Raw genomic sequence first — 72,089 nt, 5'->3', positions numbered from 1 at the left:
ATATTTCGTAATACTAAGATCGAAATTATGGTATGTGCGAACGTAGAATATACGGAAGGAAGAGAAAGTAACTATATTAAAGCAGTTTCACGATTCTAAACTAGGAGGTCATTTAGGTGTTAATAAACTATTAAACGCATACAGAACAATTTAGATGGAAAGGTATGAAAGATGATGTTAAAAAGTACGTAAAAAATTGTACATCGTGTCAAGTAAATAAAATTTCAAATCGGCATGTAAAGCAACCAATGGCTATTACATCAACAAGTTCAAAACCATTTGAAAAAATATTTTTAGATATTGTAGGTCCATTACCAACGACCTTGTCTAGTAATAATTATATTTTAACAATGCAAGATGACTTATCTAAATACACGGTAGGAGTACCAATACCTAATCATCAGGCAAACACGGTCGAGGTAGCTTTTGTTATACATTTCGTGTGAGTACATGGAATACCGGGAACGATATTGACAGATCAGGGAACGGATTTCCTTAGCAAAACATTTACGGAAGTTTGCAAATTGTTTAAAATAAATAAAGTTAATACTAGTCCTTTTAGACCACAGACAAATGGAGGTCTCGAAAGATCACATAGAACTTTGGCCGAGTATATAAGACATTATGTGGATAAGAATTTAAATAATTTGGATCATTTGTTACCATATGCATTTTTTGTATATAATTCAACGGTACATACATCAACTAATTTTCAACCATACGCGTTAGTGTACGGGCGTACGTTAGAAATACCAATTAAATTAAAATCCGAGCCAGAGCCCCAATATAATTATGATGATTATTTATATGATGTGAAACAGAGTATGCAAGTGTCGCATAAATTAGCAAGAGAGAAGTTAATAGAACACAAAGTAAAAAGTAAGGACCGATATGACAAAAATGAGAATCCTATAAATATACACGTGAAAGATTTAGTACTTTTAAAAGATAACGCACATAAAAACAAACTTAATTCACTATGGTTAGGACCATATGAAGTAATTGAAGTAATAGGAGATGAAAATATAGTTATACAACGTGGCCGACGAGGCATTACCGTACATAAAAATAATGTAAAACGGTATTATAATGATAAAGCAAATGATTAATTAAATATAAAGTTATAGTATAAATGAATAGATTAAGGGAGTTTGTTAAAAAAAAAAATAATAATTAATGATATGTAATAAACTAACAAACCATATGACAAAATGTTATTAAGTAGTACTATAATGAAATAAATTCATTGGAATATTATACATATGTACCCTATGAACAATCCAAGGTTTTTTATTATGAAAATTTAGGCCCCACTAAGGTAATAGGAGTAGAGTATAAACTGGTTACGTATTTTTCACTTAAGGAATATAATACAAAGTACGACTTATTAGGTTTGAAAATGAAAAATATAACAAATATATGTACTGACAAACGTCATATAGATTTGTGTGGGAAATATCAAATAGTTATAACTGATTTATATGATGAAATAACTAATCAAAAGGAACGATTGTATATGTCGTAAGGAGGAAGTGTTAATCAAACCGATGTATATCAAGAAAATAAACGAAACAAAAGGAGATTAATAAACTTTGTTGGTAACACAATGTATACATTATTTGGTGTACGTGATGATAAATGTGCAAAGAAAACTAGAGAAGCAATCAAACAAACAGAGGAAACAGGAGCTAATATTTTACATACAGTAAAATCGCAAACAACGGTAGTAAAAACAGCAGTTAAAAAGATTGCTAGTTCACTAAATCAAACAGAGGCACTATATAAAGAAATATCAACTAAAGAACAAAAATTACATGAGAGAATGATGCAATTACAGAATATAACTGATGACGTATTAGATTTACTATTGGCTGGCGAAGTCCATAATGTATACACTATAATAACTAATCAGTATGCGTATGAAACCTCAACGTTGGAACAGATAATAACAGCTGCAAGAGAGGGGTTAATACATCCAAGTCTTATGACACCACAAGAACTTGCACCAACATTGAAAACAGCAGAACGAACAATTAAAAAACAATATGCTATACCTATGGGAACAGAAGCGTCAGAATTAAGTGAATTTTTAAAATAACAAAAATAAGCGTATACTATGAAAATGAACAATTGGTATTTATTACAAGAATACCATTGGTTGTCGACGTAGAACTTTCATTATATAATATAATACCTATACCAATAAAATTTGTTGAAGATGGAGTTGACTCATGGTATATTCCACAAATACATATACTTACGTTGCAATAACTAAGGATAGAAAACAATTTACTACCTACACGGAAAAAGAGATAAAAGATTGCATTGAAACAGCAATATATAGAATATGCAAGGCTACACAGCCAATGTTAGATAACAATGATAATACACCATGTGAAATGCAAATATTTAAAACACCGGATGCATTACAAACGGGATGTAGTATCAACAAATTTCCATTACTTAGAAACATTTACCACAGAATTCTTAATAAAAACACATGGATACATGCTGGAGATGATACTTTGACAATAAGTTGCACAGATTTACCCGAATCTTTCGTTCAAGAAGTTAAGGTTTCAGGTGCAATAACTATATTAGACATAAATTGTCAAGTATTCACACGTGACGCAGTATTGACTCCTATAGAAGATATTTCGAGTACAAATTATAAAGATTTTGTACCTAATACTAAAATACAAAATATATTTAATAAAATACCTGAACATATACATAAATATAAATTGAGCGATGTATGGAATAATACATCAAAAATACAATTAACAGATCTGCTCAGTGTGTCAAAATCACTTGATGAGATTCAGCAAATGATAGACGAAGAAGTTATTAGAGAAAAAAGTCAAAAACACCAGTTCATACATTCAAATCTTTTGTATGTTACAATAATTTTGGCTATACTATCTATTATATTAACACATTGACGGATAGTTTTCATTTATCTAAATTCCCATAACCTGCTTTTAAAACGCACTTTTTTATTACTGCAATAGCAGTAATAAAATTATTACTGCTATAGCAGTGGTGCTGTACGTACATTGAAAAGTCGATGTAAATTGACATTACTGCTATAGCTGTAATCATTTTTTTGATTGTAATACATCAAAATCATAAATTATTTCATAATATATAAGCAATAAATAAATAATACATAAATACTATATAAATAATAGTACAATTGTAGGTTTGTATGATTATATAAGCATTTTATTTTAAATATAAACCTCATTGAAAAAAAAATTGAATACAATTATAACATTCAATTATAATAATTACAACTTTTTGTGATAAGCTTCAAAACAAAATCCAGCACAAAGTGGTTTTGCACATTGCTTGCACTGGAAAGACGTTTGTTTTCTGGTTTTATTGTTCTTATAGCACTGCAAGCAATTTTCGTAATAAATAGTTCTCTTATAAATTTCTGGTATTGGAATTCTTTCTTGATAGTGATTGGTTGTTGGAGGTATTGATGGCTTTTTCTTTAGTACAAACAGTTCATTTGCAGTCACATTGTTCGGAATATTGAACAAATTTTTAATGAGTAAATCACGAAAAGTTTTAAATTTCATACTTGGAGTGTTAAAATGTTTTTTATAGATAAAAAACGAGTTCCAAACTGTAACATCGAGTAAATGAAAAATTACCTTTTTATACCATTTACATGTCTTTCTTGGACTGCTATAGTAACTGACCATCTGGTCTGATCGATCAACACCACTCATATAGTTGTTGTACTCGACGATCTCCGACGGTTTATTCTTTTGTTGGCCATACCGATTTTCTGACTGTATTAACTTTGGATGTACTCTAGTTGTTATACACAAAACATCACGCTTATCCTTCCATTTACTTACTTAAACATTATTTTTACGTCTCCATACATGTTGCCCTTTTTTTAGTTTATTATCAATTACTACTTTTGGGTTTCCTTTACGATTTTTTCTTAAAGTCCCAGTTGTGTGTGTTTTTAGATCAAGTAAAGTATTTGAAAGTGTCACACTGTTATAATAGTTGTCCATGTACAGAGAGAACCCTTTATTTAGGTAATTATTCATTAACCTTAAAACAATACTATCTATTTTTGATGTCCTAGATGGTCCAGCTAATTGTTCTTGCTTTCCTTGGTACATTTCTATGTTGAGCACATACCCATCATATGTAGCGAGTTCATAAAATTTAATGCCATACCTAGCCTTCTTGTTTTTTATATATTGCCTAAATATAATACGACCACGGTGTAACAATAATGATTCATCTATTGATAAATGTTCGGTAGGAATAAAAGCTGTTTGAAAATTTTGAATTAATGTGTCAAATAATGGTTGGACTTTCATCATAGGCCCAATCACTTCATTATTATAACGGTCAGTATACTGTACACTAAAGCAATTGAGTATTTGATCAAACCTTCTGCCAGACATAGTGTGATTAAAAATCGGATGATAATATAATGGATTTTGTGAAAACATGTCTCGAATAACAGAAAACTTTACGGCTCCACCAAGTAAACAAATACCAAGAAAGCGTTTGATTTCATCTAAATCTACTGGTTTGAATGTCGAAGCTCGTGCATTTTTTTTATGAGGTCGATTAGCTTTACTCAATTTTTCCCCATATTTATTAGTTGATTTAATTACCATGTCAAAAATGTCATCTGTCCAAAATTGAGTAAAAATTTCAATCGGAAATTCACGAGAACTTTCAGAAATATTTAATTTTATACCACTCTGGCTATCATCAAATACATAGTCTGGTATATCGGCGTAATCTTCAACCCAACTATCAGTATCAGAATTATCTTCACTAGACTCACTTGAACTGTCATCTACGGATAAGTAGTCATCTGAATTTTGATTATTATTTGATCCAGTATGTTCAGGTCCACTGTCGTCACCAGAATCAAATAAACAACGTACGGGTGGCAAAGATTGAGAATGAGGTTCATAATTCGGATCGTTATCCGAATCGTCCCCACAAGAAAACGAACTAGAACTAGAACACTCATTTAAATAATTTTGGATTTCACTAATCTGTTTTCGGTTCATATTTGAAAGGACGAAAATATACAAAATATGACAAAAGTACAATTAATTGTTTATGTGTTATACAAGACGTATTATACCTAAGAAACTGCGTGTAATACTGCGGTGTACTAATTCGTCGACTGTCGTTCGTCTGGTTCGAACAATCGCATATTAGATTATATTTAGAGTTTTATAATCAATTCCGCGGTTTTATTTCATTGTAAACACTGACTATACTTCACATCAGTTAATAAAGATAACGCGAGTCAATAGAATTAACAACATAAACAATAATAAACCCGAATTCTAAAAATAGAAAAATTGTATATTTTATTGGTATTTTTTCCTTATAAAATATGTCAGTGCCCAATTATCTAACCTATCACGATGCGGCAGTCTGATGTCTACTTTCATTTGATACCATTAGAAAAAGTACAGCTATAACAGTAATGCCATAATATGAAATGTTTCACATTACTGCTATAGCAGTCATGCCACCTAACATCAAAATTATAAATTACTGCTATAGCAGTAGTGTCCGTCAATGTGTTAATAATAGCTATATACATACTATTAAAATGTAGATACGTTAGCAATCGCCAAGTGATTGATATACCAAGAAGATTGGCTAATTATAGATCACAAATACGTAATATAAGAAGGGGAAATTTTGCTTCAGAAATATATGATGAAGTACCATTTAGCGCACCACCATCATATTGTTACAGTGATATTTTAAAAATATTAAAAATCTAGCCACATTTTTTTTATAAGCATTTAAAGTTCAATTTTGAACGAAATTATATATTAAATAACCATGAATAATGATTTTACTTATTTTCTAAAATTGTATAATATTAATTCAACTTACCGCACGGATGCCGTAAATAAAAACAACTAAGAAGTAATAAAAATACAAATATAATATAAAATAATTATAATATGTATAAACATTTAGTAGGCTAATTTTTTTTTTTTACGTAGGTGATATTTTAAAGACTAAATGGGCAAGTTTAAGAGATACATTTAGGAAAGAATTTAAAAAATTAAGACGTCCCACAGGATCAGGATTAGAAGAAGCTGTTGAATCTCAGTGGAAATATTTTGAGTCGTTATATTTTTTAAAGGATAATATAACTCCTAGAAAAATGGTGGGAAACATAGTAGAACAATCAAAAACTCATATTGATGAACAAGAGAGGTTTCCAAATTCGCCATGTAATTCGTCCATTGATGTCGTGAATGATTTTGATGAAACAAGTTTTTCTGAAAAACGTACTGAAAATCCATCGTCTGGTATTTTATCTTTTGAAGAAGGACCATCATCAAAAAAAAAGAAGGGAAGAAATGATGTGATGCAAGATTTACTAGCAATCGAAAAACAAAAACTTCTACAGTTCAATACGATACAGGCAAATTCACAAAAAAAAATAATGATGAAGATGAAGATTTTCATTTCCTTATGAGTTTGTTGCCTCATTTAAGAGAAATACCAAAACACAGAAAGTTAGCTGTAAGGCTTAAACTTCAAAATGTTGTAATGGCAGAACAAACTGAAAATACCACTGGATCAAGTAATACTTTTACTCCTTCAACATTCTTTGTCAATTCATCGATTCCCCCTATAACCTCATACTATATGAATCAGCCCGAATATTCTTCATCAAATGGCCAGTCTAATATTAAGAACACTATTCCTTGTGGTCAACCAAACTTAAATCCTACAGCTGTAGATAATGCATGTTTATCTTCTTGGCCAAACATTAACAACGAATAAAAAGAAATGTATTTTATAAGCAAGTTAATTTTTTACTATAATATTAAAAAGTTATGTATTATTTTTTTTTTTTAATTGAAAGTACGAAACGTTGTTTTTCTTATTAAATTGTTCAATAAAAGTTGTTTTCATTATTTATTCTTAAAAATTTGTTCAATAAAAATTTTTTACTATTTTATACTGATCTATTTTTTCAATAACTTTATTCGTGTTATATTAAATTTGTGTAAAAAAAAAAAACATAATTATAGCCTCAGAAAATTATAATTATCTCATTTCATATTAGTTATTTTATATATTAATTGAAAAATTATAAAGTAATGATTACCTATTAATAATAATATTAATATAAATAATAATATTTACCTTAAAGTTACTACAAGTCTTTTTTCTGGAATTATGCATTTTCTGAAACTGCAATACTTTTCTATGTATGGACGAATTTTTTCCAAAATATAAAAAAAGGTTTCAGGTGATACCCTCATATATTCAAAAAATTTGATTGGCTGTTTTAAAAGTTGTGGGAAAAGCGTGTGAAATTCACCATATTTTTCCCTTTCTTCAAATATTCTGTTGACCCACCATTGCCTTTCTACTTTTTCAATGAACAGTAAATACTTTAGAACAGGACTGGTTTCCAAAAAATAAAGTTGGTTGATTACTTCCATTTCATACAACTAGTGAACAACGAATGAGGCATATTACAATAAATTCAAACGGTTGTGTATATTTGACCGATGACGGGTGTAGTGAGACCAGAAAATTTGGCCGATAAATGAACCCGAAAAATCGGACGAATTTGACGGTCTCGAATCGGCCAATATCGGGCGTAGTGTGACCAATGCCTTAATGAGCTGATAACCTATATTTTAACGGCCCAATAAATCTATTGAACGTCTAATGCCCGGTTGCACAAACGATCAATAAAAACAGTTCAATAAGCTGTGATAACGGTTCAATAAACAGTCCAATAAATAACATTATTGGTTCCTAAAAGTGTTGGACTGTTGCACAGAAAATTCTTTAACATTTTAAAGGTTAGTGCTCTAACCATTCTTTAGATACCATGATTACAAAAAATTATCATTTTTATTGTTATCAGTGTAAATTGTTATCAGTTTTATACTTTTATAATAATAATATAGTAAAGTTTACACATCGAATATATTTTAATAATACCTATAATTTATATTTTATTGTAATAATTGTTAATTACTAATTTGTATATTTGTAATCGACTTTAAAATGTCTTGCATCAAAAAAAGAAGTAAGAATGTTTCCGACGCCGAGAAAGAGATTCTTATTGATCTCATAAAACCCAAACTTGCGATCATAGAAAATATTAAGGTGTGTATTGTAATTTATATATTTTTTTAACATTATTTAAGGATCTAAGCACAAATATATATTTATATATTAAAGTATATAGTCTAGCAGCCATACACAGATTGGACAATGTAACTGATAATAAAAAATTGAATTTCAAACATTTGGCATATTTCATTAATATTTAATTATTATTATTCTATTGGTCTTAAATTAATATTTATTATGGTTTAATACTCAAGTACTATTACTGAGTGCCCATGAAACATAGTTTTTGGTTCTACCATTTTCTAAAACCAAAAATCTTCAATTTTCATGTTTTTAAAAAATTAAAAACTGTTTCTATTACAAAATATTAATCATATCATTTTTGTTTCATATACTATGTAAATAGACTGACAGTATTACAAACAAAATAAAAGGCAAGACATGGGAAGACATAACTAGTGACTATAATGCATTGCAAACAACTGGCAAAAGAACTACGGTCCAGTTAAAAGCAATGTTTGATATCATGAAGCGCAATACCAAGAAAGCCCAAAGCAGCAAAAAAGTAAATAATATTTTATTAAAATTATATTCATGTAATAAAGTATGTACTTATTTTAGTTAATGCTTGGTTATCCAATTTTTAAATAGGTCTAAATTATAGTTAAGTATTAAATGTTAAATTATTGATCTAATAAAATAATTTTGTTCAAATGTTTTTGGTATATTAGGTGATCAATGAATTAATGATATTATTATTTTAGGTCAATACTTACTTACTCCAACCAAATGGACAAACTGAAAGAGAAAATAAATTAATAGTTGATCTTATTTCATCAAATCAACTATCAATTGTATGTTATATTTATAAATAATTTATTTACATGATAATTTTTCAAAAACAATTTACAATAGGAATTATAAAATTATTTTATTTATAGAATCAATCTGTTAGTTTGGATTTTCAAACTCAAGCATGGGAAAATATTGCTGAGTCATATAATGAGCTACAAACAAGTGGAAAAAGATCAGTCAATCAATTAAAATTGAGCAAAGAAAATTTATTTAAAAAGGCTAAATTAGATATTAATAAAGAAAAAGTAAATATTAATATTTATTTTATGGTGTTGAATACATTTATTTATACTATCATAATTTTGTATTTGTCTTCAGAAAGAAACCTACAAAACTGGAGGTGGGCAAGCTAATTGTCATTATACTACTACAAGTAGTAAAATTGCTGGTATGCTTGGTGAACGATTTCAATCACTAGAGTCTCCTTATGACTGTGATGGAGATTATCCTGTTGATGCTTCATTAAATAGCCAAAATGTGTTTACATATGAAGTTGATCAAAATGTCAGTACTGTTAATGATGAGGGTTTAATATGTAAGTTATTATTAAATTAAATTAAAATAGTTTTTATTGTTAATGTTATATTCCTGAATAACATATTAAAATTGTTTTATTATTAGACTGTGATCTAGGCCCAGATGATATAGGTTCTTCTGCAGAAATGAGTATTGTAAAGCCAATTTCTATTGAATATAATGATGTGATAAGTGGTGAGAACTGAATTTTAAATTCAATTTTTTAGTAGAAATCTAATATTTTGTAAAATTTTAATCATTAACTAGATAAGTTAAAAACCATAAATCAGCAGTCAAAAACAACCATTACACAACCTATTACAACATCTACACCTCTAAAAATTAATAGATCATTAAAACAATCAAATTCGAAGACAGCTTTTGAAAGTCTGAATGATATAACGTCACACCATTTAAGTACTTGTAATACAAAGAAAACATTTGTTGATCAATATAATGAGGTAAAGCTTAGGAGAGCAAATGTTCAACTAGACATTGCAGAATTAGAAAAAAATATTTTAATTGCAAAACAAAAGGCAGATAGTGACCATTATCTTTCTCCAGCTAGACAAAACAACTTAGTCTAAAAAACAGTTTAAAGTAAATATGATTTTGTTATTTATTGGAACTACTATGAACTAAATACTGTTTGTTTAAAATTTGTATATAATTTTTAAACCTAGAATTTGTTAGTTTTTATTATATATTCAAGCAAAGAATTTATGTTATTGTTAATTTTTATATACTTGCTATTAAAACTAAAAGAAATGTTACAAATTAAAAAAAAAATTTTTTTTATTCTTATTAGATCAACTATCACAAAATAGCACAACACAGTTATTAATAGTTTTTTGGTAGAGAATTATAATAGTGTATAAGATAATTTATAAATTGTTTTAATTTAACAAAATGTAGTTAAATTATGAGTTGTTTTATTAGGTCAATGTTCTGATGATACTGATGCTGAAGAGGATGATGATGATACTGGAGGTAACCAGACATTTTGTGGAAGACGTGACTTTAGTCTGCGGTTATTTGTTCTTTTCCCAATTTTGAAGTGAAAGGCTCTTTCTGTTGTGTTAAGTTTCGAATGAAATTTTTTAAATTGTTCATTAATCCATGTGGTTAGGTATGGAATTCCAGTGTCATTGTGGAGTTGTGTATTTCGCATGTACCATGGGGATTTACGAGCTATTCTAAGAAATTTGTTTTGCATCATTTGACATTTTGTAATTTTTGTTTGGGATGCTGCTGCCCATATTGGGCATGCATATGTTATTAATGGTCTTATTATTGATGTGTATGTTAGCAGTGAGCATTTGATCTGAAGTGTTGAGCTGTAGTTTATAAGGGGGTATAAGATTTTTAATCATGTGTAGACTTGGCTTAACTTTTTATTTATATGCATTTTCCATGTTAATTTTTCATCAAGATGAACTCCGAGATATTTAATTGATTGATCTTTATTATTCCATAATATAGGCTGGTTTTTGATTTTTAATTGAGTTAGATTTGTATATCTCTTTAGGGTAAATATTTTTGCTTCGCTCTTAGTTGGGTTTAGAGCAAGTTTCCATTTTGTAAATCCGTCTTAAATTAGGTCTAAAGAAATAGATGGTAGAAAAGAGTTTTCTCGCGGTTTGCTTTTTTTTGGATTTACTGGTGACAAAGCTGATTTGATTGCATTTTTTATATGTTATAAAATATATATAATAATATATTTTTTATATGTTATATATGTTACAACATATATAATAATAGAGCTTATATATATATATATTTTATTGTTAGACGTTCATACATCTATTAAGAAAAGTAGTTTTCAATTATATTATTTCTTACAGAATTTCCAACTTGCTGTACTGGCAAAGCGTCTAGTTCTTCAAATAATTCATCATCTATCTGCAGATCATTTTGTGGCATTGTATCATTTTGTTTTAACAAAATATTGTGTAAAACAGCCGTAGCCACAATAGTATTCATAACCTGCTGATTTTGGTTGAATACGTAATCCAACAGATAAAACTGGAAAACGCCGTTTCAGCACACCAAAAACTCTTTCGATCACATTTCTGGTTCCAATTTGAGCTTTCTATAAATTTAATTTTTTTTCTTAACCACCATTATTATAAAACTATTAGGTATATTGCTAATATTAATTTTATTTACTTGATACTTTTTTTCTGCAGCAGTGGTAGGATTTAACAATGGAGTCATTAAATATTTTCTGCAGGGATATCCACCATCTCCAAGAAGAAAACATCCTTTGAATTCATTGTTTTCGAACTGTGCACGTAATAAACTATTATCGAAAATAGTACTGTCATGTACAGATCCTGGCCATCTGTATAAATAATGCATTAAAGTATTAAACACAACTAATACACACATAAAATAATTTTGAAAGTATCAATTACACTATTACCTAGCTACAATGTTCATAATTTAATTTTGCTATTACATACAGCTTGAACATTAAAAGAAAAATAACCTTTTCTATTCCTAAACTGTTCTCTTATGTTGCTGTTAGGAGATTGGATTCTAATATGTGTGCAATCAATTGCACCAATTACTTTAGGGAATTGACATCGTCTATAAAATCCAATTTGAACTTCTTGTAATTCATTTTGTGTTTTTGGCATATTTATGAATAAAGGACGAAGGCAAGCTATACATTTTGACACACGTTTTATAATTCTGCAAACAGATGACTTGTGTACTTGAATATGATCACCAATAACAGTCTAAATAATTGAGACACAACTATGTCAATTAAGTGTATAATATAATATATTAAATTTTTTAATTATTATTCTATATTATACCATTATATTTTTTGTTTACAATTATTTAATAAATGTATAGCTCATAAATGAATACATTTAGATAACTTACTTGAAATGCCCCAGTCGCATAAAATCTTAACACTATTAATAATTGTACTTCTGGTTTTATTGCATAACTCCTATTAGTATCATGTTTTATGTCTTTTCCAATAACATTCAATAATATCATAAAGGTATTCTTCGTTAACCTATGGGGTAGGTACACAATTTGTAATTATTTTTATTTAAAATCTAACCCAATATTAATTATACTAGGATGGTAATAACACAGGGACAACTGAGGTAAATTTAAAAATGTAAGGTGCATTCCTAAATCAGTTTCCTTCTCAAGTTTTTGATGAAAACACATTCTGATTAAAATAATACATTATAAGTATTATTATTTCATGATTGTCACAACAATTTTTTATTTCTTAAATTGAGGCAAATGTAAATTTAAAATTGTGAACTGGATAATTGTTTTATACTAACAACTCCCCAAATATGATTGCTTGAGAATTTTTATACATAATTACATTGCAAGATATGTTTATAACACATTATTATAAGGGTGTTTATATGAAATTAAACCGGAAACCTTATCAAAACCATTTACATTTACCCTTGTTGACCCTCATATAGAGTATAGACTTACCTGAATCTATTTTTAAAATCTAAATCATCATAATGTTCAAGAGGATTAAAACGATCCCTGTATAATTGTGGTCGAGGAAGGTTTATCAAAACTTCAAACACTTCTTGTTCTTCATCGGAATTCGATGATGATGATGATAAATACATTACTACTTTAACAAAGTAGAGAAGCTATCTGCTGGTATTCGTATTAACTTCGAAATTAGTAAACTGTAAACTGACAAACTGACAATTGTAACTTACCTAACACTGTTGAAGCAGAAAATAAAGTTGAACTGGTTTCAAAAATATTTGATTAAATGATAAATAATAATATTACCTTATCACAAAGTAATTCGATATTATCACACCAATAAAGTTATAGAACTCTTTTGAATATTTATCGAGCCGAAATCGGGTCTACAACTTATCGAACCGATAACACAATATTTATTGGATTGATAAAACTTATTGATCCTTTGTGCAACCTGTCAAATTGTTATCGATTCGATAACCTCATTATTGGTCCGATAACTAGTTATTGGTCGTTTGTGCAACCGGGCATTAGATATAAAAAGAAAATATATGAGACAATTTATTTTTTTCGTATTTTATTTCAAGACTTTTGACCAAGCGATATTTTTTTTTATCGAAATTTTCAAAAAAAATTTAAATGTCTACCTTATGTCATATACACATACATAAAAAACATACATCATTGTAAATATATAAATATACATAATTTAATTCTTATGGTCCATAAAATATTTACAAAATTTATTTCGCACTTCAATCGCTGAATGAGATGCAAGGTTATTTTTTCTTGAAGTTCCAATATTAACATTTTTTCTTCTTTCGTATACCATCTGTGTCTCTACGAACCCATTAAATTCTTTCGGCACACCTTCAAAGTCTATAATTATATTATGAAGGACTGCAATAGCCTGAACAATTTTAGTAGCTTTATCAACACTTGTCTCAATTGGTTTATTTAATATTCTCCATTTGGCTGCTGCAATACCGAAAGAACACTCTACCGTCATTCTGGCTCTAGAAAAGTTATAATTGAAAACTGCTTTTTCTTGATTATCTTGAAGTTGATTTCTAGGGAATGGTCTCATAAGATAATTCCTTAAAGGAAAAGCCTCATCCCCAATAAAAACATACGGTACAATAATGTTACTGTTCGGCAATTCCTCTTCTTTTGGTATAATTAGTGAATTATTTTCTATACATTTTAGAAATTTTGAATTCGACAGCACTCCAGCGTCACTGTCTTTTCCGTAAGATCCAATATCGACGGTTATAAATTTATAATTAGCATCAGTTACAGCCAGTAGGTTAATAGAAAAAAAATGTTTGTAATTATAGTACATACTGTCGGATTTCGCCGGGCATTTTATACGGATGTGTTTCCCATCAATGCTTCCAATACAGTGTGGAAAACCCCATTTTGTATAAAATTCTTGTGCAATTTTTTTAAACAAGTCTGAAGAAGGAGTAGGTATATGGATTTTTTGCAAACATTCCCATATAGCTTCACATGTTTCCCCGACAATTGTAGCAATAGCGGATTTTCCAATTCGAAAAGAATAAGCCAATCATCTGAAAGGAGTTCCACTCGCCAAATAACTAAATTAAAATACAAGATTAATTATAATTATAATAATTAAATAAATTATATTCTATATTTGTTCATGCATTTTGGCCCGCTTATAGCTTTTGATATTTTCTATAATTTCGATTCTACAATAAAAATATTATAACCAATCATATAATAATTGTAGATTTTACAACAAAAGCTGTACGATTAACAATGTATAAAAAATGTATATATTGGCTGGTTAAACAATACTGTTTGAAAAACTGAAAAAATCATCAAATTGATAAAAATATATTGTTGGCTCAATATTAACAAGATTATTGTCAATTTAACATAGTTTGTTCCGATTTTAATCGGACAATTTTTCTTTGTATATATAAATTTTTTAAATTTGATACAAAATTACTACTATTTATTATCAATGGTATTACAAAAACAATATATATATATATATTATATATACCTAATACAATATATCCTCGACTGACAGACCGTGTCCACTATAAACGTTTTTCGTACACAAATAAATTTTAATATGAGAAACTTGTAAACTCTATAGCAATATGTATATTTTAGAAGAGTATGTAAAACAAAAATGGAAAAATCTTCGAGATCAGTTTAGAAAAGAATTGCAGAAAATTCCCGTGATGCGTTCAGGAGATGAAGCTACAGTAGCTGATGTGAAATGGCCTTATTTTCAATCGATGATTTTTTTGAAAGATATCCTTCAACCAAGACCAACAATAAGTAGCCTAGATACATTTCAGTGTCATGATGATAACATTGAATGTCTTGATGAATTAAATGACAGTGAAAATTATGAACATGATAGTATTGATCATAGTCACAATAATTGTAAAAATGATCAAGTCAGTGATAATGTGTCATGTTTTAAACGACCTAGTTCTGAATCCGTTGTTAATGATGAGGAAAACTCTCAAATTAAAAAGTCAAAGACAATAAAACGTTTACAAAAGGCAGATGGAGATGTCATTAAAATGACTGAATTTGAAAAACACATTGTCAATCTAGAGTCTCAAAAATTACAAATGTTACAAGAACCCGGGGACGAAGACTTAAATTTTTTTAAATCTCTACTACCTTATTTTAAAAAACTACCAGATTTATCAAAAATGAATGTTAGAATTCAAATGCAAAGTATAGTTTTTCAGGAGTATACAAAGGTTATACAAATGAATGAACGTTATTCGACTATGAATAATAATGCTAATGTAAGATCTGTCTCAACTTATTCTACACCAAGTTCTTCTGAAATTTCACCAGTTCCTTCTCCCGGATCATCAAGTGCTACACAACGTTATTATGAATCTTTCACTGAAAAACCAACTGAAAATTCATACTATGGAATCCCTACAGATAATTGGGAACATGATTTTTAAAATTTTTTATTTTATTCAAAAAATGATTTAAATTTTACTATATTTTATTATAATTTTAAAATACAAAAAGGAATTTTTTAATTTATTGATTGGCAGAGTTAATATGTTTTTTTTAGTTTTATATAATAATTTGTTTAATAAAAAAAATGTTACACGATGGTAAAACTGTCTTACTTTATTGTTAGAAATAGTCGTTCTTCTGCTGATATTGGTTCACAGAAATTTGTTGTAGTTCGCGTAATGTCAGATCGTATTTCATTCAGAATATAATCAAATGTTTTAATGCTCATTCTTGTATAATCAAAAAATTTACAAGGATATTTCCTGAGTTGACCGTATAATGTATAAAATTCACCATATAAATGTCTATCTAAAATTATAAAATTAATACAATTTACAACAATATATTTATACAGGATTTATTTAATAATAAAATACACATTAAAGTACATAAAATTACCTATAAATAATTTAACAAAAATAAACTGTTAAGTTAATGTGAAAACTTACCTAGGTAAATTTGGTTTGTCTTTTTTCTTTGCTGTTTCTTTTTATTCAATATTTTTTGTTTCTTCATAGCATAGTACTTTAGTAGTGAATTTTCATAGAGAATTACATTACTCGGATCCATTATTAAGAATATATAATATAGTATAATTAACAATTAAGATATAAACTACTTGCACAACAGACAACAGCCAACTAAAAAATACAGAACTTAACAACTATAAGATACATTCGCGCTTGCTGACTCCACAGGCAGCCAGGACACCCGCTCGCTCTCGTGGAATATCGCGTTGCCAGTCGCTCGGCCGCTCGCCCGCCCGCCCGCAAAATCCCGTTCACCTAGGACGCAACGTAAGTCTTGTAATATCATATCTGATAGTGAGTTATAATGATACTGTAATAATTCATACATAAAAGAAATTTCGTTAGACTCCATATTACTATAACTGAAGTCATAATTCTGAATATATTGGTTTGTAAATTCATTCCGACGACAAGAAAAAGGTAACCCATTTACATCTGCCATAATTAGTGAATATGCCGTGTCAAAAGTCTTTTGATAACTTGACAATTTTTTTGTTTTTCAATAATATATAATCAATACAGTGTTGCAATTGTTTCAAACGGTGTAAATCGATATGTGATAAAGTAATATAATTTTCATTAGAATGTAATATAATCGAAGACTGTTTCATATTAACAGAATAACTTAAATTGTCAGTTATTCTTACACGTTTACATCGAGTTTGCAGATTATCGATAATTGTATTGTAATTATTTTCACACATTAATGTAAGCCATTGTTCATGATCAAGGTTTAAAATCTTTTTAGTTATTTTACATTCTAATAATATAACGATTGAAATCTTTTTGTTAACAAGCAATCCAACTATTACACTTTTTTTACCACACGGTCGAATTTCGAATACTGACTTTGAAACAACTGGCGAAATCATATTGTAGCTAGCGCTCTTTAAATTCTTATAGATTTTTTTTTTTTATTTTAATGAATTACATAGTGCTATGATTATTAGAGTGTTTATCATATACTGATAATATTGATAAATATAACAACATTTTATACTAAAATTATTAAAAAAAAAAAAAAAGTAAATACGTGACCTAATTGATAAGTGTGAAGGGGGGAGAAGAATTATTAATTATTAATGATTATATTATTTAAACAGTACTTCACGTCTTATCCATTAGGTCACGTATTTACAAGATGAAGGGTTGAATAATAACACATTTAAGTTGTTTAATAGAATTCGATAATTTATTCGATACCTATTATATAACATTTTTTTTATTCATAAATCTTAATATACTAACAAGTGGTATCATATGATTGAATTTCACAATTACATTTAGCTCTTCCACATTTGGTTTTTACATATTCAACAAAGTGATTTCCTTTTGATAATAATACATATATATTATATACATTCCGGATTATGTCTCGAGTGTTCAATCCATGGTATATCGTCTTTTTTCCAATCGTGTAAGACAAGTCCGCAGGAAAAACATTCTACAACATCTTTTACTCCTCTGTATATAAAACCACAATCAGCCAATAAATATTTATTTTGAGGTATTTTTGATGGTAATATATCATACGTTATTAATCTGGATGTAAATGTAATGTATTCCGGATATGTTGGGAATGATTTGCTTCGTACTAAAGAAACTAATGAAGAAATGTCATTGCTAGTTTTTTGTAAGTTCGTGTTTTTAAATGACATTGAAAATCAAAACGTATTATTACTATAAAAAAATATATTCTTAAGAAAAAATTAATTTTGTTACTAAAGAATTACAGCTCAGTGTAGCCAACATGTATAAGTAATAAATAAATAAATAAATTGTAAATTGTTACTTTCAAAACCATGATTTATCTGATATTTATGAAATCTCTTTGTAAAAAAAAAAAAAAAAAAAAGGTGCTCAGAACATACAAATATATACTACTATTTTCCTATTACATATATTCCTAAGTATAATTTTCCTATATAATATTTCCCTAATTTTATTTTACCTGTCTCAAACTCTTCCGATAGCATATGTCTGTGTAATATATTCCTATTTTGTTTTCCTATGATATACTTTCCTGATTACATTATTCCTGTTTAATATTTTCCCCATTAATACTTTCCTAATATCTCGTGTTGTGTGCGCCCCAATTTTAATAGTGTAGTAATTATAAGTACACCAAAATAAAGAGAAACTTGAAATTTAAAACCATTATATGAATATTAATTATTATAAGGGCTGTGATTTTGATGCAAAGGCATCTTTTTCCTGGTGTTATAAACGCTGGTCCGTAAGTATAAAATATGTTTTGGGTGATACTGATTTTTTTAGATTCTGAACGGAGTGATGAATGTATTGATTTTACAATGATGTATGTTTTTTTTTTTTTTTGTGTCTGTGTACAGCATAACTAGACGAAATAATGCTCCAATTTCAAACTATGGGGGTGTTTTCCGATGTAAAAGTGAATATCCTTGGTGCATTATCAGTAAAAAGTTAACATTTTCCAACAGTTTTCAAAAAAATCGAGAAAAACAAAAAAAAAAATGACGGAAAAACGGCAATTTTTACGCAAAACCAGTTTTCGACCAAATCGATTTTTTTTATGGTTGCAATTCAAAAACTAATTACTGAAAATACTTGAAATTTTCACCAAATGTTAATGTTAGTGGTATCTATATATAGTTAAATTTTCAAAAAATGTTGACTTTTTTTGAGTTATTTATAGACCACTGAAATTTTAGATTTTTTTTAAAGTGTCGATAAAAAATTGTTGGATGATCAAAAAGTTTTGAAAATTTAATACAAAGTTCCTTATGAGTTATTTTTATTGTTGCTAAAAAAAATTAAAAATCGTTAGTCACAATTTTTTTTTATAAGCGTTTACAGTTCAAATTTTTACGAAATCTGTCGAAAACGTGAAAATTTGCAAGTAATTTTGAAGTTGAAAAATCATAAATTTTTTTTGTTTTCATAACTAAGGATTAAAATTATAACACTAAGTTTTCCATAAGTTTTTCTTCAAGTAGCTATAGAGAAAACTCATAACATCATTATAGAAATTGTATGTGTGTTTGAATTTTAAATTTTTACGAAATAGCGTAACGACAACGATTTTAAATATTTGTTATTATTCAAAAAGTATAAGTCGTAGATACTTGAAAATATATATATAACCGACAAAGTACTTTCAGGAGAACACGCTGGAAGGTTCAACGCGCCAACCGTAGATGAAGTTGCTGTTATTATGGTTGGTGATCCAGTTAACAACAGAGACCTCAAAATCATACGTCGAGACAGCACTGTTCATATAATTTCAGACCTTCATCGTTCGTATGACTCACTTCAGTATCCCCTAATATTCTGGCAAGGGCTGGATGAATATCACATCAACATCAAACAGCGTGATCCAATCAATGGTACGTTTAATAATATATACTATTTAATGAATTATTTTGGTGATTTTAATTTCTTATTCTTAATTTTTATAACCATTTAATAACTCATTTTTTTTAGGTAATGAAATAAATAAAAAAGTTAGTTCAATGAACTACTACGCGCATCGATTGATGATTAGACTTAATCAAGATAATTATATCCTTCGATATCGTCAACTATTCCATCAATACGTTGTGGATATGTTTGCTAAGATCGAAAGTGAACGTTTACGGTATATTAGATACAACCAGGCTAAATTAAGATCAGAAGAATACATCCATTTACGAGATGCTATCACCGGAAACATCGATGAAAATTTAAACGCCAATGACATCGGAACTGCATGTATTTTACCTTCAAGCTACATCGGCAGTCCACGGAGCATGCAGGAATACATACAAGATGCGATGACTTATGTACGTCATTACGGTCGACCTGATTTGTTTGTTACATTTACGTGTAATCCAAATTGGGAAGAAATAAAAAGTTTGTTATTACCAGGCCAACAATCAATACATCGTCACGATAAAAGTTAAAATCTTTAATTAATTAAATCGTAAAATATTCAGTTTTTGGTAACACACGTTGCTGGCTGTATTCTATTGAGTGGCAAAAGCGAGGTTTGCCTCATTCTCATATTTTGGTTTGGCTTGAAGATAAAATCCGTCCAGAAGAAATTGACCAAATAATTTCTGCCGAAATTCCGGATCCACTAACTGACTCAGAATTGTTCGATATTGTTACCAGTCATATGATCCACGGACCGTGTGGTGCTTTTAACATGGCATCACCATGCATGGAAGAAGGAAGGTGTAAGTAACGTTTCCCGAAACCCTTTACCAATGATACTATTACGGATATCGATGGTTATCCATTGTATCGCCGTAGAGACCCTGAGCATGGTGGTCACAAATTTACAATTCGAAAGTCGAATTCTATAAATGAAGTTGAAATTGATAATCGGTGGGTAGTTCCGTTATCACCATTGCTGTCAAAAGCGTATAAGGCTCATATTAATGTCGAGTTTTGCAGTTCCGTCAAATCAATTAAGTACATTTGTAAATATGTTAATAAAGGAAGTGATTTGGCCGTATTTGAAATACAAAATATAAACAAAAATGACGAAATAGCAAGATACCAGATGGGTAGATATATAAGCAGCAGCAAAGCTATCTGGCGTATTTTTAGTTTTCCAATACACGAAAGAGAACCTTCTGTCCAGCATCTTGCAGTACATCTTAAAAACGGTCAACGAGTATATTTTACCGAAGAAAATATTCTCCAAAGAGCATTTGAGACACCGAAAACGACACTAACTGAATTCTTTACATTATGTCAAAAATCTGATGTATTTGGCCAATTTGCAAAAACATTATTATAGACCGATGTTCCACGCTATTTTACATGGAATAAAATAGGGAAAAAGTGGGAGCCCCGTAAGCAAGGAAAACCACATACATCGATCCCAGGCATATTTAAAGCTAAGACATTGGGACGACTTTACCCTGTACATCCTAAACAACGTGAATGCTTCTTTTTGCGTTTATTGCTGGTGAATATTCCCGGACCAACATCTTTCGAATATTTGCGAACAGTGAACGATCGAGTGTTCAATACATATCAAGATGCATTTTGCGAGTTGCAACTACTGGAAGCAAGTATTCATTGGGACTTGACACTTGCTGATGCAGCATTGACATCTACACCGAATAATATTCGTCAACTATTTGCAATAATTTTGTCAACATGTTTTCCAACACAATCATCGACTCTGTGGGAAAAATATAAAAATTATATGACTGAAGATATACTGCATCGAATTAGACGAACAAATCAATGTCCAAATATAGATTTCACACCAGAGATGTATAATGAAGCATTAGTGTTGATCGAAGATTTATGTATTTTAATTTCAAATTTGCAACTTAGTCATTATGGAATGTCATCACATGATCGCCCGGCTGTAGACTTAGTGAACACTGATTTGCAACGAGAAAAACAGTACAATGACGTTGACTTAGCTACAATTATTGTGAATAATGAGCCATTACTGACAGCCAAACAAAAAAATATCTATAATCGGATAATGCGGACCGTTGATGCTGACCAAGGTGGGTTTTTTTTCTTAGACGCACCAGGTGGAACAGGTAAGACATTCTTAATATCATTAATTCTTGCAAAGACACGTTCCCAACAGAAAATTGCTTTGGCAATTGCATCGTCAGGCATTGCTGCAACTTTGTTAGATGGTGGACGAACAGCACATTCAGCATTGAAGTTGCCATTAGACATTCATAACAAACCAAACGCAATGTGTAAAATTAAAAAAAAAAGCGGAATGGCTACAGTGTTGCAAAAAAGTGCAATAATAATTTGGGATGAGTGTACTATGACTCATAAACATTCACTTGAAGCATTTCATAGAACTATGCAACATTTGAAAGGTAACAATAAACTTTTCGGTGGTACTGTTTTACTACTGTCCGGTGATTTCCGGCAGACTTTACCAGTTATTCCTCACTTTACTTTTGCCGATGAGATCAACGCATGCTTAAAACAATCGTTGTTATGGACAAGTGTTGAGACACTTCGACTGACTATGAATATGCGAGTACAATTGCAAAATGATCCAACAGCACAAGTATTTTCTAAACAATTGCTGGATATTGGAAATGGTGAAATTGAGTTGCATCAAAATACACAATGCATAAAATTACCAGATATTTTCTGCACTGTTGTTGAAACGAAAAATGAACTAATTGAGAGTGTCTTTCCGGATATATTGAATTATTATTTAGATCACAATTGGCCCTGTAATCGTGCTATTTTGGCAGCAAGAAATGTTAATGTGAACGAAATTAACTTCCATATTATACAACAGATTTTGCCCGGTGATTAAATGTCTTTTAAATCAATCGACACAGTTATTGATGAAAACGAAATCGTAAACTTTCCAACTGAATTTTTGAATTCTCTGGATTTGCCAGGAATGCCACCACACAACCTTCAATTGAAAATTGGTTCATCAATTATTCTTCTACGTAATTTAAACCCACCTCAATTATGTAACGGTACACGTTTAGTCATAAAACAAATAACCGAAAATATTCTTGAAGCAACAATTTTGTCGGGAAAATTTAAAGGAGATATCGTCCTGTTGCCACGTATTCCACTGATAGCGTCGGAATCTCCAATACCGTTTAAAAGGCTCCAATTTCCGATTTGTTTAGCTTTTGCGATGACTATAAATAAATCTCAAGGCCAAACAATGTCTATTTGCGGTTTGGATTTGGAAAACACATGTTTCTCACATGGACAGCTATATGTTGCCTGCTCACGTGTAGGAAAACCATCAAATCTCTTCGTGTTAGCGAAAGACAGGTTAACCAGGAATGTTGTACACAAAGTAGTACTTAAATAATTTTTAATTTTTATTAATTTAATTTATTTTTGTATGTTTTTAATGTATATAGTATATTTTGTAAGTAGGTCACTGATTACAAACAATAATTTAATATAAGATGAATCAAATGTAAATTCAGAAAATATATATGTTGGTTTGTACTTAATTTCAACATTTAGATACTTTACCAATTACTTTTAAATTTTTTCATACATAATAACACTAATGCATGGCCTACGAAAATGCAAAAAAACCAACTAATACGCGGGCAACGCCGTGTTGGGACAGCTTGTAGTAATTATAATTTAATGTTGAATTTGATTATAGTGAGCCCCCCTCAGTTGAAGCTGTTGTTACAAGTGAAGAACATGATATTAATTACTCTGAAGTGTTAGAAATACCAGGGTATGTATTTCATAATGTTTTATTTTTTATTTAAAGTTATACTCATACAGAGTAGGTAATTATTTGAAATATTTTACATTTCACACAGTTGAATAATAGTATATTAGTGAATTAAACAGACTGTTTAGAACTAATTTTGTAATAATTGAAATTATTATAATAATGTATATAATATGTATAAATATATATTTTATTATAATTTAATGTTGAATTTGATTATAGTGAGCCTCCCTCAGTTGAAGCTGTTGTTACAAGTGAAGAACATGATATTAATTACTCTGAAGTGTTAGAAATACCAGGGTATGTATTTTATAGTATTTTATTTTTAATTTTATACTTATACAGTTATACAGAATAGGTACCTATATTATTTGATCTATATATATATATTATATACTATGTTCTTGTAAGCCTTTATAATCTTAATAATAGTACATTAGAACATGTAATTTGTATTCAAATGTTAAATTACTCATCTATCATTAGATTATTATTTTATTATCATTTGTAGGTCAGATCCAGCTGAATGGAAAATAAATTCATGTACTATTGATTACATATGTAAAAATGGATTTAGCCAAAATTTAGATTCTAGTTTTAGTTAATCCAAACGAATTTACCAGCCAGTTCGTAGAGGTTCATTCAGAAATATCAACCGCTATGTAAATAAAAGTTTTTTTGAAACAGTTTTAGTCGATGGTAAGAAATGTCCAAGAAAATATCTAGTTTATTCACAATCTAAGGGTTCAGTTTTTTGTGTTCCTTGCTATTTATTTAATAATACTTCTGCCTTTTCAAAAAATGGTTTCTCGGATTGGAAAAGGCCAAAATCAATAGACAAACATGAAAATTCACTTTCACATAAAACATGTGTGGTAAAAATGAAAAATAGATCTTCTGAATTGAACAATGTTAATGAAGTGCTTACATTTCAATTAGAAACAGAAAAAATATATTGGAAAAATGTGCTCACAAGAGTTTGTGCTGTTGTCAAATCGTTATCTAGTCGAGGTTTACCTTTTAGAGGTGACAATGAGAATATTGGTTCGCTGCACAATGGAAATTTTTTGATGTGCCTTGAAATGATCGCAGAATTTGATCCTTTTTTGGCTAATCATTTGGCAAACTATGGTAATCCTGGGAAAGGTTATACTTCTTACTGGTCTCATTCAACATATGAACAATTTATCAAGTTAATGGCGACTAAGGTTCAAAATCAAATAGTTGAAGAAGTCATTAATGCGCAATATCTCTCCATTGTTATAGATTCAATTCCAGATATTGCACATGTTGATCAACTATCTTTTATATTAAGGTATGTTAACAACAAAGGTTTACCTGTAGAAAGATTTTTATGTTTTTTAGAAAATGTTGGACATAAATCTCAGTGCATGGCTGATACTGTGTTTTCTATCTTAAAAAAATATAATATTGATATTACATATTTGAGGGGTCAATCATATGTCAACGCAAAGAATATGTCTGGTATTTACTCGGGTCTCCAGGCTAGAATTAAAGAAGATTCCCCATTGGCTGACTTTGTACCATGTTCAGCCCATTCCCTCAATTTAGTAGGGTCATGTGCAGCAAGTTGCTGTAAGGAAGCTAATATATTTTTTAATTTTATTCAAAGTATTCATACATTTTTTTCCTCATCAACTCATCGTTGGAACTTACTTAAAGTAAAATCTACATTGAAAAACTTTTCCGAAACAAGATGGTCCGCTCGGGAAGATGCATGTAAAGCTATAAACCAAAATTGGGATAGTGTTAAACAAAGTCTATGCGACATATCAGAAAATATAAATGAAAAATCTATCACTCAAACTGAAGCTCGTGGTTTACTTAGATTAATGAACCGTTTTGAAGTAACATTTATGTCACTATTTTGGGGTGATTTACTTCAACGATTTAATGTGGTTAGTAAATATCTACAATCAGTCAATATTGATGTATGTAAAGTGTGTGATCAATATGAAGTATTGATAAAATATGTTGTAAATCTCCGTTCTGATGAAATGTTTCAACATTATGAAGTACTAGCAATGAAAAAATGTTCTGAAAATTGTTACGAAACTATTTACAAACGTAAAAAAAAGGACAATACATCTTGATGAAACAGCTAGTATTATTGAAAATGAAATCAATTTAACAGGTAGTTTGTAATTCTAAGTAAACACATATTTAGTGATTTGTGATTCTATAATAAAAGAATTAACAAGTCGAAAGTTAGCTTACGATAATGTCATAACAAAGTATAGTTTTTATTTAAGATTCACAAAGATAAAACCATCAGAAGTACGTGTTTCAGCTGAACATTTAATACTCAATGTATACAAAAGATTTGGATGTAACATTTATTAACGAATGTGTTCATTTTCAAAGTTATATTCAAAGTATGAAAAATTCTCCATCATCTATAATTAATATGAGTTCTATGTTAAAAATAGAAGGTTTAGAAGACATTTACCCGTATGTGAGTATTGCTTTACACATGTTTTTATGTACTCCCTGTTCAAACTGTACCGCTGAACGGTCATTTTCAACTTCACGCCGAATAAAAACATACCTAAGGTCAACAATTTCTAAAGAGAGATTAAACTCACTTGCAATATTAAATATTGAATCAGAAATAACAAAACAAATTAAATATGAAGATATTATAGATCATTTTGCTGATATTCAATCGAGAAAAAAATTGTAAAATAAACAATAAATATTATTATATTACTATATTATTGTATATATTATTAATTGTATATCATTCATTATTATTTGAATCATGGAAGATTCTAAGTAGATAGTACTTTTGACCTAAGTTATAAATTAGTTACTTATGTTTTTTTTGTATGGTTTACCTACTATTAAAAATATAATATTGGAATGCATAGGTACCTACCTAATTCATATTGATAAAAACTAACTACAAATTAAATTGTCAATGAGAAAGGGAAACATAAAAAAAGAATTAATTTTATGCCCCCCCCCCCGAAAAAAAAAATTTAGCCACCACTTCTATGGTATTAAAAAAATTGTGTTGGAAAGGGGCGCCATAAATATTGTACCCGGGGGCGAAAAATTCCTAAATACGGCCCTGGTCACGAGTCATATATTTTTTGAAATTGAGATGTTAGTAAAAATGTATATACTATTATAAAAATATTATGTGTTTTTGAGTGAAAAAAACCGTCTTTATAGTTGTAGTATTATTAGTAGGTGTATGATATATTTTAATAAATACTTTTTTTTTATATATTTATTTTTCAAAAATATTTATATTATACAGTTTTTATCAATTATTCAAAAGTTTTAAATAATTGTCTCATATGACGCTTTTGCAATCATCGATTCGTGTATATATAATATATTATATTAGTATCTATATCAAGAATTTCCTCATGTATGAGAATAATTTTTTTCCTTTATCAAGTTGTGTAGCGTGTATGTACATTGTACATTTTATGAATACAGCAATTAATTAAAATTAATCGCTGAATAAAAGTCCGTTTTAAAAAAAGTTTGACAAAAAGTCTAAGCACATTATTTAGTTTCTAATAAAAAGTCGGAAAACACAAAATATTCTTTATAACTAATATTTATTTTTAAAATTTAAAAATGTCTGTACTAATGGGTACGTATTATATTATAGTCCAGCCAGCGATACTAGAAGCTTGGCGGCCACGCTCCCGGTGGCTGTTTTTTACTAGGGGTACGAAGAATGCTTCATTTCGTAAAAAAGATCGCGCAGCTCTACAAGTAACCAAAATGTTTAGAACCCCTGGTTTTTACGAAAACGCCCACCGGTAGCGTGACCGTCAAGCTTCTAGTTTCGCTGGCCGCACTGTATCATATTTTTTTCTATTTTCTTATTCTTATTATTTCGTATAACTAAAAAAAATATAACGGAAATTTACTATAGTTAATTACCTATATATTATATTATATTAAATACCTCTTAGATCGTATATGATCTAAAATATATCTATCGCTATGATATGTGGCTGTATGTCTACATGTTATCTACCATAAACTTATATTATGTACAAGGAATAATCAATATTATCACGATTATTATATGAAAGAACAAACATTATATAGATCTAGATTCTAGATAAATACATGTATCTAATTACCTACCTATTAAAATGAATAATAAATTATATAATTATCTCGATAATTATAAATGAAAATTTAATAGAATAATTTGTATTTTGACACTAAAAATGTGTTCGGACTTTTTTTGCATAGACTTTTTGACCGATTACCAATTAAAAAGTACTCGTATACTATGATTTTGATGTTGAACAATTATAAATACCTATAATAGTTTAATATAAATAAAACTCTTTAGTTTTAGATTCTGAACGTTTTTTGTTTCCATAAAATATTTAGCATTTGTTTATTGAATATTATTGTAATAATTATTTATATTAAACATTTAGATCAGTCAATTTTGCTAAGTAATTGAATAGATAATATTATTATCATATATATGTGTTTTAATTTGTATATCAATAGGTTAGTGTAATCTTGGTTAAGTCACAAATATGAAATAGAGGGATTGATAGTTGTCTAACAACATATATTATATCATAATATGTATTTATATCCAGGTGTTTTCTATAAAAATAATTAAATTAAAAATATTTATAAATCGTTTAATGAAGAAATAAAATAGATTTGACAGTAATGAACTTATATTAATTAAGTGAATTTATAACAATTACTCAAAATACTAAAATATGATTCTAGTTTTTATTAAAAACATGAGAACGTGTGTAGAATACAAAACAGTTTAGTTTTTTTGTCTTACTAAGTCATGTTTAAAAAAAATATGAACACATTTTTTATCATAATCAAATAACAATAAATTACAAAATTACATTATTGAATTTATTATTCATTAACTAAAATAACTAATTCAATATTCTAATTACCTTTCCTAAATAACATCAATTTGTTTAAATAACGATTTATTCATAAGAAATGTAAACAAAACATAATTAATTTTAAAGTTTATTTTTCTATGTTCTTTTTACATATTTTACTTATTAGATACTGCGAGTAGGAAATATTATTTAATTTTTTAATTTTACCTAATTTTTAAAACATTAGATAATTTATTATTTATTAAATAACAACTACTTTGTTTTATAAAGGAGAATGAATAAATTAGGAATTTGGTATAAATTTGTATACCAACATGTAGTCAAAATTTCAAGGTTCTGGCCTTACACTACTATAAGTGGTGCTACTAACATTCAAATGTTTTTATTATATATTTCTTTTTAGTAACATTCATAATTTTGTTTTAGATCATTATCGATTCTGTTTTTATTATATGGATTCTGTGATTGCGACTTGTGTTAAGGTAATTTTAAAATTAATTCTTTTATAATATTATATACCTACTCTAATTATCAACTAATTTTGTAATTTTTTTTTGGTTGACAGAGGTAGCAGTTGTTGTTGTTGTTTTTTTTTTTAAAAAACTTCTAGTATTAAGGGTTTTTTTTTTAGCTGTAAGTTTATTTTTAATTATTATTTTTGTCTTATATATATATATATATTTTTTTTTTTTTCATAAAATGGGACGTCCGAGTAAACGTACACAAAATAAAAAAGAAGCAATACAAATAACACGCTAAAACATTGTTCTTCATTTGATAGAACTTGAAAAAGATAAATTGAGAAAACAATTAAGCCGTGCGTCTGATGATATTGTTGCTACAAATCAAAGAAAATTGTTAAATTTAAAAAATACAATAAAACGATTGAAAGACCAAGTTTTAAAGAAAGTTAATCAGATCGCCAGTCGTAAGAGCGTGTCGAAACGATTGCAAGATCCTGATGTAAAAAAAGCAAACCATATCGCCAGTCGTAAGAGCATGTTGAAACAACTGCAAGATCCGGATGTAAAAAAAGCTAACCAGATCGCCAGTCGTAAGAGCATGTTGAAACAACTGCAAGATCCGGATGTAAAAAAAGCTAACCAGATCGCCAGTGGGAAGAACAGATTGAAACGAATGGAAAATCCAGTTTTCAAATAACATATCAAATTCAAAATGTTCGAAACATTAGAAAGCGAAGATTACCATTGGATAGTAGCCTATGTCAAAATGTATCTACTAAAAAGAAAACACCAAATTTAATATCTTATTTGGTGGGCATCCACGTACAAATAAATCACCTTTGAAAAATTACTCAAAAGTAGTAAGGTCTGAAATGCTGAACGTAGATCGAAGGTTTGCATTAGACTAATCTAACTTGTTTTTTAAATGCAAAGTATTAGTTCAAAAACTAATTGCAAGCAATGTGCAAATTGTTTTACGAAAAAACAAAAAAGGAAACACAACTGCGAATGAAGTAGCAAATCCAGCTGTTCTAAACAAAATTATCGACAACGATCAAGGATACCAAATGTTACACAACGTACAAAATTCACTTTCATATCTTGCAGCAATGAGAAAACATGCTTTTGCCATGGTGCGTCAAGAAGGTCAACCGACATTATTCTTAACATTTAGCCCTAGTGAATCAACTTGGACTGATGTGTTAAAGATTTTGTATAAACTGCGTTACTCCAAAACGTTGTCTGATGATACTGTCCTAACTTATGCACACAAATCAGATTTAATTCGACAAGACCCAGTTGTTTGTGCTACTTATTTTGATCATAGGCTTAGAGCACTTTTTAAATTGATCAAGTCCAAAAATGTTATTTTCAAAGAACACAGTGTGAAACATTTCTTTTATCGTGTCGAATATCAACATAGGGGCAGTCCACATATATACATGTTATTGTGGTTAGACAATGCACCTATTTTCGACCCAGCCAAACCAGAAACTTTTGGTGCATGTGTAACATTTGTCAACAAATACATTACGTGTATGGTAGACGATGGCAGTCCGGCCTATCAGTATTTGCATAAAAATACTCATAGCCATACACACACTTGTTACAGAACTGACAAAGACAAACAAATTGTAAAGTGTCGCTTCAACATACCATATCCGCCAATGAATGAAACCTGTATATTGACTTCGCTAACAGAAGACATAAGTAATCCGATCACAAGAAAAATTCGTACACTACAATATGAAAAACTTCTGAAATACCTCAGGGACTTCAAGGACGGTGATTCATCTTCAGATCCATCATTAGAAGACATTTTACAACAATTGTCAATTAAAGATGTTAATGAATATAAATCCATTATTCGAACTGTTATCAGACGGCCAACAGTTTTTCTAAAACGTACAATAAAACAACGAATGGTTTCTGGATCCAATGAAGAATTATTTACGTTATGGCAATCTAACATGGATATACAGTTTATATTAGACGTTTATTCTTGTGTTAGATATGTAATCGAGTATATTGGAAAAAGCAAACGTGGAATATCAAAACTAATGAGAGACATTGTCGAAAATCTTAAGTCTTCTACTGATTTATCGGTTGAAGAACAACTGAAAAAGATAGCGTCAACTTTTTTAGGGAGTCAGGAAATTTCTGCACAGGAAGCAGTGTACACTTGTTTAGGTATGAAGCAATGTAATATTTCAACTGGGTATATATTTATAAGCACTAGCCATCCTGATAAAAGAACTCGAATGTTGAAACCAATGGCAGTTAGAGGAGAAATGGATCCGAAATCTGATGACATTTTTTTTTATGGTCTCAATGAATACTATTCATGTAGACCACACAGTCTTGAAGATGTAACTTTAGCAGAATTTGGCTTCAATTATGAAGTCCACGGTAAAAAAAAACCGGCTAACAACAGTTCTGATTCTGACACTGATAATGAACCTGATACCACTTATCCGATTGACTCCACTCTAATCGGAAAACCAAACAAGTATATACATAAACGTAAAATCAGAAAAATCATTCGGTAGTTTGGTTTAATGTGGATAAAAATGAACAAGACTTTTACAGAGAAAATATTATGTTATTTTTACCATGGCCAATGAAAAAACCGATTTGTTAGATATTAACTGTAAACAAGTGTATGAAACAAACATTGATCAAATAAAAAAGTTGTACCAACAGTTTAATAAAGTAGAAGAAACATAATTAGAAGGAGAACAAGGCCGTAACAACAATCAGCTTGTAGACGATGAAGATTGGGTACCAGACGATGTACTAATAAACGATGTTGGAAATTATGATGAAAATACCAATACATCAGATGTAGATGATCACCTAAAGATGGTGGTAAGATAATAGTGCACCTGATAGACAATGAACAGTTTAAAGACTTAATCGGATGTCTAAACGACGGTCAACGGCAACTCTTATATCATACAACTAATGTTATAAGAAGTCAATTGTGGGGAAAAGGTCATCCTGCGATGAAGGTATTTGTCACTGGACCAGCGGGAGCTGGAAAGTCAATGCTTATACGAGCATTAGCACAATCTGTAATTCGGATAGCAAATCTTAGACTAGATATAGATGATTTGTCATTTCCTCCCGTATTGCTGACAGCACCAACAGGTAAAGCTGCATATGGAATAAAAGGATTAACACTTCATTCCGCGTTCAAACTACCATTGAATCAATTTGCCGGATTGTTACCAAAGTTAAGTTCAGATATTTCAAATACACTACGTTGTCAGTTTGCCAATGTAAAACTTTTGATAATTGATGAAATTTCCATGGTTGGCATAAAAACACTGGGATACATTGATCAACGATTGAGGTCTATATTAAGAATAAATAAACCATTTGGTGACATGAATGTAATAGTGTTTGGCGGTTTCTTTCAATTAACACCGGTATTAGCAACATCATTGTACGATAGTTTTGAAGAAATATTGTCTAAATTTCCAAGTGCTGAAGAAATGTTATCGATTAAATCTATTTGGGAAACATTCAAGTTTTATGAGTTGACTGAAATAATGCACCAAAAAGATGACAAACAATTTGCAATAATGTTAACAAAGTTGGCCAGAGGACATTTTGAGGAAGCTGATGTAAAATATTTCCGAAATCTTATAACCCACCTAGACATTACTTTTCAACCACAAGTAATGCATCTTTGGGCTACTAATTACGAAGTCGACGAAATGAACAGGAGAGTGCTTAACTCTATGAATAAAGTTAGTTTCATATCCGAAACCATTGATACGTCTGCGAAACGATCGGATATTGAATCTGCCAAGAAACTGCCACGACAAAAGGATTATGGGTTTAGCTTAAAGGTTTTTTTAAAAGAAACAGCTAAATACATGGTGATAGCAAACATTTCAACTGAAGACGGCATAGTGAACGGTGCAATCGGAGAACTCATGCAAATAAACAAAGGACAGACTGCAGGAGGTAAAGAAGTTGCAAAAAGAGTTTGGATCAAGTTTGATGAGCTAGTTGTGGGGTCACTAACCAGACAGAAGATTAAAGATAAACTAAAACCCGAAGGCGAACACACAAATGATATGTGCTAGTGGACACCAATTGAAATTATAAAATTAGAATTTCAACTCGGTAATGCAGAGTACCATAAAGTAACTAGAATGCAATTGCCCTTAGTGGAAGCTTTGGCATTGACGGTACACAAAAGTCAAGTCGCCACATATCAATCTGTAGCATTTCATATACCTCAAAAACTCTTGAAGTGCAATATGTTATATGTAGGATGTAGTCGAGCAACTTCGGCTCAAGGTTTGCGTATAGACTACTTTCCTGCAAAGCCACCAAAACCTTCTGCAAAAGTTGAACATGAAGTGTGCAGACTCAAGACACCAAGTTATGCTCTTATTCCACGCTTTTCTAGAATTATGACACACAACATGCCACTCTCCTGCATGCCACACAATATAAGGTCTTTAAAAAAATATGAAGCTCACATTAATGCGGATATCGTTCTTTTACAATCTAAAATAATGTTCTTCCAAAAAACTGGTTCGAAATCAAGTTACACATATACCATTAAGAACCATACTGCATGCTGTAGAATAGACAGTACCTATACATGCAAATGGTAAAAGTGGTTCAATTTGTTTTGTTGGAGAATCCATTAATCATAAAGAAATAACCTGCAGCACAACATTGCTTCAAGATCAAAAGAAAACACACACTTAGAAGCAATTGAAGTTATCATTGAAAATTTTACCTATATTGGGATATATTCATCGCCAAATTTTCCTATACAGAAGCTTTGTGATTTCATTGAAACGGTAGCGTCCGTTAAAAACAATGTTATCTTTATTGGTGATTTCAATATAAACTTCAACAAACCGCCAAAACAACTAGTTCAAATATTAAAACATTTCAATTACAAAATACTGGTTGACGGTATTACTACAGATCACGGAACAACCATTAACAATGTCATTATAAATGTTGACATTGCGGCTTTGGTGTAGGAGTCCCACATAAGTGATCACAGACCTATTTTGGTTATGGACATAGATACTTTCAAGTAAATAGAAAAATATTCTGAGACTGTTGATGACCAAATTGTACAAGAAGAAGTCAAAATCAATTTTATTAAACCAAACGTTCCTGTAATCGATGGATTTCCTGTGGAAAAATCTAAAAAATCGATTAAATCAACTAAGGTCCTGAATAATAATAACTTGGACGATATTGAGTTCATACAGGTTGATAGTGACACTATTTTGGTTCCAGAAACTAAAACTAAATCAACCAAAATAGTTGATTATAATACCGTAATTAATGATTTTCAATTTATTCAGGTCAATAGTAATTACTCTCAAAGTTCCAGATAATTGCAACATAAGGTCAGATTCATTATTAGAAACAATAAGTGATAATGCACCTGTGTCAAAAAATCCAAAAACAATAAAAATATCAAGTATTAAGAATAAAGTTGACATAACATCAAGTAGTACATTTTGTGGCTTTACTAACATTGGTGGTGTATCATGTTATGCTAATTCTGTCATACAGGTTCTTTTTAATTGTCAATCTCTTGTAAATGAAATTTGCAATAATCAACTCGGACCAACACTTCAACATAGCCTACACGAATATACAAGTAACAGTGGATCATGTGATACTCGAACAATCAGAGAATATTTGGACAACGAGACAATATTATATACTCTGCAACAGCAACAAGATTGTTTAGGTTAGGTTTGTTCAAGTCTTCTGTATTTAATCGCTTCAGTGACAGCATACCGAAGCCTTAGTAAACGATCATGAACCACTTTCCGATAACAACCCGGTATGACGTCTCCTTTATCATTTTTTCTTTTCCCACTTATATCTCTAAGACGATTTATGTAATTACGTAGTAAATGATTAGTATATTCTACTTTTTTTATAACAACATTTGTTCCATATGGCTTTTCCAATCTTAAACGCTTCATAATACTGCTGTCGCCATCTCCTTTTTTTATAATAAATTCAATAATTTATATTTTATACTGTTATGTTTTAAGAATTATATGAAAATTTGTATTGAGCTCATCCCGTCCCATAGTAAATAAAAAATTAATACAACGTATAAAATGGAAATATGTATACAAAAAAAAAGCGGGCAAGTGAGTACCGCTCTGCTGTACATTAGGTGCCGTATGGATCATTATTATATATTATAGGAGTGTTAAATTTGAATCCAATGATAGTTATCATTGTATACGAAAAACAATTCTGAACGAAGATGATTTGTCAGCCTAGGATATAATTTCTAGTGGTTGGTGAAAAAGGTGGTTTATGTTTTAATGGCCTGAATACAACAAAATTTAAGTTCTTTTATAATAATTGTAAGCTAAACTTATGAAAAACCTTGTATTAAATTTTCAACTCTTAGCTACCTATACAAACATTTTTATGAATTATACCTACAAAATAATTTGCAAATATTCATAATTTTGACGAATTTTCGTCAAAATTTGAACTTCAAATGCGAATAAAAAAAAATTGTGCCTATGTATTCTTATAATTTTTTAATCACTATAAGAATAACTTATGTGGAACTTTGTATTAAATTTTCAAGTATTTTGATAGGGCCAAAAAAATTTTATCGACACTTCAAAAATATTTTTTCAGAAAAATTGAAAATTTCAGTTGTCTATAAATAGCTTAAAAAAAGTCAAAATATTTTGAAATTTAAATCACGTAAAGAAAACGCGAATCTTAATAACTGGTAAAATTTTCAAGTATCTACGACTTATACTTTTTGAATAATAACAAATATCAAAAATCGTTTGAGGCTAAACTGTTATTTAACGCGGTTTTGTAAAAATTTAAATTTCAAACACTCATAAAAATTGTTTGTCTGAATCCGGTAGAGATTTTTTTACAGATATTTGAAGAAAAATTTATGGAGAACCTTGTACCAATTTTTCAAAACTTAGTTATAAAAGAAAAAAATTTTATGATTTTTCAACATCAAAATTACTTGCAAATTTTCGCGTTTTCGACAGATTTCGTAAAAATTTGAACTATAAACGCTTATAAAAAAAAAAATTGTGACTAACGATTTTTAATTTTTTTTAGCTCCAATAAAACCAACTCATAAGGAACCTTGTATTAAATTTTCAAAACTTTTTGGTCATCCAACAATTTTTTATCGACACTTTTGTTTTTTTTTTTTTGTATGAGACACAATACCTATAACGAAAATTGTAGAGGAGAATTTTTTTAACAATCGTAAGAAATCCGATTTTTGATATCGTATTCCAACCGTCTAATATCGTATAGTAAATTAACATTTTTTTTTTACTTTTTATCGGTTAATTATTTAACTAATTAATAAAAATATCAAAAATCAGGCTTCTTACGATTGTTAAAAAAAATGTCCTCTATAATTTTCGTTAGGTATAGGTGTTGTGCCTCATACAAAAAAAAACACTTATTCAGTGGATCCCACGGTCGCAGCGTCGTCCAACACCCTATCTATGTCTTACAATGACAATAATTGTTTTAACATTTGATGTGATTTATTTATCAATATCTGGAAACGTCCGTCGAATGTCTTGTACTAGTTTAATTTGTCTATTTAGTTGATACGGGACGCCTGATGTAAGTAGATATCAGTAATTTGTGACATTGTAAATGTGCTACAGTGAATATTTTATTAACTTTGATCTGTAATATTTATTGTTTAAACATTTATATACTTACAAAGTTACAAACATGTTTAAAACAAATAATCAACCACACAATTTGTATGTTTTGACTAATCGTCTAAAAGTTAATTTACTAGAAGCAATAAAAATGCTTAAAAATCCGAACAAAGTATCGGGTGCTGTTGAATGTTCAAAACTTGAGTCACAGCCAGGTAAGTGGTATATTTTTATAGAATACAATCAAACAAAATTAATGTCAGATGGCATCGAGTGGCAAGCGACAGGCACGAATTTATTACCTAGTGTTAAAAAACCAATTGTGCAAGTTGAATACTTCGCATCGGAAAATCTATACAAAAGTATCTTTAAGTTAACTGGAAAATATCAATATAATGCTATTTTGGTCAACTATGCTTCAAACTTGGACGTTATTGACACACCGAAACTAGAAATCCAAAAAACACAGTTTGTTTCTAGAAAAAGATCAATAAGAAATATAATGAAAGATCGTTTTAAAATATTTAAAAATTCGATTAATGAAGAAATAGTGAACAATCAACCTAATATTAGACCAATTAGGTAATTACAACTATTTTTTTAAATTATATAATATTATGACGTATACCTACTAGTATAGGTACTATTTTTTTTAGAAACATCAATTTTGACCCACATTTAGGAGCTGACTATTCCCTTCCTGGTACTTCAACATCTGTTTTTACACTAGATTGGTAATAAACTAATTATTTTATACTACATAATTATGTTCTACCTTAAAGTATATATTATATTATCTATTCATTAATCGTTTTACAGTTCTGCTGCCCCATTACAACATTTAGAGCATGTTTTACATGAAGATGATGTAATTGAGTCGTCTGCTTTTGAAGCTAATGTATCCCCGAATATATCATTTGAAGTACCAGATATAAGGTAACAGATAAGATTTTTAATATTGTGCTAAAGTATGGTTATACCTATTAATTTTAAATTTATAATTATATAAATACAATAGATAATAATCAATATAAAAATTAATTAATTATTTTGTACATAGAAATGTTGATAATGAACCATTACGTTCGTCTAGTGTACAATGTGACATACCATTCATTATTAGTAGTACACCATCCAACAGGACTTATACAACTTTTAGTGATTTGGAAATATCGAATGTGGAAAGTCACGAGCTTATTACTTGCAGTAAGAATGATTATAGAAATCCGTAAGTTTTTATTTTTATTTTTATTTATGTCTGTGTATTCTTATAATTTTTTAATCACTATAAGAATAACTTATGAGGAACTTTGTATTAAATTTTCAAGTATTTTGATTGCGCCAAAAAAATTTTATCGACACTTCAAAAAAAAATTTTCAGAAAATTTGAAAATTTCAGTTGTCTATAAATAACTCAAAAAAAGCCAAATTTTTTTGAAAATGTAACTGTATATAGGTAACACTAACATAAACCTTTGGTGAAAATTTCAAATTTTTACAGTGATTAGTTTTTGATTTACAACTATATAAAGAAATCGATTTGGTCGAAAACTGGTTTTGCGAAAAAATTCCCGTTTTTCTGTTACTTTTTTTAGGGTTTTTCCTGACGCTTTTGAAAACTATTGGAAATTTTTTACTTTTGACCCCCCAAAGTACCAACTAGATTGACTTTCCTACCAGAAACAGGTGTCACTTTTTAAAATCGAAGCACTTTTACTGCTCCAAAACGTGGTGACAGACACAAAAAAAAAAAAAAAAAAAAAAAACACATCATTGTAAAATCAATATATTCATCATTTCGTTCAGAATCTAAAAAATTGGAAACTGAAAATGTCCGTAAATTGCTCAATCTAAAATGATTTTGTACTTAAAAAATTATAAAATGTTTAACTTTCATAGCTAAGGATTGACAATTTAAAACTAGATTTTACCACGTAAATAGATAAATAAATTACTGTGTTGTATATTAAAAATGATTTGTATATTTAGTTGTGGAGATAATGTACCATCCACTATAGAACCTACAATAATATCTTCAATAACTGAAGGACCGTCAACTATAAACGTAGACAGTTATACTAGTCATACTAATAATAGGTAAATATAATTTAAATAATTGATCAGGTTAGTATATTTAAGTAATTATTTTTTATAATTTATTAGTACAACTTCTGAAAACTTGTTTAAAGGACGACGAGTAGTAGACGTGTATCATATTTTCAATCAGATCCAGAATACCGTCCACGTAAATTATATGGGTTGTTCGTTTTTAGATATGACTTTAATAAATGAAACACAGTTTGGATTTAGAACAGTATTTAAATTTATTTGTAAAATGTGTAACACCACATCATACATTGAATCGGAAAAACAAAAACCCGATACTTATATGCCAATCAATCAATCAATCAATCAGCAGTAAGCGGCACTATTGCTATTGGTATTGGCTATAGTCAATTATCAGAATTATGTGCAACAATGGATATCCCATGTATGTCTTCCAATACATTTCTATCGGTTCAAGAAGATATTAGTCTACAAATTCATACAATCGCTGAAAGGGAAATGGAAATTGCTGGTGAGGAAGAGAGACGGTTGGCCATAGAGTCGGGTTCAATTGATACAGATGGAACGCCAATGTGTACTGTAGTGGCTGACGGGCAATGGTCAAAAAGAAGCTATAAGACTAATTATGACGCATTGTCTGGCTAGTAAGTTCTATAATGAACTTTAGTTTTTCATCAAATATTATAGCATTTTCTAGACATGATAATATAATTATGACCTGATTTAATTAGTAACTTTTATAGGCAACCATTATTGAGTATAAATCAAAAAAAATTTTATTCATTGGAATTCGTAACCGGTATTGTGCCGTTTGTCAAAGAGCGAAAAATAAAGGTATACCCAAACCTAAGCATTCTTGTTTTTTAAATTGGTCAAAAGGAGCTACAAGTATGGAAGCAGATTCAATTGCAGAAGGTTTTAAGCGAAGTATGGAATTACATGGATTGAAATACAATAAACTAATAGGTATATTTGTACTAATACATATAAAAATAATTTATACATAATATTATGTAATACATATTATAATAGTTTTATATATATATTATATTATAGGGACAAATGATATTTTATTTAAGTTTAATATTTTAGTATCTACCATAATTTCTATTAATATTTTATTAAAGGTGATGGTGATTCTAGTGTGACAAAAAGGCTCTCTGAAATTATGCCTTATGGTCCTAAATTTCATATTCAAAAAATAGAATGCCGTAATCATTTGTTACGAAATTACGGAACAAAATTATCATTACTAGCCAAAAACATCAGACACCCTTACCTGAATTTAAGAAAACATATTCAAAGTAATATAATAAGATTCAGAAATGCAGTTGTTAAATCAATTGAATATCGTAACAAATTAATCAACCAATCTGACAATGATAAACGTCTAGGTATATTGAACTTTTTTTATAGTTTAAACTATAATATAGTATAAAGGGATTAACTTGCATGGATATTTTCGAGAAATTTTTTATTGACAAAAAACAATATGTAATTTTAAATTAATGCAAATACACTTTTAGGTATCAATTTTAAAATTTTTAGAATTTTGAAAAAGATTTAATAATAATTCAATATAATAATATAAAAGTGGGTTTACATGCGATATGTAATATAAATTTATAAGTCTATGAATGTAGGTTAGCCAAGTTACAGAATAATAATATTATAATTTAAGAAAACATCAGTATCTGATTACAAAGACCATACAAGTAATAATTAGAAGTAAATTTCTATGAATAAATAACAATATTTTAAAAATAAATACAGCAAATACAAAGTTTGAATAAGATATAAAAATCACAACATGAAATAAAATAATAATACCAATACAACCAAGTATCACGTCGAGGTCACCAAATGTTGGCTCGCCTTTAGCTTTAACAATAAAAGATTAATGGGCCTTAGCGGCCGGCCGGGAGGGTAGGCAACTTATTGCACTACCGTCCCATGAGTATAATAAAAGAAACTGGTTGTATTGGTTACATACAATTTGTATAATAATTGACCACTTGGTCCAATAAATGAATAAAATAATAACAATATATCAGACAGTAGTATAATATCAGTGATCAGTCAAACTTAGAAATATTATATAACAATGGTATACTCAATAATACTAATAACAATAATAAATAATAATGACCCGTCGGCCAATGACTAATTATAATAAAATATATCACATACCCTTGGGGCTATGGCGTCTTGAGGTGCCGGGATCCGTATAATAATAATAAGTTTAAAATACAATAAAAAGTACAAGATTGATCCCGCACACACTCAAGAACGCCGCTAACCTCAACACGAAGAAACAAGAACTCACAATACACACTGCTACAGCGGACACACAACTCAACAAACCACGAGGAACACAATCTTCTGCTGGTAATCAATGACCGCCCTAAACTAGGGGAAAAACAATTAAATGATGGGCAATAAATGCGCGAACGATAGTTACCAGACAGAAGAAATCACAAAACACAAAAAAACGTGGTTTGACAGCTGCAGCAGGAACAAGAAACACAGTATGGCACGGGTGCACGGCTTGCTGGATCGTGGGCAGCGGACCAAAGTAAAGTGCACGAATTCACATATAACGGACAAGAGAACGAAGAAACTCAAAAGAACGGTCTTTCAGTGTAACCACACTAAAACAATAAACAATGGAAAAACTAGAAACTTTGTGACACTGAAAGCATGACTAGATGAAAAACTTAAAGTTTTGAACATAACCGAATATAAGAAAACATTGATAATGATTCCACAGCTGGCCGGTCGCACACTAACGCCTGATAAGCGTCAGCCGACGAAGGCTGCAACTGTGGAACGCACCGTTACGTGCACACGAATATGATAACAAAACGAAACGAAAACATGCTACATTGAATACAAACATACTCCCCCCTTTGAAAGACTGTCTTTCAAAAACTTTCACATTAAAAAACAAATATTATAATGTTGACTAGAGCTGCTGATAATAAAATAATACAAACTAACAAATAATGATCAGTCTTAAAAATACATGAGATAAAACAATTTAACATAATAAAATAATAGTATAGGTAAAATTACAATAATACATAATAAACGATGACTTGATTAGACGGGCTCCTCTTCATCCTTAACGTGGGGTAGAACAGCAAGTTTAGTAGTTGGACGCTGAAATTATCTTCCCGCTGAGTTACGTACAGTGACAACACGCACCATTCCATCCGAACCAGGATGAACTTGAATGACTCTGACCATAATCCACTTCATTGGTGGCAAATTGTCCTCTTTTAAAATTGCAAGGGATCCAACTTCAATATTGTCCTTTTTTGACAGCCAGCAACCTCTCTTATGAAGTTGTGGTAGGTACTCGGAACTCCAACGTTTCCAAAATGTCTGAGCTTGTACCTTTGCAAGTTCTAATCGCTTTATTCGATTCAAGGGTAAGCCAGTACTGTCAGGTTCAGCGGGCAATGTACGAACACCACCTACCAGAAAGTGACCCGGGGTCAATGCAGTAAAATCTGAAGGATCATCAGACATAGGTGATATAGGGCGCGAGTTTAACACAGCTTCTATTCTACATAACATGGTGCTCATTTCCTCAAATGTAAGAAGGCCCATAGTATTCATTTTTAACAAATGTTTTTTGGTCGACTTGACCGCAGCCTCCCACAACCCACCAAAGTGGGGTGCCGACGGTGGTATAAAATGCCACTGAACATGGTGATGTGACAGCTCTTCCTCTACTGTACGTTGCCCTTTGGTTTTTTTGAAGTATGAATATAACACCTTATTGGCCCCTACAAAATTAGTTCCATTGTCACTGTAAATGTGACTGCAGTGTCCTCGTCTTGCCATGAACCTGGTTAGAGCAGCCAAGAACGCATCGGATGTGAGGCCATTAACCAACTCTAAATGCACAGCACGTGTAACGAAGCAGACAAAAACAGCTATATAACACTTGACGCTCACAACTCTTCTGATGCTACTGCAAATGAGAATAGGACCACAGAAATCGACGCCAGTACGAGCAAATGGCCGCTCAATATTTACTCGCTCCCGTGGAAGGGGTGCCCATTAACGGAGTGATGAATTTAGGACTTGAACGGAAACAGGTAATACAATTCCTTACTGTTTTCTTCGCAATTAACCGCCCACGCAGAGGCCAGTACCGCAGATGTATATTAGCCAGCAGGCCTTGAGGGCCTATATGGAGCAACCTATTATGTTCATGTTTAAAAATGAGTTGAGTTATATTGCTCTTGAATGGTAATACTATGGGACATTTACTATTAAAAGCGATGTCAGCATTCGATAGTCTGCCACCAACCCGTACTAGTCCATCAGTATCCATGAAAGGATTGAGGGTGCGCAGAGGGCTACGACGCCCTACCATTTTGTCGGCTTTTAGATCATATACTTCTTGCTCAAAAGCATGTGCTTGAACATTTTTTAACAGCAACGTAATGGCTTTGTTAACCTCAAGAATACTTAGAGGGCCACCCTGTCGTGTAGAAGGTTCACTGTTGCGAGCATTGCAGCCAAAACGTAGAAATAGGCGGTGATTCTACTCAACCTTGTCCATGAGGAATATCTATCATTAATGAAGAACTCTGTTTGCTCATTAACAACAAGGATTGAATGTATTATTCGAAGTTCAGGTATTTCTGATGGTATAACAACTTTACTAGATGGCCAATTACTTTCAGCTTGAGATAACCACTCTAGTCCATGCCACCATAAGTTGTTATCGGATAGAGTTTCAGCTAGGCAGTCGCGGGTAATTATATCTGCCGGATTACTGGTAGTTGGCACATGTCGCCACTGATTAGCATTAGTTAAGTCTAGGATTTGCGCCACTCTGTTCGATACATAAGCCTTTAATGGTTTGTCATTATTGATCCATGCTAAGACAATGGATGAATCAGACCACAATGTGACGTTTCTAGCGCTACAAGAGATACTGATGCGCTCCAGTTCTCTGGAAACCATGCTAACTAATTCGGCTAAGAGAAGTGCACCACAAAGTTCTAGTCGAGGGATAGTGCTTGCCTTTAGTGGAGCAACTCTGGATTTGGAACAATACAATTGACTTTGCCCGGTTATGGTTGATAGAATATAAATGCATGCACCGTAAGCGTTTTGTGAAGCATCGCAAAACCCATGCAATTGGACTGCTTCACAATTACTGAATGGGACATGACGTGGTATAAGTAACTGTTCCAATGATTTGAGACTGGCATAGAATTGAATCCATTTTTGTTGCATTTCTGGTGGTAGTGGCGTATCCCAACTTAATTTCAAGGCCCACAACTGCTGCAAAAAGACTTCCTCGAATGAGAACAGGTGACACAAAACCTACTGGGTCAGACACCCGGTTGATATCAGACAGTAGTGATCTTTTGGTCAGTTGAAGTGGCTGAGACCATGGTTTGAAAATGAACTTGAAACAATCTAACCTCGGCTGCCACACAAGGCCTAGTGTACTTATGGTTTCTTCGTCACTAATTGACAACATATAATTAGATTGACTCTCTGAATTGGACATTTTGGACAATACAAATTCAGAATTAGAACACCACTTCCTAAGTGAAAATCCAACCTTATTGAGCTCAGTTGACATCACTTGATACAGGTTGTAACATTCTTCTTCGGTCTGACAGCCGCTCAATAGATCTTCAACGTAAAAATCTTGTTGTATAGCACGCTGAGCAGTTGCATCTTGAACCATATAACTTGCCTCAAGTAAACACCGTGTGGCTAAAAATGACGCAGCTCTAGTGCCATATGTGACAGTGAGGAGTCTGTAATCCTTTAAAACTTCATCAGAATTTGACCGAAATACTATTCGCTGTAAGTCACATTCTGCAGGTGCAACACGGACCTGGCGATACATTTTTTCAATGTCTGCAACCAAAGCATACCTATAAAGACGGAATCGCAGCACTATGGATAACAATTCAGGTTGAACGGGTGGTCCACATACCAATATGTCGTTAAGACTTAAGCCAGATCTTGTAACTGCTGAGCCGTCGAACACAACACGAGTTTTTGTGGTTAGGCTGTCGCCCTTGGTCACAGTATGGTGAGGGAGGTAGTAAGTAGGAAGGTCTGTGTCCTTAGCCTCTTCCATATGACCCAGTTTAATGTACTCAGACATGAATTTTTTATATTCTTGAGCTAGCATACTATCTCGATTCATCTTTCGCTCAAGGTTGAAGAAACGCTGCTGCGCCATAAGTCTTGAATCACCTAGCACCTCAGGATCACGCAGAAATATACCACAAATGTACCACAAATCGGCCAGAACGATCCTGGGTTACTGTACTGGTAAAGTGTGCCTCAGCTACTGACTGGTCTTCCTTGACACCACAAGTGGGGAGGTCTGTAAGAGCCAGAGATGACATTGATTGACACTGTATTAATAGACTTGACATGCACATATGATAATTTGCAATGGGCATTGAACCAGTTAGCACCCATCCTAAACAGGTGTTATGTAGAACAGTACCCTCTGGTGTTTTCTTGCTTTCGCCGACTAACAGTTCATAAAATATTTCAGCACCAATTAGCACATCAACATTGCCTGGTTCATGGAATCCAGGATCAGCTAAACGGTTTAATATTGTGTCGGGAATGTTTAATTGATTGATGTTTACACTGTGACTTGGTAACTTGTTTGTTATAGAGTTGATTACATGGAAATTGATAGATGCTTCATAGTCACTAAGTCGTGAACGCATGGTTGTGTTTATCATTGTGCCAGTCTTAGCAGCTACAGATCCAATACCAGCCAATGATACAGAGCCTTGAATTCCGATAATATTCAGTCTTGATGCACACTCACTGGTTATAAGGCATACTTGTGACCCGGAATCCAATATGGCACGACATGAAATCTGTTGACCAGATGAATTTGCTAAGTTGACCACTGCAGTAGCTAACATTATTTGTCTTGGTGCAGTAGGATTGTTGTTAGCTTGCTCAACATAGGTTACCACAGATTGGCCTTGTGGCGAAGATGGCTGTTCATTTGCTGAAGGAGGCTGGTTGTTCGGTTCATCGCTGTTTACATAACCGAATATAAGAAAACATTGATAATGATTCCACAGCTGGCCGGTCGCACACTAACGCCTGATAAGCGTCAGCCGACGAAGGCTGCAACTGTGGAACGCACCGTTACGTGCACACGAATATGATAACAAAACGAAACGAAAACATGCTACATTGAATACAAACAACAAGCATTTATCAGGTAAACCGATAGAAATGTATTGAATATATATATATAAGTATAACTAATAAATTTATAGAGATAAATATGAACATTATGACTCTAGGTAAACGTATCAATTTTTCTCAACGACAATCATACAACACTAGAGTTGAAGGTGCTGTTGTATCTTATAATACGTCAGGGGAGTTTCTTAGAAAATTACACAAAAACGTAGTTAATGAAAAAAGTCCAGGTAAAATAGATGATTTATATGTCAGTAAAAAATAATTAATAATTAATAATAAATATAATATTTTCCTTCTGTAGGAGATATTGGGAAAAAATATTTGAAAACAAAACGAATGAAAAGTGAAAAAAGAAAATGTAAAAAACTCCTTTTTCCAAAAAAATTTTCTAAACAAACGGGTCCGGATCAACATTATGGCCTGGCTGAACCGTTACTCGATGATATACCTTTGAATGAACTGGAATCAAAGAAAAGTGCATTCATTCAGTCACTTTACTTGGACCACGACAAACGCATAGAATTAGAAATTAAAACTAGAGAACAGGCTAATTCACAAATTTGGCACACAGAAAGAAGAAACCGAATAACAGCTTCAAATTTTGGTCGGATTTGTAAAATGCGACCAACTACATTATGTAGGTCTACAGTTTACGATATGTTGTATAGGTCATTTACTTCTAAATCAACTGATTATGGTAGAGCAATGGAGAATAAAGCCATAATCGTATTCCAAAACGGTTTTAATTGTGTTGTTGAACCTTGTGGTCTTATAGTGGATGACGATTTGCATTATTTAGCTGCTTCTCCCGGTAAAATAATCAAAAATAATTAAATTTAATAACTATTAATATTTAGGTATATTTATGAATAAGTTGTATTATATTTCATTGATAGATGGTCTTGTGGGAACTGATTATGTCGTAGAAATAAAGTGCCCATTCAAAGCTAAAGACAGTTCCAGTTTTATTGAAGCCGTCATGAATAAAAAAGTAAAATTTAATTATAAAAATCCAAATAATGGCATATGTGCTATATGTTTAAATATAATATAAATTGTTCGATAACATTTTGTCGTATTCAAAATGAAAATGAAATGGAACTGAAAAAAGAACATAATTACTACTATCAGATTCAAGGGCAAATGCACGTCTCAAAAAGAAAATTTTGTTATTTTGTAGTATATACTGAAAATTGGTCTAAAGTTCAAATTATTGAATACGATGAATCATTTTGGTCGAATAAAATGGTTAGAAAACTTGAGGTGTAAGTATAATTAGTGTAATGTGTATACTGTATAACAATAGTAAAAAACTATAATATTAAAATAATATTTAGTAAACACTATCAAGTATCAGTGTTTTTGTTTGACAAAATATAATATTATAATTGTAATTGGTTAATAATAAAATGTACAAATAAATAAGAATACAATTAATATACAATAGGTACACATGTTACGCCTATATGTGTATTGTATTTTTGTTTATTTGTTTTGACTTAATATGTTATATTATATTATATCTACATAAATCTTAAATATTATTATTTCATTACATTTTTACAGCTTCTACAAAGAATGTTTACTACCGGAAATTGTGAACCCGCAGTATGGAAAGAGACTTTTGGTTACCGATATTAAAGATCCGGCTTATATACTTAACAATATAAAGAATAAAAAACAAAAATAATAAATTATCTATATTAAAATGAACAATATGTGTTCTATCCGTCCGTGCAGTTTGACCAGCCCCGGGTGCTGTGCCGTCTGTACGATGACCACGTTGGTCGGACGTAGAGTTGGCGACACTGTCTCGCCTGCCGCCCTGCTCTGGGCAACGACGCTGCTAACGTGTTTTTCGTACGCTCGTCTCTCGCTGTCCCACGTTTTGTCACGTTCGACTTGTGGTTTTTTATGTGTTCGACTGTTCCGTCCAAATTCGTGGTGATCGCCATTGTTTATCGAGTGTTGTTCGTACGCTCATCGCGCTCCAACAGACTTCGTCGCTCCTTTAACTCAGTCCGTTACTGCCGTGTTCACTTATCGCCGAGCCGTTGTAATCCATACTACGTGACGTTATTGTGGTCCGTTGCGGTATTAGCAGATCAGCCATAAGCAGTACTTGCAATCCACGTGGTCCAGAGTTCGGGCATTCAGCAGATCAGCCTTCCCACGACAGCCAGCTCCGGCGCCCAGAACGGTGATCCCCGTCTCCCCCTTATACACTTGTTTTTTTTTGTGTTGTTAATATATTATATGCTTTGTAACGTTATTCTGTTATCATAATTATTGTTAGCTACCTTATTATTCCCATATAATTCATCCATTCAGGTCCTGAGGACTGTGTATCTGACGATAACCTTGCTAAAAGGCTCGTCGGTACAAACAATATGTTATACATTATACAAAATTGTTTGTTATATTATATTATATTTATGGCTTTAATAAATGCATTGATAAACTCATACCTACACGTTTTTACAATAATGTATTCATGATTAACTGATTTATTAATATCAACTATTTATTTAAAACATTACTAATGGATACGTATATAGGAGAATAATCGTACTATCGTACGAAAATTACTTCAGGTTAGGTACCTAAAGTAAAAACGTAAAAGACGCAACATGGTTACTAAAATATGTATTTAATCTTATTATTTTATGTGTAATTAGGTTACAAATGTAAATCAAGCCATCGGGTTAAATTTGTTGTAATTTATGTATTGATGACATATTCATTAAGTTAACAGGAGCTTTCATTAAAAAGTAAGTCTAGCGAGGATCGAACGCGCGGCGAGTACGTATATTAGAAATACACGGGTGACAATTTACGCACTGGTCAATGTCAATATTGTATGGACCCGCTCAACTAGACTGTTCGTGAAATAATAATGCGCCTCTCCTGCGAGTACGCCGCGTAGATCTCGCCACGGAGGCAATGGGCGTGGTTACGTCCAGCCGCGACGGCGGCGATACGGCGCACAACGCCATCTCTGGAGCGTTGTATACGTAACACTTTTACTATTGCACACTTTTAAGGGACCAAGGAAGTTGAATTTATACACGGGAATGAGGAAGATGAGTTTATTTATAATAGGTGGGATGTCTAGGTGGTCGGAATCGGTTTGGTGCAATGACCACCGAGCTCACACAGCTCGGGCAATACTTAATATCTAAACTTAAAATTACGATGATGATGAGCGATGTGGATGATGACTTCACGAGACCACCGACGGCGGACAGACTTGAAGACCTTGGCGGCCTCTCACACACCCCGGTGGGTGATGGCGGTCTTACGCACTCAATGTGGCACCAATCCCAATCTCGGGCTATTGACTAGTATCGGCCAACGTTGTTTAAAGTCTCAGTGACGAGTTGGTGTAGACCAATACACGGTAATAATACAAACAGACAAATAAAACAAACTCACGTGAATGGTGGCAAGGTGTATAATTTATTATAATAATAAATGACCGTTTCTTGTCGCAATGACTTGGCAGATACAAAAATAGTAATATTATATACCGCAGTGGCAACTAGATTAACGAATACAATTTCGTATTGCTTCAACAGCACAATTAACCATGAACATACATATAAAAAAATATTAACGATACTTATTCAAAAAAAAGAAAAACTATCACGTATTGTATATCGGACATACATATTTACAAAACAAAATTGATAACAAAAGGGCGTTGGCCGCATAATCACAATAAAACATTGAACACATGACATTAAAACAAACCAAATATTACGACAAGTGACAACGATAACACTAATGATAAGTTAATTTACGTAATAATATAATATAGATACCTAACGAGTAATGGTTGGGGACGAAGAAAAGGAAGAGAGATATAGACTAGTCGCAGCCGTGTTGTTACGCATATCGCATAATAGCGATAACGATGCGCCGTGGCAACAATAAATAAAAATGTTTTTTTTACTTTACTGTAAATGTTTTGTTTTACTTACTTTTTTAACCATTGTTTTGTTCTTATTTGATTTTACTTGTTTTTTATTTTTACTACGTATATTTTGTTTTTCCATTGATTTAACTGCTTTAATCTTGTCATTCATACTCTCATTATTATAATCGTTCTGAAATTAAATAAAATTTGGTAGGTAATTAACCAAGTAAACCTAGTAAAAATATATACGCTATACCTATTTATTTATATCTTTAAGTATAATAACGAACCGACATAGTTCAGTATTATACAAAATAAAAATATTGTATTTAGTCATCTCCAAAATATAACTAATAAATATAAATTATATATTATATATTATAAATTACGTACTGTCTCTAAAAGTGACTTGCTATTTTGTATTGAGTGTTCTATTTATATAAATTTCAGTTGAAGCACACTTAAACGGAAAGGGTAAAATTATATTGTTTGATAGAGATGGTAAATTATGTGCGACTATATATTTGTATTATTTGAGACCAATAATAATAATTGTAATAGTAGCGGGCAGCGCCTGCTATAACAAGAGTATTGTAGCACGTCACCTTGATAGTAGGTATATATTATATCACTACTCATATGAATAATTCTAATAATATTGTTATTTGCGTAAAATTATTGGTATAAAACATACCATTAACATAAACATTAACATTAACATAACGTTGACATATAACATATGCAAAGAAGAGCGTTTCCGTGGATTTTTTATCACATTCAGCGGAAAAAACAGATTATATTTTCATAAATATGTAGATTATTAAAATGATATCACGCCACTCTAATAGCGTTTTCCACCTAGTTGCACTATTGCACTGAGGGCGCACTGAGTGCCATTTGCATGTTCCATCTACCACTATAGTTTTGCACAATTTCAGTGTAATGTGTTCCATCTATAAAACTGCCCCAGTGTTTGACACTCGGTGCGGAACTGGCGCACGAGCTTTTTGAGACGGTTTTTGTTAACAGTTGTTATCACTACTGATAAAATATAAAAATTAAAAACGTGAAATCGTCAATTCTACTAGTCATTATAGGTAATAGGTATTTCATACTACTTTAAAATGGACAAATTATTAAAGGCACAAATGATTTTGGAGTTATTGTCATCATCGTCATCTAGCGATGACGAAATGATTCAAGAATTGACCAAGACCAGTTACAAAACAAAAATACAAAAAATTAATAATTTCCTTGATATCGTGAAAGATTATTCGGATAATGAAGTATTTATTATAATATAATATAATATAATATAAATAGTAATATAATATAATATAATATAATATATAAATATGAATATTATAAATGTGAATATTTAGAAGGTGTATCATATAATACATATAAATATTTACTTCATCAGTAGATTTCTATTTTACCAGGCAGCCTAAATTTCAGAATTTTTTTTCATATTTTGTATTTTTCAACACTGATATTTTTCCTCAAAATATGAAAAAAAAAAAAAATTCTATAATTTAGGTTGCTCGGTAAAATTGAATAGTTCTTCATCTAAAACTTATGAGCAATATTACTTTGAAGAAAAAAACTTCAAAACAATACTTATAATAATATTGATGAATTGCAGTTCAAAAAACATTTTAGGATGAATAGGTCAACCACAATACTTATTATCAGTATGTTCAAAAGCTCACCATTTTATCCTAAATCTGATCAAGCAATGGTCACAGCTAGGAGTGCTGAACTACATGTTTTATCATTTTTATGGTAGGTCTTTATTCATTTATAATAAAATATAAAATATAATAGGTACCAAATAATCATTATTTTAGTACCTAATGATTAAAATTTAAATCAGGTTTGCATCTAATAAATGTGCTTTGCGTGATGTTGCTAGCCGGTTCGGATTATCCTTATCGTCACAATTTAGGATTAATGACCGAGTAATGGAATTTCTGATAAAAATTGCTCCAAGTATAATTAAAATGCCAAAATCTGATGCTGAAAAAGAATCAGTGGCTAAAGACTTTAAAATGGTAGGTAAATAATAAATATTACTAAATATTTAGTTTGCATTATTGCATATTATAACAGTTTAATTATAACATTAATATTTGTTTTAACTTCAAGATAGCTCTTATTCCTCATGCACTGGGTTGTATCGATAGCACATCAATAACAATTAGAACACCAAAACATAAAGTAAAATCTACTTATGTTAATCGCCATGATATACCAGCAATTACCTTACAGGGAATATGTGACAGTAAAAAGCGCTTTTTAGATGCCTTCACTGGACCTCCTGGTAAAATCCATGACGACCGTGTTCTTAAATTATCAGGAGTTCTTGATTGGCTTCCAAGGTTGTGCAATGAAAAATATTACCTATTGGGAGATGGAGCCTATCCTTTAAGACAGTGGCTCATTACACCTTACAGAAATATTGGACATTTCACAGAATCACAAAAACATTTTAACAAAAAATTCAGTGCCACTTGAGTGAAAATTGAAAATACTTTTGGGTTGTTAAAAGGAAGATTTCGCCAGTTGATTCAAATTGACATGCATGAGGTTAATAAAATAACAAAATTCATTATTTGCTGTTGTGTTATGCATAATTTATGCATTGATAACGATGATTTAATTAATTATAATGAATATGATAATGAGGAAGTTATTATGACCGACGAATACGTACAAGACATAACAGTTACTGATGTACAACTGAAACAAGCAGGAGAATCAAAAAGAAATAATTTAAAAGATATTTATTATACTTAAATAGCTAGAGACAATATAACACAAATCAGTCCTTGTATTTTTTAAAATTTAAACAAATAACAAACATCATATACAACTTAAATAACATTCAGTCTTTTATATTTCATAATACATTCATTTTTTTTTTTTTTTTAATGATAAAATAAGTAATAACATAGACAATTTTAATTGACTAGCTTGGAACTATTTTAAATGTATATATTAAACATTATATTAAGTATAAAATCATAATGAAAAACAGTAAATTATGCACTTTACGTTACATAACTTTTTATATCGTATAAAAAACTTAATAAGTAATAAACATTTTTTTTTAAATCTTCATTAAATAATTTTGATAGGTAAGTATATAATATGACCTAAATATTAATTAAATAGGTACCTATTACTTTGAGTTTTTTTTTTAATTAAATTTACCTGCAGATAGTATTTTTCGATTAGTGACATCTTTTCTTTGTGTCTTCTTTCTTTAGCTTCCTCTTTTTCTCGTTGTATTTGTAAAAAAACTTCTGCCATATCTGTTTTTGACCTTTTTACTTCTTTTTTTTTTACATATCTCATCTGGAATACGTCTTTTTACAATATTACTGTTTCTAAGAACCTCTGGTTCGATACTATCGTCAAGTGCAGTTATAGATTTTATTTCTTTTTCAAATGGTACATCAATGTGAGAATTTCCTGAAATATTGTTATGATCAATGACATTTTTTTTTCTTTTTATAATTGTTTTGTATCGATTTTCAACTTGAATTGCATTTTTTGTTACATTTAGCTCATTTATTAAATCAACAGATATTTGTTGCCAAAGATCTTTTTTTTTTTAGGAAAAGTTTCAATGGTCCCACTTTTGTTAAATACTCAGCATACTTCTCCAACATGAAAGAAGTAGCACCATCAGACCAACCTAAAAAAATAAATGTATATAGATAATATTAACTCTTGATCAAGAACTTTTTATAAGTATCTTTACATAACTCAATAGCATTAATTGCATACACTAACTGTAATTAGATAATTGATTTCAAGACTAGAATCATTTTAAACAAGACTAAAATAAAATATTATTAAGTATAATGTACTTGTTTATACATTAAATATCTTACCAAATGACTAAAATGTATAGGTACCTATGTGATGGATAAGTCAATATCATAAATTCATGAATAGATTTACGTTATGATGAAAATTGTTTAATTTATAAAGAAAATGTATGCTTCAATGTATGCGGTATACATACTCAGGGGGAGGGCATACTTAATGATATTTTTTTACCATATGAATGGTTCATATACACTAGTCCCAAGAAACTGTCAAAAAAGAGAGCCAATTATACAATATACACTTATGATATATAAATACAAAAAACAATGTCATCATCCGACATGAAAAATATACAAACTATATGTATAGTAACTATAGAAATTATGTACAAAAATGCTTACTTGTATTATAAATATCTGGTATTTCAGGTATTGAAATCCCATTTTCAATCAGTGTTTTTAGTAACATATATCTGAGACTCTATACCATCTATAAAAAAATCAATAAGATACCTATATTATTATTATTGTTCTTTTATATGGAACATGTAAAAAATAACTTGAGAATGATCATTTGATTTTTGTTAAATATGAAAATGTACCTTAATAGTTTGACTTATAACTAATTTATACTGACTTAATAACTATTAATTTACCTTCATCAGTACGTCACAAAGTATTTCTTCTGGTCTAACCGGTCTATTTTCAGTAATGGCAAACTTAATAAATTGGTAAGACATTTTTGAACTACCTATGAAGAGTGAAGACACTGAAGACTGAACAACTCAACAACAAAATAGTAAATACGCAAGTAGGTATAGGGATAGCCGGTATAGTGTAGACTATACAGTATTACACTATTACAGTATAGCACCTTCTTTTCTATACAATTTAGAACAAAGAAAACTGAAAAGCAAAAAGAACAGCCAACATAATTGAAAAATGAAAATATGTTTTGTAATTTGTATAAAATATAATTGTTATCAATAATTACGAGTGTAGCAAAATAATAATTTTTCGTGTTCCACATCTAGTAGTAAAATGTTGGTACTTGTGATAACACCGAAAACTCGCACATTGACGGTGGAAACTGGCACAGTGCGAGTTCGGCAAGGTGGAAAACGCTATAAATGAAACATAAATTATGATTATTAATAATACTAATCCCTGGACGACATTGAGAACTCATATAAATACGAGTAGAGAAACTAGTATTATTTCGAAAGTATCGAGAGTATAAATATACCGCATCATATCATTCACCTCATACTGCTCAGCACATAGACACACGGAAAAAAGTTTTTTTAATATTTCAACTTCTGAAAGAATATTGTAAGTATATATCATTAAACATAAAATATAAAATAGTTATAAAATCTAATTTAATTTTTTTACTTATCTAAAAACATCAACAGTTTTATCGTAAACATTGAACAACGGTCTCACAAACTTATAATATATCATATCACATAACGACGCTCAACACAAACACACACAGAAAAAGTTCAATTTTTTTTTTCAAATATTTCAACTTCACAAAATAACAATGTAAGTATATATCATTAGTATAGATATTATTTTTATAAAAAAAAAAAAAAAAAATATAGGCAGATAGGTGTACGTTACATATAGAACGATTCAAACAAATACACGCACATTTTTATTGTATACGTGTACAATATTCAATTAAAAATTGTTTTTAAAATATAAATTATAGTATGATAGTATGTCTTCAATCGTTTCAAACAATACACGGGATAGAAAAATCAACAATGTTCTAGAATCTTTAGAATATTATCGTACTAACCCAAAAATCACCTTTAGATTAGTAGGAGATTATTACCCATTTATGGTAAAGGATCATGTATTAAATATTTTAACCGATCTACTTCGAAATTATACATTAGTTGAACTGTCTATACAAAATGTAGGAACCCAAAAGTGGTGTAGCAGTGCATGTTATCATGATGAAAGATCTGGCGGTTTTCAAACTTACAATTCTATATACCAGTTTGTTCGATTTAAAGATATAGAAGCGTTTAAAGATTATTGTTATTCCCAGTTAACAATTTCGTAACAACAATATTATTATAACATTAGTAGGTACCTAATTAAATTTAAAATATTATAATTGTTATGTTATCATAACATTACTCAATGTTTAAAAAAGAAATATTAAATCTAAAATATTTCTTAAATATGCTCATTAATTTATTTTTATAAGATTAAAATTAAAATCTATTAATAATATTATTTGTCAAATATTCTTAATACATTTTGAATTTGTTAAATTTCAAATATTATGCTTATAATTGTTAGTTAATATTTCAACAACAATAAACAAATAATCTAATATAATATTGCAATTTGAATGTTCTGTGTACATTCCACCATTAATATGATGTATCGATTGTTACATATTTAGTTATAAACATAATAATATTATACAACCGTATATAGGTACATATTATATACTTACACATATTATATATTATATAGTATACGTGCATATATGTATATAGGTATATGTATGTGTATCGTAGACCAAAACATGTAAAATATATTATGATGAATGTACATTATGCCCCTCCTGTGCTGTCTCATATTTAACTATTGTAAAGCTACGGCTAAATAAGAATATATGTAAGAGACAGTCAGTTCCCCGCATTAACACCAGCGCACACGAACTCCAAGCCAGCCCAACAGCTTGTAAACGTTTTAGTTAGTTAAGAATAAACTGGATATATTTATAAGTATTTGGATCAATCCACATTTATTTGTATCCTGAGTACCATTTGCTCCCGAGCTACGGTTAACTTATATTCATAAGAAACCAACTTCTTCCCTGAATATCATATATTTAACGGGTCATCCCCGACCACGTTACATATTGGTGGAGGCGTCGAAGCTCTTTAGTAGTTAAGGTACAAATATTGTGGTTGGTTCAGATTTTTGTTTATTATTAGTTATTAAGTTATATTAGTTAAGGTAAAAAGAAAAAGGGAAAAAAGAGAATAAGAGATTAAGAAAATTAAGAGAGTAGTCGGTTTAAGTATAAATGAGTTTTTTTTTGTTGTTGTTTTGGTTATTAATAAGTAAAGATTATGAGATATAAGTATAAAGAATTATTATTATTAATGTATTAGTTAAGGTAAAGAAAAGAGAGAATAAGAGATTAAGAAAATAAGAGAGTAGTCGGTTTAAGTATAAATGAGTTTTTTTTTTGTTGTTGTTTGTTTTTGGTTATTATTAAATAAAAATTCATGAGATTATAATTATTAAGAAATATTAGTTATTAAGTTATATTAGTTAAGGTAAAAAGAAAAAGAGAATAAGAGATTAAGAAATTAAGAGAATAGTTGGGTAAGTATAATTGAGTTTTTTTTTTTGTTGTTTTTGGTTTATTATAAGTAAAAATTCATGAGATTATAAGTATTAAGAATTAGGATTAATGGAATAAGTGTGTATGTTAGTAAGAAAATATTTTATACAATAAAAATATAAATTATTTGAATTTTTTTTGTTTCTGTTGGAAATTTACGAGATTGTAAGCATTAGGAAAAAACGTACAAGGAAATAAATGAGTAACGTTGTTGAAAGATATATATACATTGAGGAGCATATAATACATAGGGTAAGTGGAAAACATAAGTGTAAAAGCATAGTTATATAAATAATAGGATAAGACATTTCTATTGTAAGTAAACTTAAACAACGTTTCAATAAATAAAAGTAATTAATGGACAAAATTTATTTACATAAAACAAAAGTTAAGTAACGATTTGACAATAGATCGTATAGCTCTAAAGACCAAAAATAATAATTATAACTCAGGTGAACAGAGCATATAATAAATTAAAACGTTTTTTAAACTTTAAAGGGAACTATAAAAAATAAATTAAATAAAAAAATGTCCTTTAATCAATTAATGCACAAACCTGATATATTCTCGGGAAAAGAAAACGAAGACATCGATAAATTCATAAAAAAGTTTGAACTTATATCATCTGTCGAGTAAACGAGGTGGGATGATAAAAAAACAAATTAATTATTTTACAATTATGCCTAAAAGACTCAGCAGAAGAATTTGTTGAACAATTAAAATTAAAAAACGAAAATATAACATGGAACGAAGTCAAAAATGAATTAATAACAGAGTTTACAATAGTAGGAAATAAACATTTATTAAGGGCAAAATTACAAAACCTTAAACTAATGAAAGGAGAAACATACAAAGAGTTTATAATTAACATAACAGGAATATGTTATAAAATAAATAAGAATATGACGGAAGAGGAAATATGTGAATATATATTAAAAGGATTGCCTAAAGAAACTTTTCAATTAATAAGGTTAACTGATAATACATCAATCGCAAGCATTAAAAAAACTTTAGAGAAACTTGAAGTGACAAATCTATTAAGATCGGACGATAAGGTAAATGACGAGGTAGAGAAATTAACAAAAGAAATAGAGCTATTAAAAAACCATATAAGTCAAATAAAGATTGGACAGGCTCAAAATAGAAACAATAATTTTCAGAACGTAGGGGGAGCTGATTTTAATAATTGTGCCATGCTTTATAATAGAAATCAACCATACCAACCACTTATATTTAATAATCCAGATCAATTTTTTCCAAATTATCCAAGACCAAATTTTTATCCGAATTACAATCATACCACAAATAATAACTAGAAATCAAACGCCCAATTCCCTAGACCAAAATTTAATCAAAATTATAATTATAATACAAGTAATAACCAATTATCCAACACACAACTACCGACACAAATTAACCAGAGAACAATTCTCCCAACCAGCTATACGTATGGAAATCAATACAGTCCTCCGAGATGCTTTCTGTGTGGAATGTCAGGACACGTAAAAAGAAATTGTACTAGATTTTTACAAAAAAAACTGATAGTTCCGCAGATATCTAGATTTGCACAGGAACATCCACAATCCACATAATACCAGCAACATGCCATTTAATAACTTAAAAAATACGAGTACAAACAATACCATTTATACTTATTATGATAATTATACAGAAAAAATAAAAATAGAAATAACAGGAGAAATAGATGACAAATTACTTCATTACTATAGATACAGGGGCAGGTGTAACAGTTGTGAGCAAAAATGTTATTAAAAGTAACAAAATAACCCCCGAGAGTGAAACTCTACCTTAAAACGGCAAATAATACTAAACTAAAAATTTTAGGAACGACTATGGCTCAGATAAAAATAGGAACGATAGTATTAAACCACAGAATCATTGTAGTAGATAATCTATGCACACCCGTAATAATAGGATTAGATATAATGAAAAAATTAACACAATCTTAGATTAAAAAATAATTTAATTACATTTAACTATAAAGGTACCGAAACAAAATTAAAAATGAACATGAAACCAAATACAGCACGTTTCCCAGGTCACCCACGAAATATTAAATGAGTATCAAAAATTCTTATTGCATAATAATAATCACAACACTTTAACAATACCTACGAGGAAATAACTGGCGATTGTTTAGCGATACATCAAGTGACGCTATCGCTCACTGCGTCAGCAAATGCCTAACGATGAACCGTGGTATCGCATTACTTTCGTAACAAATTTAATAATATTGATAATTTAATTTTACAAAAACAAAAGAGTAACGGAAATTGCAGTTATTAAAACGGAAAAACAATGGCTGTTAAATTTGATTACAAAAAACTACGATTACGAAAAATCAACATACGTTAACATATTCGCGAATACAAATTACAAACCTGAGAACATTTTGCCTAGAACAGCAAATTAAAAAATTAGCATTTCCTAAAATATGTGCGGGAACAGACGGAAAAGATTGGCCTATATATTTCTAATATGCTGAGGTTCATATTTCGAAATACATACATAAAAATATTTATGACATAAACAAACCAATATTAAATAATAATGATATCACCAACAAAATAAAAATAATGAAAATGAATTTTTTTTCGCCGACAATATTAATCACGCACTGAGGGAAAATATTCTATTAAATGCATTATATATTATAAAAAAAAATCGAAGAAGTACCCGATGACAGAGACTGCGGTGCACATGCACTACGGGTTTGCTTGAGAGAAGAAGGGGTAGAGGTATCCACAATAGTGTAATAACGCAAAAATAAAGTAACTAAAAATATAGTAATTAAAAATATAAATATTAGTAAAAGTAAAAATATTAATATGTTAATTAATATTTTTATTTTTATGAAAGTAATAGTTTTGTTTTAATTGAAGTAATTAGAATAAATTGTATCGGCAACCACAAGGGACACAAGCTTGAATGATTGCCTCAAATATATTTGTAGGTATTAGAAGTCTATTGATTATTTTAGCCTATATTTTATTACTCTAAATTGTGGAATTACCTTCTCCTGATGGTCGGAGGGTTCTCGAGGTCGAGCTTCGAGAACGATCAAGTAAACTCTACAATGCTATTATTATTTAAATGTGGGTGCGCATGCACCTTACCTTGTCCACAGCTGTCTCTGGTTGTAGTCGACGTGACAAGGATGTAGTTTATTAATTTTTTTATCACTCAAGAAAGAAATAATTAAACACTTTGACAAATTTCGTTATATGAAAAAGAAACAGCAAAGTTATCGCAGGCAATGTCCTTTGAGTGGTTGCGAGTAATTCAGCTGTGCTCCTGCACTTGTCTGTCTGGGTGGTGCTCATGCACTGCTCACTATGGAGGGTGCTCATGCACTGATGAGAGGAGACGATTTAGGCCAGGTCCGCCAGAGCCATCGGCGGCCCGATCAAAGGTGTCGGTGTCCCCAAAGAAAATTGTCTTTTTCCCTGGTGAAAGCGACCCTGACCGGATCATTCCCCGTCTCCGGCGGCACATGAAAGAAGTTGCATGTGTTGCGCTGTACCGTTATAATCCAGTACAGTGTCCTGTACGAGACTAGATAATAGGAATCGTTCCAATCACCAGTGACTTGATTTATTGGGGTTATTTTAGATTTTATTACATGCGTGCGACAACTCGACCGTTATATATTTTATTAAATGAAAATAACGACTTTACAAAAATCATGATATGTAGAATTGAGCATATCATTACATCCACCCTACGCTTTTTTGTGTTGTGCCCTCACAACACCACTCGTGGTAGAGTGTCAGCGTGATACAATAATTGAGATTTTAGAGAGAAAGAGAAAAAATTAAAAATTCAAAAGTTAAAAGTTTAAAAGTTGTAATATAAAGCAAACGGGTAATGTTTTATTTTGTTTTATACAAAATTAAAGGGTTAATGATAATGATTAGAGCTTGTACATGTAATATTGGAATAGTGTGAGTGCAAATTTGAGTTTTCTTCCACTCCTATTCCAATATTGCTCTAAATGTGTTTAATTTAAAAAAAATTTTTTATTTCTGAATTTGAATTTCCTAACTGGTGGATTATAATGATTGCTTTACAATTTTATTTGTTTGACATATGATATTAAAAATTGTACATTCTCTTGTTATTGCTTAATTTCTAATTTTGTATTCTAACTTATTGACTAGAGCTTATGTCTAATAATAGTAAATGACCCTATATATATATTTTTCTATATTCTATCTACGTTTATTTTTTATATGATAAATCTTGATGGTGTCTTAATAATAATTTGTCTAATTTGAATTTTTGTATTTTATTAGTTTCTTTGTTGTTTATTTATTTTTATTTCTGTTTTAGTATTATTTACATATGTTTTAGGAATGGTCTTTCTATACTTATATTAATTAAACTAAGGTTAGTTTATAACTTATATTAGGTTGTTTATTCTTTACATTTTTTTTTTTTTTTTATTAATTGCAATGACAATTGTGGTTTAACTTATACTATTGGTTAGTTAGGGTTAATGTTTTTTACATTTTTTTTTTTTTGATTTGGGTATAAACAAATGTGGTTTAACTTAAACTACTGATTAGTTGGGGTTAAAAATTTTTTTACAATTTTTTTTTTTTCGGGTATAAACAGCTGTGACTTAATTTATACTACTAGTTAGTTAGGGTTAAAAGAATTTTTACATTTTTTTTTTTTTTTTTTTTTTAAATAATGTAACAACAATCAACTTAATTTTTTTACTAACTTAGATTAGGTTATTTTTTTTTTTACATTTTTTGTTTTTTATATATTGCAATAACACTCATGGTTTAGCTTATACTTATAAATAGTTAATGTTATATTTTTTACATTTTTGTTTTTTTGATGTGGGTACAAACAATTATGACTTAATGTTTTAACTTAACTTAAGTTATTTTTTTACAATTTTTTGTATTGATGTACAAACAATTGTGACTTACTAATTTTAATTTTACTTATACTAGTTTTGAACTATGCTATTATGTTTTTTTGTAAATATTATTATATAAATATAATAACTTAAACTAATTTAATTAATGGAATCTGGTGGATGATTTTTGTATATAATAATGTATTAGCGGATTCTGTCAAATTTTTTTTTTATGTATATGGTTTTGTTTGATATTATTTATATAATATTATCATTGTTTTTCGTATCTTTGGTATTTAAGTTATTTGTTAGACAGTTTCATCACTGAGAGAAAATTTTTTTTTTTTGTTTATAATAGAAAATATGTTATAGACTTTATTTTAGGCTGCATGTCGTTTGTTTTATTTTATTTTTATTATTACTATTTTAAAAAAAGTATGAATGTTATTAATTATTTCAGTGTGTTCTTTTGATTTCCAATTTTGTGTTGTTATTTTCTTCATCTTTGTGATATATATATATTTCAATGTTAGTATTTTCAAATTCTGAATATATTAATTGTTTTATTATAGACCAGCTAAATTCGTGTGGTCCTGAAATTAGGGTGGGTATTGCTATTTTTAAAATATTTAGTCTTATAGCTTCAAGTTTTAGGTTATGAACTGAAGTTTTTAGATCTTCATATTTAGGCTTGTGATAATATAATTGTTTTGTTATTAAATGAAATATAGTTTTATTATTACTGTTTATGGGTATGGTGTTTCCTACATTTAATTCTTGTAATGCAAGTTGTGGACTAGTATCACCATATACTTTGCATATTAAATTTGTTATTCCCTTATTAATTTTAAGATCTGCAGATATACAGTGAGCTATCGCAAAGCTATCTGGGCAGTTAAATATGCTACCTTTTAATTCTTTGATATTATTGGTATTATTTGTGCAATATAATGTATTAGTGTTATTGATTTTCAATTGAGTATTTATATTATTATTTAAGATAATATTATTGTTTTTGAAATCAATTAAAGCATTGTTTTTGATCAAGAAATCATTTCCAAGTATAATTAAACTGGATAAATTTTTTACTACATGGATATCTACATCGAAGTTTTTATTGTTAATATTGATTTTTATCTTGGTTATACCGATCGCGCTTATTGGTTTATTATCCGCTCCTAATAGCTGCATTGCACTAGGCATTATTGTATATTCATTTGTTAGTAATTCTTGTCTAATACAGCATATGTTTGCTCCCGTGTCAATTGTTATTGGTGTTAATTTATCATTAAATATGGCATTTATGTGCAATGTATTTGATATACTATCTATTTTATTTGCTTTTGAATTATGTCTCCTGCCGTAAAGTTTTTAATACTACAACTGATTTACTGATCTTTTACTTTTTTGTTTTATTTACGTATAAACTACAATTATTAGCCAAATGTCCGAATTTATTACAAATTTGGCATACAAGGCGTGGTTTATCTTTGAAATAACATTTATCTTCAGAATGATTGTTTTTTAAGCAAATTGAACATTGCCTTTTTTGGGTTATGAAGTTACTGTAATTATAAGGTGGTAATGAAATCGAGTTTTAGTGTTAGGAGCATTGGGTATAAAGTTGATTTTATTTATTATTTGTTTTTGAGACGTTGTAATTAACGGGGAATAATTATCAGTTGTATTTAATTCTGCATTTGGTGTTTTATACTCATTATTAGTTGAGCGACAATTTATTGCAGAATGTCCAAATTTGTTGCATAATTGACATGTTATATGTGCTGAATTATTATTTTATAGTTAATGTTATAATCATTGTTGGTATCGCTTATCATTATTATATCTAAGGGTTGAATTATTTTTTGTGAATTCATGTATATTATTAAAAAAATTTCTTGTTGCTTGTTATTATTTATCTGATATGAGATTAATTGCTCTACAGTTGTTTTTAAATTTTCGATTTCGTCACGTGATTTGTTGATTTCATTATCTTTTATTATGTCAATTGTATTTATTTTTTGTGTTTTATTTTGTATTATTTCTGATTCAATTTCAAATGGGCTTTTATTTATACTTCCTATGGTCATGAATTTATGAGTTCATATTTACGAATATTCTTTTTAATTCATCTAGTGTTTTATTTTCTAATATTCCTATACATCTTAATATATCGGGCTTTAAACCTTTAAAAATATTTCTTACTATTTCTCCCTGTGACATATGTTTGTCGATTCGCCTACACAATGATTCTACTTCATTAATGTAAGAGACGCTTTGTTCATCAGGAAGTTGTTTACGTTTTTCGAGTATTAATCTAAGCATATCAATTTGGAAAATAGGTTCAAATTCTAATCTAAATTTTTTTCAAAATCAGACCATTGAATATTTTCAAAAGTATCCAAAATATTGTCATAGAATGTGAGAGCAGTGCCTTCTAAAAATATAGAAATATATTGAAATTTTTCGTTTTCCGACCAATCGTTATTATTGCTGCTCTTTTATAATTTTTTAAGAAAGAATCAATGCTTTCAGATATATTGCCTGAAAATTTTCCAGGTTTAAAGAAAGGTTTTCTATTGTCACCCATTTCTAATTTTATATTTGATTTATATTTTTATGTTGTTAATTGTTGTGTTAGTATAATGTTTTTATAAAGCATTTAAGATTGTATAGTTTATTTATTATACAATAAACATAAATAACTTATTGTGTAAATATATATGTATAATATATTATTCATAAGTATTAAAAGAAAACAGAATAGTTAAATTAAAATGTTTTACTTAAATACTAGAAATATTGTCTGTTAATCTTATGATATATAATGATCATTCAAATATATATTATAATTATAACATGCGCTCATGCACACAAGTGTATATAAATATAGCTTTTTTTGTATTAAATGCTTGTAAATTCTCTAAGACTTACAAGTATATATATTATTTTTTTTGTTATATATTTACGGGTTAACTTAAAATGTTTTACTTAAATACTAAAAATATTGTCTGTTAATTTTATAATATATAATGATCATTCAAATATATATTATAATTATAACATGCGCTCATGCACACAAGTATATATAAATAATAAATATAGCTGTTTTTTTTTGTATTAAATGCTTGTAAATTCTCTAAGATTTACAAGTATATATATTATATTTTTTGTTATGATATTGCGGGTTAAAATAAAATGTTTTACTTAAATACTAGAAAATATGTCTGTTAATCTTATAATATATAATGACCATTCAAATATATATTATAATTATAACATGCGCTCATGCACACAAGTATTATAAATATAGCTGTTTTTTTTTTTGTGTAAATGCTTGTAAATTCTCTAAGACTTACAAGTATGTATATTATTATTATTATTTTTTTTTTTTGTTATGATATTTACTGGTTAAAATAAAATGAAATAAGATTTTCTTAAAATTTAATTTGATTATATCCCGTTTTTAATTAGTTATATATTTATATATACTTTTTTTTTTTTTTTACTTATGTTAGTAATATGATATATAAAATAACTCAGTATTTTAATAAAGCGTACTTGATCAATTCTCAGTTTATTTGAAAAAATGAACTGAACTTCTGTTGGGCGCCACTTTGTAATAACGCAAAAATAAAGTAACTAAAAATATAGTAATTAAAAATATAAATATTAGTAAAAGTAAAATATTAAATGTTAATTAATATTTTATTTTTATGAAAGTAATAGTTGTTTTAATTGAAGTAATTAGAATAAATTGTATCGGCAACCACAAGGGACACAAGCCTTGAATGATTGCCTCAAATATATTTGTAGGTTATTAGAAGTCTATTGATTATTTTAGCCTATATTTTATTACTCTAAATTTGTGGAATTACCTTCCTCCTGATGGTCGGAGGGTTCTCGAGGTCGAGCTTCGAGAACGATCAAGTAAACTCTACAATGCTATTATTATTTAAATGTGGGTGCGCATGCACCTTACCTTGTCCACAGCTGTCTCTGGTTGTAGTCGACGTGACAAGGATGTAGTTTATTAATTTTTTTATCCAGAAAGAAATAAATTAAACACTTTGACAAATTTCGTTATATGAAAAAAGAAACAGCAAAGTTATCGCAGGCAATGTCCTTTGAGTGGTTGCGAGTAATTCAGCTGTGCTCCTGCACTTGTCTGTCTGGGTGGTGCTCATGCACTGCTCACTATGGAGGGTGCTCATGCACTGATGAGAGGAGACGATTTAGGCCAGGTCCGCCAGAGCCATCGGCGGCGGCCCGATCAAAGGTGTCGGTGTCCCCAAAGAAATTGTCTTTTTCCCTGGTGAAAGCGACCCTGACCGGATCCCCGTCTCCGGCGGCACATGAAAGAAGTTGCATGTGTTGCGCTGTACCGTTATAATCCAGTACAGTGTCCTGTACGAGACTAGATAATAGGAATCGTTCCAATCACCAGTGACTTGATTTATTGGGGTTATTTTAGATTTTATTACATGCGTGCGACAACTCGACCGTTATATATTTTATATGAATGAAAATAACGACTACAAAAATCATGATATGTAGAATTGAGCATATCATTACATCCACCCTACGCTTTTTTGTGTTGTGCCCTCACAACACCACTCGTGGTAGAGTGTCAGCGTGATACAATAATTGAGATTTTAGAGAAGAGAAAGAAAGAAAAAAATTAAAATTCAAAAGTTAAAAGTTTAAAATGTAATATAAAGCAAACGGGTAATGTTTTATTTTTGTTTTATACAAAATTAAAGGGTTAATGATAATATGATTAGAGCTTGTACATGTAATATTGGAATAGTGTGAGTGCAAATTTGAGTTTTCTTCCACTCCTATTCCAATATTGCTCTAAATGTGTTAATTTAAAAAAAATTTTTATTTCTGAATTTGAATTTCCTAACTGGTGGATTATAATGATTGCTTTACAATTTTATTTGTTTGACATATGATATTAAAAATTGTACATTCTCTGTTATTGCTTAATTTCTAATTTTGTATTCTAACTTATTGACTAGAGCTTATGTCTAATAATATTAAATGACCCTATATATATATTTTTCTATATTCTACTTTATTTTTATATGATAAATCTTGATTGTGTCTTAATAATAATTTGTCTAATTTGAATTTTTGTATTTATTAGTTTCTTTGTTTTATTTATTTTTATTTCTGTTTTAGTATTATTTACATATGTTAGGAATGGTCTTTCTATACTTATATTAATAAACTAAGGTTAGTTTATAACTTATATTAGGTTGTTTTCTTTACATTTTTTTTTTTTTATTAATTGCAATGACAATTGTGGTTTAACTTATACTATTGGTTAGTTAGGGTTAATGTTTTTTACATTTTTTTTTTTTGATTTGGGTATAAACAAATGTGGTTTAACTTAAACTACTGATTAGTGGGGTTAAAAAATTTTTACAATTTTTTTTTTTTCGGGTATAAACAGCTGTGACTTAATTTATACTACTAGTTAGTTAGGGTTAAAAGAATTTTTACATTTTTTTTTTTTTTTTTTTTTTTAAATAATGTAACAACAATCAACTTAATTTTTTTACTAACTTAGATTAGGTTATTTTTTTTTTTACATTTTTTGTTTTTTATATATTGCAATAACACTCATGGTTTAGCTTATACTTATAAATAGTTAATGTTATATTTTTACATTTTTGTTTTTTGATGTGGGTACAAACAATTATGACTTAATTTTTAACTTAACTTAAGTTATTTTTTACAATTTTTGTATTGATGTACAAACAATTGTGACTTACTAATTTTAATTTTACTTATACTAGTTTGAACTATGCTATTATGTTTTTTGTAAATATTTATTATATAACTATAATAACTTAAACTAATTTAATTAATGGAATCTGGTGATTTTTTGTATATAATAATGTATTAGCGGATTCTGTCAATTTTTTTTTTTATGTATATGGTTTTGGTTTGATATTATTTATATAATATTATCATTGTTTTTCGTATCTTTGGTATTTAAGTTATTTGTTAGACAGTTTTCATCACTGAGAAAATTTTTTTTTTGTTTTATACATAGAAAATATGTTATAGACTTTATTTTTAGGCTGCATGTCGTTTGTTTTTATTTTATTTTTATTATTACTATTTTTAAAAAAAGTATGAATGTTATTAATTATTTCAGTGTGTTCTTTTGATTTCCAATTTTGTGTTATATTTTCTTCATCTTTGTGATATATATATATTTCAATGTTAGTATTTTCAATTCTGAATATATTAATTGTTTTATTATAGACCAGCTAAATTCGTGTGGTCCTGAAATTAGGGTGGGTATTGCTATTTTTAAAATATTTAGTCTTATAGCTTCAAGTTTTAGGTTATGAACTGAAGTTTTTAGATCTTCATATTTAGGCTTGTGATAATATATTGTTTTGTTATTAAATGAAATATAGTTTTATTATTATGTTTATGGGTATGGTGTTCCTACATTTAATTCTTGTAATGCAAGTTGTGGACTAGTATCACCATATACTTTGCATATTAAATTTGTTATTCCCTTATTAATTTTAAGATCTGCAGATATACAGTGAGCTATCGCAAAGCTATCTGGGCAGTTAAATATGCTACCTTTTAATTCTTTGATATTATTGGTATTATTTGTGCAATATAATGTATTAGTGTTATTGATTTTCAATTGAGTATTTATATTATTATTTAAGATAATATTATTGTTTTTGAAATCAATTAAAGCATTGTTTTTGATCAAGAAATCATTTCCAAGTATAATTAAACTGGATAAATTTTTTACTACATGGATATCTACATCGAAGTTTTTATTGTTAATATTGATTTTATCTTGGTTATACCGATCGCGCTTATTGGTTTATTATCCGCTCCTAATAGCTGCATTGCACTAGGCATTATTGTATATTCATTGTTAGTAATTCTTGTCTAATACAGCATATGTTTGCTCCCGTGTCAATTGTTATTGGTGTTAATTTATCATTAAATATGGCATTTATGTGCAATGTATTTGATATACTATCTATTTTATTTGCTTTTTGAATTATGTCTCCTGCCGTAAAGTTTTTAATACTAACAACTGGATTTAATGATCTTTTACTTTTTTTGTTTTATTTACGTATAAACTACAATTATTAGCCAAATGTCCGAATTTATTACAAATTTGGCATACAAGGCGTGGTTTATCTTTGAAATAACATTTATCTTCAGAATGATTGTTTTTTAAGCAAATTGAACATTGCCTTTTTTGGGTTATGAAGTTACTGTAATTATAAGGTTGGTAATGAAATCGAGTTTTAGTGTTAGGAGCATTGGGTATAAAGTTGATTTTATTTATTATTTGTTTTTGAGACGTTGTAATTAACGGGGAATAATTATCAGTTGTATTTAATTCTGCATTTGGTGTTTTATACTCATTATTAGTTGAGCGACAATTATTATTGCAGAATGTCCAAATTTGTTGCATAATTGACATGTTATATGTGCTGAATATTATTTTTATAGTTAATGTTATAATCATTGTTGTATCGCTATCATTATTATATCTAAGGGTTGAATTATTTTTTGTGAATTCATGTATATTATTAAAAAAAATTTCTTGTTGCTTGTTATTATTATCTGATATGAGATTAATTGCTCTACAGTTGTTTTAAATTTTCGATTTCGTACGTGATTTGTTGATTTCATTATCTTTTATTATGTCAATTGTATTTATTTTTGTGTTTTATTTTGTATTATTTCTGATTCAATTTCAAATGGGCTTTTATTTATACTTCCTATGGTCATGAATTTATGAGTTCATATTTACGAATATTTCTTTTTAATTCATCTAGTGTTTTATTTTCTAATATTCCTATACATCTTAATATATCGGGCTTTTAACCTTTAAAAATATTTCTTACTATTTCTCCCTGTGACATATGTTTGTCGATTCGCCTACACATGATTCTACTTCATTAATGTAAGAGACGCTTTGTTCATCAGGAAGTTGTTTACGTTTTTCGAGTATTAATCTAAGCATATCAATTTGGAAATAGGTTCAAATTCTAATCTAAATTTTTTTTCAAAATCAGACCATTGAATATTTTCAAAAGTATCCAAAATATTGTCATAGAATGTGAGAGCAGTGCCTTCTAAAAATATAGAAATATATTGAAATTTTTCGTTTTCCGACCAATCGTTAATTATTGCTGCTCTTTTATAATTTTTTAAGAAAAGAAAATCAAGCTTTCAGATATATTGCCTGAAAATTTTCCAGGTTTAAAGAAAGGTTTTCTATTGTCACCCATTTCTAATTTTATATTTGATTTATATTTTTATGTTGTTAATTGTTGTGTAGTATAATGTTTTATAAAGCATTTAAGATTGTATAGTTTATTTATTATACAATAAGCATAAATAACTTATTGTGTAAATATATATGTATAATATATTATTCATAAGTATTAAAAGAAAACAGAATAGTTAAATTAAAATGTTTTACTTAAATACTAGAAATATTGTCTGTTAATCTTATGATATATAATGATCATTCAAATATATATTAATTATAACATGCGCTCATGCACACAAGTGTATATAAATATATGCTTTTTTGTTTGTATTAATGCTTGTAATTCTCTAAGATTTACAAGTATATATATTATTTTTTTTTTGTTATGATATTTGCGGGTTAAAATAAAATGTTTTACTTAAATACTAGAAATATTGTCTGTTAATCTTATAATATATAATGACCATTCAAATATATATTATAATTATAACATGCGCTCATGCACACAAGTATATATAAATATAGCTGTTTTTTTTTTTTTGTGTTAAATGCTTGTAAATTCTCTAAGACTTACAAGTATGTATATTATTATTATTATTTTTTTTTTTTGTTATGATATTTACTGGTTAAAATAAAATGAAATAAGATTTTCTTAAAATTTAATTTGATTATATCCCGTTTTTAATTAGTTATATATTTATATATACTTTTTTTTTTTTTACTTATGTTAGTAATGATATATAAAATAACTAAGTATTTTAGTAAAGTGTACTTGATCAATTCTCAGTTTATTTGAAAAATGAACTGAACTTCTGTTGGGGCGCCACTTTGTAATAACGCAAAAATAAAGTAACTAAAAATATAGTAATTAAAAATATAAATATTAGTAAAAGTAAAAATATTAATATGTTAATTAATATTTTATTTTATGAAAGTAATAGTTTTGTTTTAATTGAAGTAATTAGAATAAATTGTATCGGCAACCACAAGGGACACAAGCCTTGAATGATTGCCTCAAATATATTTGTAGGTTGTTAGAAGTCTATTGATTATTTTAGCCTATATTTATTACTCTAAATTGTGGAATTACCTTCCTCTGATGGTCGGAGGGTTCTCGAGGTCGAGCTTCGAGAACGATCAAGTAAACTCTACAATGCTATTATTATTTAAATGTGGGTGCGCATGCACCTTACCTTGTCCGCAGCGTCTCTGGTTGTAGTCGACGTGACAAGGATGTAGTTTATTAATTTTTTTATCACTCAAGAAAGAAATAATTTAACACTTTGACAAATTTCGTTATATGAAAAGAAACAGCAAAGTTATCGCAGGCAATGTCCTTTGAGTGGTTGTGAGAATTCAGCTGTGCTCCTGCACTTGTCTGTCTGGTGGTGCTCTGCACTTCTCGCTATGGAGGGTGCTCATGCACTGATGAGAGGAGACGATTTAGGCCAGGTCCGCCAGAGCCATCGGCGGCCCGATCAAAGGTGTCGGTGTCCCCAAAGAAAATTGTCTTTTTCCCTGGTGAAAGCGACCCTGACCGGACCATCCCCCGTCTCCGGCGGCACATGAAAGAAGTTGCATGTGTGTTGCGCTGTACCGTTATAATCCAGTACAGTGTCCTGTACGAGACTAGATAATAGGAATCGTTCCAATCACCAGTGACTTGATTTATTGGGGTT

General features: G+C 29.6%; 5 protein-coding genes and 2 pseudogenes across 5 annotated transcripts; 6 read left to right on the top strand and 1 right to left on the bottom strand.

Annotated features, from left to right (window-relative positions):
* The first annotated feature begins 5,429 nt into the window (after positions 1-5,429).
* Positions 5,430-6,819, top strand: LOC126553599 (uncharacterized; annotated as a pseudogene).
* A 16,020-nt stretch (positions 6,820-22,839) lies between these two features.
* LOC126553598 (ATP-dependent DNA helicase pif1-like) lies at positions 22,840-24,353 on the top strand. Its single transcript, XM_050208742.1, has 4 exons — positions 22,840-23,321; positions 23,671-23,748; positions 23,971-24,048; positions 24,260-24,353. Exons 1-4 carry the CDS (start codon positions 22,840-22,842, stop codon positions 24,351-24,353), a joined length of 732 nt encoding a protein of 243 aa, XP_050064699.1.
* LOC114119471 (zinc finger MYM-type protein 1-like) lies at positions 24,279-26,419 on the top strand. Its single transcript, XM_050208739.1, has one exon. It carries the CDS (start codon positions 24,630-24,632, stop codon positions 25,860-25,862), a length of 1,233 nt encoding a protein of 410 aa, XP_050064696.1. The 5' UTR covers positions 24,279-24,629; the 3' UTR covers positions 25,863-26,419.
* A 5,687-nt stretch (positions 26,420-32,106) lies between these two features.
* On the top strand, positions 32,107-33,198 carry LOC126553597 (uncharacterized). Its single transcript, XM_050208741.1, has one exon. It carries the CDS (start codon positions 32,107-32,109, stop codon positions 33,196-33,198), a length of 1,092 nt encoding a protein of 363 aa, XP_050064698.1.
* Positions 33,199-39,746: 6,548 nt separating this feature from the next.
* On the top strand, positions 39,747-47,758 carry LOC114121301 (uncharacterized; the record flags this gene model as incomplete). Its single annotated transcript, XM_050208738.1, has 5 exons — positions 39,747-39,822; positions 46,394-46,903; positions 46,989-47,088; positions 47,160-47,357; positions 47,659-47,758. Coding segments are annotated over exons 1-5 (984 nt in total), but the record flags the coding sequence as incomplete, so codon positions are not given.
* A 3,949-nt stretch (positions 47,759-51,707) lies between these two features.
* Positions 51,708-52,528, top strand: LOC126553596 (putative nuclease HARBI1). Its single transcript, XM_050208740.1, has 3 exons — positions 51,708-51,796; positions 51,888-52,065; positions 52,160-52,528. The coding sequence occupies exons 1-3, from the start codon at positions 51,708-51,710 to the stop codon at positions 52,526-52,528; spliced, it is 636 nt and encodes a 211-aa protein (XP_050064697.1).
* Positions 52,529-52,835: 307 nt separating this feature from the next.
* Positions 52,836-54,590, bottom strand: LOC126553594 (uncharacterized; annotated as a pseudogene).
* Between the last annotated feature and the right edge of the window lie 17,499 nt (positions 54,591-72,089).

Source organism: Aphis gossypii, unplaced genomic scaffold (assembly GCF_020184175.1).
Source record: "Aphis gossypii isolate Hap1 unplaced genomic scaffold, ASM2018417v2 Contig00278, whole genome shotgun sequence".
Lineage (NCBI taxonomy): Eukaryota > Metazoa > Arthropoda > Insecta > Hemiptera > Aphididae > Aphis > Aphis gossypii.
Note: the sequence above shows the minus strand (reverse complement) of the source record. Positions and strands in the feature narration are given on the sequence as shown.

Bases quoted from the DNA above. Each gene is read 5' to 3' on its own strand.
- LOC126553598 (XM_050208742.1), top strand. From the start codon at position 22,840: ATGTCTTTTAAATCAATCGACACAGTTATTGATGAAAACGAAATCGTA. The intron at 23,322-23,670 runs GTTAACCAGGAA...ATTTGATTATAG, and splicing joins TTCGTGTTAGCGAAAGACAG to TGAGCCCCCCTCAGTTGAAG. The intron at 23,749-23,970 runs GTATGTATTTCA...ATTTGATTATAG, and splicing joins GAAGTGTTAGAAATACCAGG to TGAGCCTCCCTCAGTTGAAG.
- LOC114119471 (XM_050208739.1), top strand. From the start codon at position 24,630: ATGAAAAATAGATCTTCTGAATTGAACAATGTTAATGAAGTGCTTACA.
- LOC126553597 (XM_050208741.1), top strand. From the start codon at position 32,107: ATGAAGGTATTTGTCACTGGACCAGCGGGAGCTGGAAAGTCAATGCTT.
- LOC126553596 (XM_050208740.1), top strand. From the start codon at position 51,708: ATGTTCAAAAGCTCACCATTTTATCCTAAATCTGATCAAGCAATGGTC. The intron at 51,797-51,887 runs GTAGGTCTTTAT...AATTTAAATCAG, and splicing joins CATGTTTTATCATTTTTATG to GTTTGCATCTAATAAATGTG. The intron at 52,066-52,159 runs GTAGGTAAATAA...TTTAACTTCAAG, and splicing joins TGGCTAAAGACTTTAAAATG to ATAGCTCTTATTCCTCATGC.